Raw genomic sequence first — 72,089 nt, 5'->3', positions numbered from 1 at the left:
ACGACATGAGTTGAGGGCAGACATCAAGGAAGCTAGGTAATCTGTCAGCATATTACATGAAACATCGGTAATACTTCGGGGTCTAGGAGTACCCCACATGTTAGGGGGGCGGCCGAATACGACCTCATACGGGGACAGACCTGATCTGGAATGTGCGACCATGCGCATATAAAACAAAGCGACTGGCAGAGCTACTAGCCAGTCCACACCTTTTTCTCTACAGACTTTTGCAATACGGATTTTCAGGGTCTGATTATGTCTCTCGACTAGACCGGCTGCTTCAGGATGGCGTACACAATGGAACTTCCACTGGTACCCTAACAACAGGGAAACGTGCTTCATCAGTTCAGATGAGAATGGCTGACCGTTATCAGAATATACGACTCTAGGGAGTCCATATCTAGGGAAAAATTCACGAACCAACTGCTTGGCAGTGGTCGCGGCTGTGTAATCTGGGACTGGATATGCTTCTGTCCACCTGGACAAAGCGCATACAACTACAAGGACATACTTGAAACCTCGACATCGCTCCATCTGAATATAATCCATCTGGAGGACCTCAAAAGGGTGGTCAGGGGGCTGGAAACCACCTTGTTCCACCGGGACACTTTTACCTGGGTTAAACTGACAACATATCATACAGGTGCGGACTTTCTGCTTGGCTGCAGCTCGTAAATGCTTGTTGAACCAAATGTTCTGGATACTGTCTAACATAGCTTTTTCTCCTAAATGTGCTGGACTATGTGCGGTATTGATAATGACTTGAACCATAGAATCGGGGAGAAACCATGTGGCTCTACCCTTCGTTAACCATCCTTGATCTGTCTGGACCCCTCCTTGTTCAGACCATTTCTTGATTTCATCGGGAGTAGCATGTAACTGGATATCTATGACATCTTGTGTAGGGTCCTTAACTGTCATGCATGTAGTCGGATCTGGAGTATGTGTCTGATTAACTGGGATGTCTGGAGTCTGTGCTGTAAGTTTGGCTGTGCGGTCTGCTAGATCGTTACCTTGGGAAATAATGTCAGTGACTTTCGTATGTGCTTTGCATTTCATGATAGCAATGGATGTCGGTAAATGTATGGCATCTAACAGGGCTTGAATAAGGAGACCATGCTGAATCTTGGTTCCATGAGAAGTCATGAAACCTCTCTCCTGCCAGAGCACTCCGAAGTCGTGTACAACTCCGAATGCGTAACGTGAATCTGTATAAACATTAACTTTCAGGTTCTTGGCGTGTATACAGGCTTGTGTCAGAGCGACTAGCTCTGCTGCTTGAGCGGACAGGGTATCAATACGGTGTGTTTCAATAACTTCGGTGTCAGTAGTCACTGCATACGCGGCGACTAGTTCTCCTGTACTAGTTCTCATACATGAACCATCCACATAAAGTGTCAGGTCGGGATCTGGTAACGGAATATCTGTCAGGTCTTGTCTTGGCTTTGTCGTAATGTTAACTACTTCCACACAATCATGTGGGTCTGGATTTGAATTAACTGATGGTAACAGTGTAGCAGGATTCAGAACGTTGCAGCGTCTAATTTCTATGTGTGGCTGGAACAGTGTCAATTCATAACCTGTTAAACGTGCAATGGTCAAGTGCTGAGTTTGTGTTCGGTTTAAGAGAACTTCCACGGAATGTGGAACTTGTACTGTCAGGGAATGTCCTAAAACTATGGAATCACTTTGTCTGATAGCTAGTGCTGTGGCTGCAACTGACTTGAGGCACGCAGGCAACGCCTGGGCGACTGGATCTAATGTGCTCGAAAAATAAGCACAGGGCTTGTATTGTCCTGCTTGATCTTGTGTGAGAACAGATAATGCTGTACCTTCACGTTCAGTAACGAAAAGTGTAAAAGGCTTACTGTAGTTCGGTGTAGCTAGAACTGGAGCTTGACATAGGGCTTTCTTTAACTCGTTGAAACTAAGTGTATGGTCAGATGTCCAAGGGAGGACAGTCGATACGGCTGCCTCCTGTGTCGTTAACTGTATCAGTGGCTTGGCTAGAAATGCATACTGGGGAATCCATTGTCTACAATAAGAAGTAAGGCCGATAAAGGCACGTACCTCCTTCTGGGTTCTGGGCTGGGGAAGACTCGCTATTAACTGGATACGGTCTGGTGTCAACTGCCTACCCCTCTTGGACAGCAAGTGTCCTAAGTATACCACTTGCTGGACACAGAATTGAAGCTTCGAAGGTGACACCTTGTGCCCCATCTCGGCTAGAAAATACAGGACTGTAAGTGATGCTCGCTCGCAAGCACGTTCAGAACGGGCTGTGATCAGTAAATCATCGACGTATTGGAGCAGGGCAGTGTCAGTTGGCATATGAATGTTGTCTAGTTGTCTCTTGAGTGCTTGACTGTAAATACTAGGACTTTCTGTGAAACCTTGAGGAGCGCATGTAAACATATAGCTCCTTCCATTTAAACAAAATCCGAAAAGAAACTGGCTGTCTGGATGAATTGGGACACTAAAAAATGCATTCTTGAGGTCAATAACAGTGAAGAACGTGGCTTCGGAATCGATGGCCATTAATAGGGAAGAGATGTCTGGGACAACTGGGTACTGCGGAATAATACATTTGTTAAGCTCTCGTAAATCAATCACTAATCGATATACTAGGGGTGCATTTGGATCAGTACGTTTCATGACTGGAATGATCGGAGAATTACATACATTGGAGTCAGTTTCTACAACTACTCCTTGAGCCATGAGCTCGTCAATAATTTTGGATAAGGCTGCTACAGCCTCAGGTGGCAATCTGTACTGTCTGATTCGGGGTAACACTACACCTGGTTTGAGAGTCACACGATGGGGTGTGATTTGCATATAACCTACATCAGTTGGACCTTGCGCCCATAAATGCTGCGGAACATTAGACAATCTCGAATCAAAATCTCGTAATACATAGTGACCCTTAAAGTCACGTAGGAACAGACGTATTCCCTCTGGGGAACAGCAAATAACTGCACCTAATTCTTTCAGTGTCTTAATACCTAATAGGTTTTCTGGACATGACTTAGTAAGTAACAGATCAGTAGTACGGGACAATGGACCTACTTCTAGAGTAACTGGCTTAGATATCTCATTAACTATTGGCTTTCCTGAAAATCCAAGGGAAACATTTCTTGAGCCTGAGAGCGGAGCCCCTGGAACTTCGGCGTGACTAATTGTGGTCCTACTTGCCCCTGTATCGATCAAAAACTTTCTGTCTTTCCCTAATACTTGACTGTGAACATAGGGACCTTCTTGATCTACAGGTATCTCGATGAGAGGCAAGCCTACCTCCCTCTCTAGGCTGTTTCATGAATATGGCTGGTACTCTGGATACTCAGACTGTGCATACTGGTACATCTGTGATGTGACATGCTGTGTTGCAGCAATAGGCTGCGGTACTGTAACTGTCTGCTGTGCATTCTGTGACTGAGGAATCTGTGAAACTTGTTCTTGTCTAAGCGGACGTGGTCTTTCTTTAGTCTTACCAGTAGCTATGTTATGTTTCAGAACTGCACACTCGTTTATAAAATGACCTGGTTGTTTACAATAATTGCAGTTCCCTTTAACGGGAGCTGCAGGATGACTGGCTTGATTCGGACCCCTCTTCTGACTGTCTTGAGGAACAGATTGTGCAACTAGCACTTTCATTTTCGTGTCTTTCATACGTTTTCTCTCGTGTTCTTGCTCTTCCCTGATTCTATTCTGGTGGTACTGGAGCATCTGGAGCATCTGGGACGGAGTATTTGCTTGCCAGGTGCTTTCGACTTTCAAAACTCGGTTTTTAATTTGTGGGCTTGAATTCTCGACTAGTTTAGTAACGAAAAGATGAGGGTATGACTCACTACTTGTCTTGAGACCACTATTGATACTGAAACATTTTTCAAATCTAGAATAAAAATCACTAATATCTTCGTCTTGTTTCTGTTTACAGGCTGAGATTGCATCCCAGTCTTCTTTTCTCGTTGTCAATAATCTGGGTAAAACTTGAATCAATAATTCTGGTAATTCTTTACATTTATCTCCAAGACCGGTACCTGGTACTCGTGCCTTGTCTTCAGCTTCTAGAGCTGCCCAATCGATCTTTTTCTCTCCCACCTCCCATTCTTTTTCCTTTAACTTTTCATACACCCCTGCGGGCAACAGGACCTTTAACATTTTAATGATATCTGGGTAAGTGTATTCTCCCATACGGAGCATGTCTTTTAATTCTCGATGGAACCCCGCTGGATCTTTGTCATGACAGGGAATTAATTTCTTCATTTCAAGAAGTTCCATCTTTGAAATCGGAGTGTATACAAACACTCGTTGCATTTCGCCACCCGCCCCTTGGACTGGGTGGACTTCTCGTAACGGATTCTGTCTGTCTATGTAGAATGATTTACTTTCTGGGGGTGAGACATGAACAAAATGCGGGTTCAAAAACGTTCTATATTTGTGGCGCTGTTCTAGAATGACACTAATTAAATCGGTACCTAGACCTCTCCATCTATACTGGAGTAACTCGTTCAGGATATCATGCAACGGACCTGGATCAGAATGTTGACCCTCATACAAAGTAATGAGGTGCTGGATCATATACATACCCACCAGTCGCTGCTCGGCTGGGGGCAGTTTCAGAAACATTTGTGCCACTATTTCGTCTGGAAAAGTGGTAGAATCAGTAATCCATCGGACTGCTGATCGGGCTAGTTCTTGTTCATGCATGGTACTTAACTCACTGTAACCGATTCGTGATTTCAGAATGTGATCGGTAGCTTGAAATACTTGTTCTAGAGAACCTTGTTCTGGTGCTGGATGATGAAAAATAGACTTGTGTTCTAGACGTAAATGGCGATCTGGAAATCTAGATTTTCCTACATACGCTATTCTGGCGGAATTCTCGTCTTCCTCTTCAGGATCAGAGATACTTTCTTTCTCGCTTACTTGTGCTGCTTTACGTTGTTCGTGTATCTTTATTATCTCCTTACGGATTTTCTTGTACATACTCTCCATAGCACCGACGGTCTTGTGCTTACCCTCGGCTATATTATCACTCCACCTTGTCAGGATTCTCATTTCGGCGGAATCTTTAGACGGGTAATCTTGTTCTCTTATTAGACAATTGATCAGGAACTTTAATATCATGAGCTGGATCTCGGCTTTCCTTTGAGACATAATCTCGCCAATACTTTCTGGATCATCCCCTGTACGGATGAAACGATATATTCTGTCTAGATCTTCTTTCATATTCGGTAAGGCGACTAGATACTCGGTCACTCTCCTTACACGTAAGGAATATAAAACCATATTATATTCGCCTGGAACTGGATCATAGACACATTCGTTAAGGGTTTGCCTGATTTCTGTAACAGACTGATGTTTGGGCGTGCGCTGTAACGCTTGAGCATGTAATTCGAGTAATGTTAAACGCTTGTGTGGCGGCGGGGTTTGAGGAGGACCTCCTCCTGCGGCCCCTAAACTAGAATCGTCGACTGACATTCTTCGTCCTGGCAGGGTCGGTAATTGTAACGTGGGCTGGACTTGTATGGCGGGCTGGACCGGGGGTACCGTAACAGGTACTCCGGTGTCTGGAAGAGCAGGAAGTGCCTGATTTACAGGGACTGGCGGAGCGCGAACAGGATTTGCATATTCTGGTACTGTGTCGTCCAGATAGGACGAAATAAAAATATCAGCTGCGGTCGGTTTGTGACGTAGCTTGGTCGGAACTAATGGTGGCGGGAAATTACTGGATGCCTCTGGGGTTGCTTTTGGCAAGCCTTCGGCAAGCAGAGGATACATACCCTTAATAAGGGCATGCCTCTGTCTGTCTGACTGTTCGGCTTTGACTCGTTCACCTATCTCGATTAATTCTCTTTCTTGGACTCGTTCTTGGGATTCTCTACTTAACTCTGACTTTCTGACTTCCTTTTCCGTTCTTTTATGAGCTTCCTTACGCCATAACTCGATGGCATCTTTCTGTGACTGTCTGGCTTTCTTTTTCCATAATGCTTCTTCTACTCGCATGATACATTCGGCATCCCATGTACCCGATACGGGCCATCTATACTTTTCTTCTAACTGTTTGGTATACTCTACCCATAAATCTAGATATAATATGGCGCTTATGCCATGTTTCTGATACATAAAATGACCTGGACTGTCCCTGGGCGGGACAGGAACTGCTTCTTCTAATAAACCCTTTCTAGTTTTTAACTGACGTAACTTGGAAAATATGGGCATGACTGAACTGTAATCTAGACACAATACAATATACAATAAAAACACAAAATCACGTCGCACTCATACCACAACAGTAAAATACATAAAGAACATTATAAATAACAGTTCGAACAGAATATTACCTGAAATACTGAGAACAGAAATACAAGAATTTTCTCGAGAACGGAACAGACTAGAGTTACTGGATGCACTGCTGTAACAGTACGGAACATACCGGTCCCATAAAGGGACGCATCAAGACCCGTATCCACCTAGGTGAACACTTCGTTTGTGGGCCTGGGCACCACCAACCCACGGACCAGGAGTCAATTTAGATTGGTCCTGTCTAGATACTACCCCAGCAATGGTACTCACCGGGCAGCACGGAACGGAAGGCCTCGGACGGGACTGGACTGCTACGACGACGGACTTCGGACTTCAGTTACGGGTGGGCCTCCGGATACCTCGGACCTTGGACTCTTGGCTTGGGCTCTGGTCGGGACTCGCCGCGTTCCTCCACCGTCTCGTTTGGATGCTGGACCGCCTCCTCCGTCTCCTCCGTGGGCCTGAGGGATACTTGAAGCAGAAATATCTGCACGTGGCCGGTATGGTTCCGTCACGGCTGCAGAGGGTCAGGGGGTCGGCGTAGCTTCACCGACGCGTGGGGAAAGGGCAAGTCCCTATTCGGGCGCCATTATGTGGTAAATAAATAAATAATACCCTATTTTTGACTAGGCATATAGCATAACAGATAGCTCAATAAATAAGAGTCAAGATTCGAGGTAGTAGGAGTTTCTGCAGGTTTATTACAGCATAAAGGACAGGATCAGGACAACCTGCATAGGAACAGAATGGCAAGACTAGAGTGGCCCGGCAGCTGCCGGGGCTGGGTCTGGGATGAGCGCGCTAACTTTTAATAACAATACATGGACTTATATACATAGCGCAAACACATAGCATTACATTGCAGTAGGCGTAACAGTGGGTGGAGCAGAAGGCGTGACGCGTAGCAGTCGCGAGAGATAACAGTAAAAGTAGGTGTAACTGGGAGTATACATAGACATGTGATGCAAACGTAACAGAATATGTCATGAATGGGCGGAAACTTTGGAGGGGGCTACCTAAGGAGCCGGAACCTCTAACCTAATGGTGCGCGTAAACTGGCAATGACGTATCACTAGGAGAAGCTGGGGGCTACGAACTCTGTGCTAGGAGCAGAGACTAGAGTCTGGAGGGTCGGAGCGACATGTACCTAAACCCTATCTGGTATCTGATGTTTAGGGAACATGTTGATATAAACTAGAAGTCATGAGGGGAAAAGCTAACTTGACTCTAAGACTGGACCATGCATTATTCTACATGTAGTGCGTGATGAAGAATATTAAATGACCATTAATACAGTATTTCTCTAACATGGAGACGAGAAGGCTAGACAATGACGGAAACTATTGATGCAGTTCAGTAGCTTAGGAATGCAAAGAAGGAGGACTGAACTGATAGCTGGAACTATAACATACTCTTGGCAGACTCAGAGGCAGAGCCAAGCTGCACCGGGCACTGCGAGGCAGGAAGTAAGTGAAGGGTCGAGGATACAGGTGGGGGCTGTATCGCTCCTCAGCGAGGCTTTCAGGAGACAGGAGCTGAATCTGATGTCCGGGCCCTTTTGAGGCCTAGAAACGGGGACTTTATAATGGAATAACGTGCACACTGAGAAACGTGGCAACATAGCTTTACATAGGCCTGATATTCGTAGTATTCACGAGGACTGGAAACTAGCATACTAAAGGTGGACACAACTGGAATTGCGTCATTAATCGGACATGGGGAATAACATATGCATATTGGTCATGCACACATAACATATGATGGATGAGGCGTAGGGACACAGAACATGGCAAAATTTACTTTTCCACACTAGGACCATGTATATTATAAAAGGCAAAACATATGCAACAGACCATGCTGGTGTTTGGTCTTCTTAAGCCAATGAGGAAGGATAGTCCAATGATCTGCTGCTTCTTCCTTCATTCCCACGGTAAACTTATGAAGTCAGCAAGGTGCTATAGATAAGTGTCAACTTAGGGCCCCATTACAATGTCGGGTAGAAGCTCCTCAGTGGCATTCCATTTGACGTCTGATGCATCGGTCCGACCACCGTATTATGATATGGGCAGTCCGACTGATATCTGTGGGGGGAATCTGCTCTGCCTCCGACAGGCTCAAGAAGGGGGGAATGTAATCCACGGGCAGAGGGTGGAATATAATCCCTAATATGGCAGTGGAAATTACGATGCATGTTTTCCAAAGCCTTTCTATGGCTGTCTGACCAACATTGAAAGGCTATCAAAAATGGACTTTGGGGGCCCTAGAAGGGCCTGTCACCTTGTGGGCTCCGCTATGAGTCCTGGGGGGTACCTGTGGTGCCTACCCAAACATCCATGCCTGCCACACGGATGTTGAAAACGTGTATATTTCCTAATATGGCTTGTGCTGCAGCCTGCAGCACAAGCCACAATAGGAAAGATACACTTTCTGACCACCGTGAAGGCAGTCGCATCCTAATTAGGGATGCGGGACTGCCGACTCAATGTCAGCTGGTCTAGTTTCCAACACGATGCTGGTCGGATACTAATCCGACCAGCATCGTAATGGGTACTTAAGTTGCTAAACTTAATCAACAACAAAAGAGTGTATCCACGAAAACAAAGAAAAGTTGGACAAATCACTACAAATTGATAAAAGAACCTAGTGACATGCTTCATCATAGGGTTTCACCAGAGATGCAGTTGTGCTACAGCACCTGATTACAGCGGAGCGGGACGTTTCGCGTGTGCCTATCAAAAAGTATGACAAGTGCAAAAATGTTCAAATTATTTCCCTTCTGTTTTTTAGATCTTTATTTTGATTCCCGCCACCTAGCAGTACCTAAGGAATGATGTGACTTTCTTGCACATGTAAGCCCTGCATTCTTTATGTTTCAGATATGTTTGTTTATTATGTTGTTCTGCCATAACTAACTAGCAGCTCTTGCTGTTGGTTTGACCGGTCATTTTCAAAGAACCAACCCAGTTTCCAGCACGATTAAAGCTGATTTGACAGGTTTAAAATACCCTGTTTTTTTGCTACCAACTAGTGGGTGCTACTAATTTTAGATACCTCCTGTTTTTCTAGTTGGTTGTTAATATGTGGCAATCTGGATATGAATGGATATAATTATGCCATAATATTTAAGACTTGTCTGTTCAGTAGTCAGACTTTGGATCAATCACTACAATAACTCGAATATTTATGGATGTACATACGCAAGTGTAATAGATATTGTGTGAAATATACACTATTCTTTTCCTTGTTGTTTCTTTCAGACATTCATGGCTTTTTGGAAGTTCTTGAAGGCCTACTGCAAAACCGTGAGTTAATTCGGTTTGACACACCCCAGGTTAGGGAAAGCCTTAGCGTGCTTATACCACTGTGGTGTTTTTTGGTCCTGATGAAAGCTTCCAGGAATACGTTCAGGAGCTGAAACATGTTGACCTTGTAGGATGGAGCTGGTCAATTTAAACCAGCGAGGAATATCACTTGTTTTTATCCAGTGCTTGGTTTTCCGCCATTAAAATTATTTTTTGGCTAAAACCTATGCACTTTTTTATTTCACCTTGTTCTTCTTTTTTGCACTTGTCACACTTTTTGATAGGCACACACAAAACATCCCGCTCCGCTGTAATCAGGCGTTGTAGCACACCAGAGATGCAGTAGGCATCTCTGGTGGAACCCTATGATGAAGCATGTCACCAACTAGGTTGGTGAGTGAGGGTTCTTTTATCAATTTGTAGTGATTTGTCCCACTTTTCTTTGTTTTTCTGGATGCACGCTTTTGTTGTTGATTAAGTATAGCCTTGGGGGATAAAGAGTGACTCCTTGCCCTCTCTCTCTTGTTGTTTTTTGACTATTTAAGTTGCTAAACATTCATGTGCATTAGCTACACTCCGAGTACACACAAGAACCGAGCAGTCTAAACTATTAGCTATTCAGTATTTCACTGCATAACAATGAACTATCCTAAGGGAGGAAACATTCTAGTTGTAACATACAAAATTAAGTCATGTGATTCAGGTCTTCATGTAAGCATTTTTGTTTTAATACACTAATCACCATTCAGCATTGTGAGTATGTTGTGGCTATAAAACTAAATATGATGAGAACATGTAGCTTATGAAAATAAGAAATACATTTTTAAAGTCAGCACATTATACAGAGATGACACGTTTAAGCAAGTCAAGCATGATTCATTTATCACATTCAGTATTTCCTAAAAGCATTTATGGTATTAAAGAAGCACATTAACTGAAAGGTAGAAAACGGAAGAGTCCTAGTCTAGCCTAGTAGAGTAATTATAATAGAAATGAGTGCTTACTGCAAAAATCATGCTACATGTTCATTTTGCATGTTTAAGAAAAGGCACATTTTCCTAAGTTTTATTATATTAAGCATTTTTGTGTTAATGTCTAGTGAAAATTATGGCATATGGTATGCCCCCTTGTGTGCATCCACATGCTGCTGATGCACAAGGGTGGCCAATCGGGCCCCATTTGTTTCCTCTCCTCCAAGGTTTACATGGAGAAAGAACCTCTATGTAGACCCTGAAGGAGTGGAAACTTTATAATTTAACATGGCGGTTACCTGGTGTTGCCGGAGGTCCCAGGGCCATCTGACTGCCTAACTCCTAATGGATCAGTCAGACCACCACAAGTCTGGCAGTCCTCACACTGGCAGACTTAATCGGGCCCTTGGTGTTTCCAATTCATGTAATTCAGGTTCTAAACCTCAAATGTTTTTTGCATAGGCTATTTCCTTTTTTCCGTCAGGTATGTATGAAAAGCTGTGAGTTAATTTAAGCATTTTGCAGACTACGCCTTTTTCTGTGAGTAAAACATCTAGTGCTAGTTTGCCTTGAAGTATCATAGACAGTATAGCAATGAATTCAGTGTTAATTATAAACAAAGCTCCAGATGTGCTTGTTGCCATCTTGTCAAATACGGTAGCAAACATTCTGATCTTTTCATCATTTAAAATGACGCCTACAGGTGGAATCATTGCTTCAAATATGTCTCTACTAAACCTGTTCCAGTTTCAGTATTTAGTTTCTGTCTATGTGATGGTGTTATTGTTAATGGGTCATAGCTTTGCACATGATACATTTTATGAGTTAGTATGCCTAAAAATCAAATACCCTCCTAATCAGCTGGTATCAAGAAATAAGCATTTAGGTCACAGATATAGTGAACTCCAGTAATCGCATTCTCTTCCACTTTAAAAATGTGTCAAGTTCCTCCTGTCAATTTAATTGTGTATTCACAATTACTAACTCCTATATGTCTGTTTTGTTTGGATGTACTCCCTCTATAAACACAAATGTGTTGGCCTTCTAATCCTAATTTAGGGTAAGCCATTTTCTTTCTGAATTCATTCTCTTCTTTTTTCTAAACATTGTCTAAAACATCACTAATTTTATCACTAGTTCATGTTATGTTAATGTAAACCATTATGTATATTTTCTCCATTGGTCGTATTAATCATGTTAGTTATTCTTGTAATCTTTAACACTATCTAGAGGTCTGTGTGAAAAAAAATAATACCAGGCTGTTTCCATTCCTTAAGCTTGCTGGTGTAAATTCATCTTTTTTACAATAGGCACCCTAGAGAGTACTAGAACATAGTTAGACTAGAAATATTTGAAATGCCCTCATCTATAAACTAATGAAAGTACGGTGCTACATGAAATAGCATAAGATAAAGGGATGTGGTAGTATGTTACTTCTTCTGAAAAAGACGTTGGTAAGTGTGTGCAGACATACCAGTCCTTTTCGAACATGGCATTAGTGTGTTCTTGTACTAACCTTGAGTAAATATTAGTAGAAGAATCATCTGGTATTGCACCCCTGTATGCCTGAACTCAATCTTCCCCGCAGCTTCTTCCGCTTGCTGGTGATCCAGTGGCAAAGGTGCAAGATGGTACCTTTAAACATATATGGTGGAAATGCACACAGCTCACACTTTTCTGGAAAGATGTTTTGAATCATATTAAAAACAGGATAGAGATCCCTATCTCAGCAGACAGTTATTTTAGGCCTCCGGCTAATCAAACTTGAAGGACTCACCCATGTAGACTGGTACTTAATCTGTCATGTGGCGGGTGCCACCAAACAATTGAGGGCCCTATCTTGGCAGTCCACTGCCCACCCTCTATTGCTTCCTGATTTACTAGGTTTTGGCAAACAATAGTACTGGAACACTTTTCACATAAACTATCCTTTACAGATTAGAAATTCACGTAATTATGGCAACCCCTCCTTGACTGATAAAAAATAAATTACTTCCCACCCTTTACCCCTATAAGCCCCACAACCCACACCTATTTCTTTTACACACTTAACATAATTATTTGTCATTTTATTTATCATTTAATTAATTAATATTAATGAACAACTAATTATGAATTACTGAAAAATAAATTACTTCACACCCTTTACCCCTATAAGCCCCACAACCCACACCTATTTTTTTTTACACACTTAACATAATTATTTGTCATTTTATTTATCATTTAATTAATTAATATTAATGAACAACTAATTATGAATTACTGAAAAATAAATTACTTCACACCCTTTACCTCTATAAACCCCACAACTCGCACATAAAAGTTGCATTAAAAATTATTAGCACAATTAACATAATTAACTCACCTGGAAGTTGTGGAGGCTGTTATCTGACCCTGTGCTCTCGGGTCCGACTCTGCAGGGCTGCCCCTTGTTGCCGCTGCCTCTCGCCGCACCCGCTCCGCGGGTGCCGCTTCGCGGCTTGAAGGAGGGAGAGGCGAGGTCTAAGCGCTGTCACTGGGAGGCGCCTGGACGGACCAGCTTGTCGGCGCTAAGCAGGGACTCGGAAGACCAGGAGTCCCTGCTTCCCCAGCTGCACAGGCGGACGCGCCCACAATCAGACACGCCCCGCCTGCAACGCCCCCTATTTTAAGAACAGCTCGACGCTTAGCGGGACGCGAGCAGGACGCCGAGCGAAGCCCGGGCAAAGGGCGGGCCGTCTGTGGCCGTCAGGGGCTGACAGCGGCTGGGCTGGGCCACGTCCCTTTCCCCTGCAACAGCAGCGTCTACATACAGCCGTTGAGGCCCAACGGTGCTCTTTACATCATGTCTACCCGCTCAGGAAGACCTCTCAGGAGCGAAGGCGATAGCCGAGTTATTGCAGGGAGCCCTGTGATAGGAACTATGGGTGGCGGCTGTAATAGAAAAGGAGATCGCTGTGTCAGAGCGGCGCCTATCCGAGATCTACCTTCCATCAAGACGTGCATCACTGGGGGCTGCTGTGCAAGCGTCTACTCCGGCTTGTGAGCGGGTTCTACTTGCCCCTACTGTAGGAGCTCTAGGCGATTCTACAGACCCGTCCCAACTGATTGAAATAGGGCAAAATATAGACGGGGTGGATTTTGTGGCCACGCTTCTTCCTAGTGGCATTGAGGAAGAGGTTGGTCTTATTATTCCAGCTCCACCTGTATCACCTAAACCCCCAAACGATGCAATTAGTCAGTCTTTACCGCCAATTTCACCCACTCCGATTATGATAATACCAGACGGGGTCTTAGAAGGGGTGCCCTCAAGTAGCCAGATCCCAGAGACTAGACAGGATAAGAGAAACAAAAGTAAAAAGACAAGACACGGTAAAAAGGGCAGATTGGTGAGCCAGGCCTCACTTTACCAATCAACAATAAAGCTCCCAGGTTTTGGCATGGAAAAGCTAAGGGGCACGACTATGGGGAATAAAGACGTGGTAGAAGGGGGGTAGTGGCTACCCTGAAGGGGCCACTTCCTAATGATACCATAGTAAATGCCTCAAACCCGCCTGACCCTGTAACTATCGATATTATTTTAGAGAGGGTAAATAGTCTCTTGATGCCCCTCCTAACACAGGTCAAGAGCCTGGGGTCTAGAATAGATAAATTAGAGCAATCAACCCTCGATGGGTTCTACTCACTCAAATCCACATTTAAACAACTAGTCAGAGCGAGTGAAAGCCCTGACATGGATCTGATGGAGAGTGAGCCTCCAGTAGTTTCTTTACCACCACAGAGAGTCCCTAAGCCTCTAAAAATACTAAAAAAGGTTGACATTAATAGACCACAAACCCCAGTTCCTAAAACGTTTCCCCCTCCTAAAGCAGGGCCGAATTTCAAGGGGCCACCAGCGCACTCAGAGGTAGCCGCATCTAAGCCCAAATTACTGCCACAAAAGCAGCCCCAGGCAACTAGTGGCAAATTAAAAAATACACAAGCACCAGGCTCATGTGATAAGGCTCAGGGACTAGTAACGGGGAAATTCTCAATTCCCGCTTCCCAACCTACACCTCTAACTACCACTGTACCGGCTTCTAGGAAACCAGTACGCCGTACTCCTCCAATAAATCTCCCTCCAGACTGTCAACCTTTTGTTACAGTTCTGGTAAACGTCCCCCCACTAAAGGAAGACCAGTTGGAAAACCACGAATCACTCAAGAATAAGTGCATCCACTGGCTAAAGGCAAACAAGCCAATTCCGCCGGGTGTGGATGGGATTATTCTAAGTGTGCGTAGAGTAGTCTGGGTAGGGCAGGGAAAGAAAACCCAGGAGGGGGACTGTATAATAATAAACTTTCAGGACCCCAGAGTAGTCCCTTCCATCTGTACCCCAATAAAAAATATGGGGGCCCCAGGGGTTAAAGTGGTAGATTTGTCCTATTTTTACCCTAGGCAAAATGCTACTCTAACTCGAGAAAGCCTAAGCTCCTCCGAGACAGCTGGGGCCGGGGCACCCGGGAGTGGAGGGATGAACTCAGTGCGGGTGTCAGGGTCCAACTGACTACAGGAGGACGAACCTGGGGTATGCAAAAATGCAGCCGAGGACAAAGTATCCGTGAGTGTTCCAGAGCCAAAGGTAGTATTATCCTCCCAAATCGACTTCTCTCCAATTGGAGATATTGGAGATACTAGTGGGATGAGGGCCACAGTTAAGGGTATTCCTGCGCCTTGCGACGCTCCAGCTGTGACGGGCCTAGTATTTAAGGTTTTCAGCTGGAACGTCGCAGGGATTACAAGGAAGTTGGCCTTGCCTGACTTCACTGCATGGGTGGATGAACACTCTCTGTGTATCTTCCAAGAGACGTGGAGCTTAGTGCCGGCACACAGGGTGGGATTCTCTTCCTACTCTGTCCCTGCATTGACCTCTGAAACTGGAAGAGGGCGACCTTCTGGTGGCCTGCTCATTTGGGTAGCAGCTGCCCTAGATTGTAGAGTAGAGGAACTTCATACAGGCCACCCGGATATCCAAAATATTATTCTACTAGATCAGCGGGGAAGATTGGTTTTAAATGTCTATAATGTTTATGCCAGAGGGACTAAGGGTGGAAGAAAGTCATCGGTAATATCCCTTCTTGAGACCCTTCTAAATAAAACCCCCCACAGTTTGCGTACGCTGGTCGTGGGCGACATGAACTGTACGTTCGAGCCTTTGGGCTCGGATGTTGCCCTTGAACAAGATGAGGAGGACATTAGGTTGGGGATCCCCGTATTGGAACTCCCACCTATCAGAAGGTGGTCTGAAGTGGCGCTACAGTTATACTCCCTGAGCCTGGAATTAAATCTAAGGGCAGTTAATGGGAGGACAACCTCGGATAGGGGTGGTGCCCACACGTACAATAGACCAGGACACACCTCCAGAATAGATTACATTTTAGTAGATGTGTACCTATGGAAGCATGTGATGGACATGCTGGTAGTCCCAACAACTGAAAGTGATCACAACCCACTTTCCTTAAGTATGAAACAGTGGTGGCGATCTGCAATAGAAGGTCATGTTAACCCGGTGGTAATGCCCCCTGATGAGTCCGAAGTCTCGCCATGCGGCAGACGAATAAAATGGGCTAAATTGGTCCTATCGGAGGCAAGGGTCAGTGAAATCTTTTCCCTTTTAAACCATGCAGTGGCATCCTTGGGGTCGCCCCTAGAAGGGGTGGGTAGGCCAAGTGGACTTTTTGTCTCCCTAGTAGAGGCCCTCTCTAATGTATTTACCATCCACTCTAGTAAGTCGAGTAACAAGAGAAGTAAAAAACCTGAAGATGGCTGGTATACTCATTCATGTAGGGTCCATAAGGCAAGGCTTGTTGAGGCAGTAAAGCGTAATTCCCACAGTGATATTCAGGTAGCAAGGAAGGCCTACAACAGATCCCTCAAACATGCTAAGAGGGAGTGGGAAGACAAATTCTGGGAAGATCTGCTCCAAGCTAGTAAATGTAGGGACTCAAGGGTTTTTTGGAACCTAATAGGATCACGGAATAGGCCCGAGGCAGCTACGAGACCCTGCAACATCCCGCCACAAAGTTGGGTAAAACATTTTGGAACTTTATATCTCCCGGCACAAGGGGAATTGAATGTTAGGGCGTATTCCCCTCTAGCAATCGAACCCCACGCCTATGATCTCTTTACACCTCTAGAGATTGAAAAAGTGATAGGGTGGGTGGCCCCCCGTAAGGCAGCTGGCCCAGATGGCCTTCCGGGGGACCTTATGAGGGCATATCCAGCTGAGTGGGGTAGGGTCATTGCAGCACTCCTTAACGACATTATGAGGGGAGGGCCAGTGCCAGAATCATGGAAAGGGGCGGTGGTGGTACCGATTCATAAAAAAGGGTGTAGAGAAACCCCGGGGAACTACCGCCCTATAAGCCTGATAGATTCCACCCAAAAGATAGCAGGCAAAGCCATACTTGGGAGGATCTTACACTGGGTGGAGGAGAACAACATACTATCTGATTTTCAGGCAGGTTTCCGGGCAGGAATGGGGACGATAGAGCAGGTGTTCAGGTTGGCACTCTTGGGGTGGAAGGTGGTGGAGCTAGGCAAAGGCAGTCTATATTTGGCCTTTATAGACCTGAAGACTGCCTTTGACCTAGTTCCCCGGGAAGAATTGTGGAGGGTGCTTCATGAGTTGGGACTGCCCCCCTACATCTTGTCCCTCCTTGTCACCCTCCATGCCCATACCTTCGCCCAGGTCCGCTGGGGTAAAAGCGGAGAGCTCACTGAGAAAATACCGGTGTCCAGGGGCGTGAGACAGGGTTGCGTCCTGGCGCCCACCCTATTTTCACTATATGTGAATGGGGTGGTAGAATATCTTCAATTGGACCCAGCTGATGCTCCCTGTCTCGGAGGTGTGCGGATACCCACCCTGCTATTTGCGGACGACACGCTTTTGATCTCCAAGACTCCGCAAGGTCTCCAAAAACTGCTAACCCGTTTTCAGGATTTTTGTGCTTCCAAGGGCCTAGTAATTAACGTGGACAAAACAAAATATTTAGTCCTAAATCCCCCGCGGAAATTGGGCCGTCCTCCCACGCTCAATTCTGTTGCCTTGGAGAAAGTATCCGAATTCGATTACCTTGGAATTCGGATAACAGACAAAATGTCCTGGGCGCCTCACATTGATAAGATGGTTCTCAACCACAAAAGGGTAGGAGGAGCCCTGTTGAGGGAATTTCGGGCCTCTCCCAGGAGATCGCTTACCCCAGTAATTGAAATCTACAAAGCCAAGGTAGTAACATCGGCCTTGTATGGCGCAGAATTGTGGGGTCATTGCCGCTTGGAGGCCTTGGCCACAGTGGAAAGTAAGCTGCTAAAAACCATTATTGCCATCCCTCCGAGCACTCCGACCATACCTGTGTTGTTGGACACAGGTTGTAAAAACATCAAAGACCAGGCCCAACTCCGTCCCCTCCTATTATGGACAAGAATTTGGAGGGGTGAAGAACTGAAATTATATGCTGATGGACTGGCTGAAATAATGAGTCTGGGTGGTTGGGCAAAAATAAGATGGCTGAGAGACACTAAAATGCTCCTGGAGAAAATCGGACTGGGGGACTGTTGGACAACTCGCACAGCCCCACCAAAAGAGGTTGTGAAGAGTCTTTATTGGAAATGGTCCGCGGAACATTTAGTTACAAACCCGAACCACTGCAAGTCTACTGCTGCCTTTTTAGTGGTAAAAGATGTGGTGGCATTTGAGCCTTATTTGGACCTCATTACCCTCCCTTTTGATCGAGCACTATATTTTAAATTTAGAGTTGGCTCTCTCCCGCTTGGGGCTGTGGTATCAAAATGGAAATCAGCTCCTCACATGTCTCCCAACTGCGCATGTTGTCCGAGCAGGATTGAGTCCATTACGCACATCCTGTTTGAATGTCCGGACTATGCAAAGCCCAGGAGCACTTGGCTTAAACCTCTTTGCCGGAACATGGGTACACGTAGTTACCTAGCAGCTTTGCGTATTTTAATGACGGACACATCCCCCCCAATTATATGTGGAATAGCTAAATTTTTAAAGCAGTTTTGGCTTATTCGTTGCAAGAGATTGTCAGTAGCAGTTTAATTCTCTTTTTAGATAATTTATTTTGGGCATTTTGATGTCCTTTTTATCCCTTTTAAATGAGTTTACTACTGACTTATATGTATTGATTTTGTACATTTTTATATGGTTGTATTGTATTGTGCTTATAAGATATCTTGCATATCGAATAAAAGCTTATGACTGACTGATAATTAACTATCAATTAAATAAATAATATTAAATACAAAATATTTATTAATGCATTATAATCCATTTATTTCCACCCAATTCTCCTATAAACCCACAAACCTCTAAAATCACAGAAATTAATTTAATTAAATGTAATAACTACTAAAATTGTAACAAACATATTAAAAACTAAACAACAATCTTGGAAACAATGTACATCAGAACATTTTTAAATGCAACTAAAATACATAGCAATACTAAAAAAGCGATGTTTTAAATAACCATATTTTGGCAAAGGATATTAATAACTTCAATATTTTAAAAATCAATATTCTCTTAGAATCAATATTCTTGACAGCGATATTCTTGCTGATGATATTTACATATCACGATATTTTGTACACAATAGTTTGGTATGGCGATATTTTTACTTCGATACATTGTCTAAATACCTCTTGTTAGGGCAATTAATTCAGCAACTTGTGTTGAGGTAACACTTTGAAGCCAGGAAGCTCTGATAACATCTTTTATTGTGCACACTGCAAATTCTGCTCTTGAAGTGGCATTGTCACCTCTTAAACAAGAGCTGTCTACAAAAAGTACATGATCTGACTCATTTAGGGGTGAATCCTTAAAATCTGGTCTTGGTTTGGTGCGTAAATCTGTGACATCTAGGCAAACGTGTTCAATTTCACCACAATCAGCATCATTTACAGGCAACAAAGTTGAAGGGTTAAGCACATGACATCTCTTGAGAACTACATTGTCACAGGACATACTAGTCTGCTCATTCTATAGGGCTGATTATGATGGTGGTCGGGTGAACGTCCGCCCGCCATCATTGAGGGAACGCGAACACCAACAAGTTGTCGTGGTCCTGCCCACCAAATAACGATCAGACCCCCATGGAGGTGGTTGGAAACATGCCTCTTTGCATTGAGGCTTGTGCTGCGGATCAGAAAAGGGCTGCATCACAAGCCCCAATGCCAAAAGGCATGTTTGTAAACATCCCTGCACCCTGTGGCAGGCACCATGCGGTGCCTTCTACAAGATGCAGGGATGTTTAGAGGGACACCACAGGTGTCCTCCTGAGCCTAGACAGGGCCTCCTGCTAGGGGCCCCAAACAAGCCTTTCCACCAGCCTTTTCAGGTCGGAAGAATGGACGTGAAATGGCTGGCAGAAAGGTCAATTGAAATCCTCACAGCCGTGCCTGAGAAGGCACCGCTTCCATTCTGTGGAATACGATCTGACTGACTGCCCGACGGGCTCCTTGAGCCCGTTGGAAGCTGTCAGTTGGTCCCTGGGGCAAGGCAGTCCGACCGGCTGCTTCGTAATGTGGCTGACTGACCACGGTTGTCGATTTCGGTGGGTCCGACACAGACAGCACATTGGTGTTGGTCCCACTGACATCGTAATCGGCCCCTTGGTCAAATGATTATGTATTAGTTACTGTGTTTTCATTTTTGTCAATAATAACTCCACAGAGTGTGGGACCATAACAGTTAAGGGGCAACCCATCACTATGTTCTCGCTCTTTTCCTGACTAGTAAACCGCTTTTAGGAAACCTGGAAGACCTGCAGCTACATGATCAAGTGTAGTAGAGAAGTATGCTACAGGCTTTCTGGCATCTCTGTGTATCAGTATCAGCCCTGAGAGAGCGCACCTATCTCTCTCACTGCAAAATCATGTGAATTATTTTGAATAATCAGGCATTCCAGTGCCGGGGCATGTCACAGTTTGTCTTTTAACTCTAGGAACGCTTTTGAGCAGTCATTGTCTCATGGAATCAGTTCTGACATGTCCTTGCGTGTCAACCTTAGTAAAGGTTTTGCCATTAAGGAAAAGCTTAGTATCAATTGTCTACAGTAGCCAACCATTCCCATAAAACATCCTGACTTCCCTTTGATTTCGTGGTGGATTCATCTGTAAGATTGCTTCTACTCTTTCTGGTGATACCTTTCTAGCCCCTTTAACAGTGATGTGTTCCAGATATATAACTTCTTTCTGATAGTACTTCAGCTTTCCTGTAGAAACTCAGGGCCTAATTACAATGCAGATCAGACTGCAACTGACGGCTCGTTAGTTGCGGTCCAATCAGCATCTACTGCTGCGGTCTGACTGATGCATTATGATGCATGGGGTCAGAGGCAACAGTCAGAGGGACCGACCAAAGCTTCTTGATGTGTCTGAAACTCCCCATAATTCCTTCAGGGCGGTGTTTTCGCCGTCTGGATTATGATGTTGGTTTCCAACAGGCATTCCATGTCGGCCTTTCTGACATGGATAGGCTGTCAGAAAGTGACATTGGAGGCCCCTAGCATGTCCTCCTTCCCTCCACCGCCTCTGCAATTGGGCCCATGAACATCCCCGCACCGTGTGGCTGGCACCATAAGGTGCCTGCCACAAGGTGCAGGAATGTTTACAAACTTCCATTTCTCAATGGGAGCTTGTGCTGCAAGCAGTTTCTACCCACAGTACAAGCTCCTATAGAGAAATGGAAGTTTCCAACCGCACTAAGTGCGGTCACATCGTAATTAGTTGTTCTGAACCACCGACCTATGGCCAGGTGGTTCCCTCACCGAAATGGTGCCAGTCGGAGGCAACTTGGACCGACATCGTAATGAGGGCCTTAGTGTCCATTCTCAGCCAGGTTATTCAATAAGGCATTGGTGCCTTGTGTACAAGCGTCTTGTGTTTCTGATGTCACAAGCAAGTCATCAATATATTGCATATGGGTCAATTTGCTTGGCATTTGTAAGGTCTGCAGATTTCTGTTCAGAATGTGGTTGAAAATGGATGGACTCTTTGTCTACCCTTATGGGACATGACACTATGCAAATACTTTCTGTTGGAACACAAAGGAAAAAAGATACTGACTTTTTTTTATGCAAAAGCACTGAGGAAAAAGCCTGACATAAATCAATGATTGTAAACAAAGGGAACACTCCTGTCTCATTTTGCTGTCTAATCATTTCAAAATCTACATCCTCATCATGTGTTTGAAAAACAACACCATCCTTTGGGGTCGATTCCGATCCGGTAAAATGCGCTCCGAATCGTCGTACGGAGAGTTTTTTCCCCATACGAATCGTACCCGTAGACGTCCCGTACGTACGACGAAGTACGATCGTACTTCGTCGTACGTACGGGACGTCCACGGGTACGATTCGTATGGGGAAAAAACTCTCCGTACGACGATTCGGAGCGCATTTTACCGGATCGGAATCGACCCCCACCGCACCGTACCCCATGTAACGGTGGGTGTACGGCACGTACCCCATGTACGCTGGGTGTACGACACGTACCCCGCATGATCACAGGGGTACGGCGCGTACCCCTGCGATCATGGGGGGTACGCGCCGTACGGTGTGTAGGTGATCGTGCGCTTTTCCGTACGAATCGACGTGTACCGTACGAATCGCGTCCGGGTCGGCCGATCGGCATCGGAATCGTCCAGTCGTACGGCGTCTGTACGAGTCGTACGGAAACGGCTCCGGATACGATTCGTACGGACGGGGATTTTACCGGATCGGAATCAACCCCTTTATGCAGTAAATGGTGCAATTTAACTTCAACATCAAATCTCTCCCTAGTAAATTTACAGGTCTAGAGTGACAGACAACAAACTGGTGTTTTTCTCTTCAAATGAGCTTATCCTTACTAGGAACTTTTCTGAAACGAGATCCATGAAGTGTTTATTTGTAAGTCTTACAACTTGGATAGTTTTCCCTGAGAGAGGTAGATCTGGAACTTCCACTGTTCTAACTGTGGATTTAGTAGTGATTGTATCAATCAATTATTATACAGGGTGGCTATATACTTCAGCCTTCACATATGGACCACTCTGGTCTACTTCAAAGACTGCGCCAAGTACACAATCTTCCTCCCCTATCAAGCACCTTCATTAGGAAATACCAGAACCTGAACCATCAATTTAAAAAAAGGGATATTGTTGTAAGACATCCAGTTTGGAATTTGAAATTTGGCATGGAATTTTGAAGAGAGTTCGTATTCATTTTTGGGATTTGGTTTAAATCTAACCAAGGGTTTCCCATATTTTGGGGGTTCATTTGTACCGGTGGGGCAGACACCATTGGGACCTGACATTGCACATACATTTGCATGTGCTGTGTAGACACATTTTGCATTTGTATTCCTTTCAGCATCTGTGCATTTCTACTAACATTCTTAGTATTATCTCCACATTCTCTTTTTCAGTGTCCAGTTTTATGACAGATGTGACAGGCAGTAATCTTTTTCATAGCAGCAACATCTGCTCCAGAACTTGCACAGCAGGAACACCTCTACCTCTACTTCGAGACACGTTAAATCCTCCCTGATGTCCCTGAAAACCAACCTGTGGAACTTGCATATTCCTTTGATGTCCTGCAAAGAAGGATTCTGAAAACCTTTCTGAGCCAATCTTGTTTGTGCCACCATAAACGTCCCTTTAATCTTCTTCTCTTTCATGTCTAACTCATCACTACAGTATTTGGCATATTTCAAGATACCATCGAGCAACTTGTTCTGCCAACAGATCACGCTTTGAGTTATGTGCATACAAATTTCTGGTTTCAGGCCAAAAACAAACTGTGACACAAAAATCCCCATATCCTTTTCCTTAGGATACTATCATCTACTGTGCTACTGAAACATCTGTAACAATCGTTCATAATATTCATACACTGTTTCTTTCGGCTCTTGTGTAGTTCTTTTGATTTTAATCCTATCCAAATCTCTGCGTAGCACTCTGCCTTTCAGGAAATTAATCACTGCCTCATATTTCTCCATCACAATAGGAGATGGTGCATTTGTCTTAGTGTCCCTCACAGGTTCCTCTTTTGCCCATGATACCACAGTCTTACATATAACCCATAAATCAGCAGGTTATACAATGTCAAAAAATGTATTCAAATCTGTCCACAACACCTTTGAAATCTTTATAAACGGTTCCACTTGTGCCTACAATTGCACCGGTGTGTCTCTCTATTTTTGAATATTATTTGTAAATGCATTTGAGTGGGTATGCTGTCATTTCTCCTTCGCTTCCCTCATTTTGCTTCCCTGCTATAGCTGCTTCTCTCTTTTTCTTTTCATATTTCTTGGCCCATTTAATTTCTAGTACCTCAGTCTCACTCCATTTACGAATGTATTTGACTAATTACATAATGTGTAAATGTTCTATACTGTTGGATCATCAAATTGGACCCTATAGCTTCTTTGCAAATGAAAATATTTAGCAAGATCAATCTGGTATTTCTGAGCCAATTCTGTCAATTTGTCATGCAATAAAGCTGCTCTTCATCTAATCTCCTTAACAGGCAAATTAATTACTTTCTCTGGTATTGCTCAAAATGTTCAAATTCTAAACATCCCTTTATTATTTCTTCTAATTTCACCTTCAAATAAGTAATATTTATAGGCTTTTCCCTCTCTGTGCCGGGCCTTTCCTGTACCTTTGTGTCTTCTGTCTTCCTAATTCCGACTTCTTCTAACCAAGTTGGCAAGGCATATAACCCTCTTCACCAGCATTTATGTAACTAGGAGTAATAGGGGCTGTGAAGACTCATGGCACTCCATCTATTAGTGACTGTATTGTCTGTGGTAATCTGCACACACCAATATGAGAATTTGGTGAAGTTGTAACAAACACTGTGGAAGGTATACCTGCAGCGGCTTGATGAACTTCTTGCCCTAAATCAACATTTGGAGGAGCATTTGCAATGACTCTGGGCAATATTGGGGCATTTTCAGGCATTATTCGGGCTGTGGTATGTACTCTAATTACATTAGTCACAGTTGGAGCTGCAACCTGTACTTGAGCCACAACTAGTGGGGCAATTTGGAGGATCTGAACAGGTCTTTCAATCTGTGCTAAATCTGTATCTACAGGAGAAAATGCCACTGTGGCACTCATACTAGCACTTGATTCTCTGTGATCAGTAGGGGTTGTATATGGCAGAGATCTTACAGCTAGCATATGCTCTAGAAACTCATCCACGAATCAGTATCCATCTCATCCCCATCTTTCTTTAAAGATCATTCTCACTTCCTTACTTAGCTGCATCTCCAGTAATAGCTGGATATAATCTTGTTCCCTCTATGATTGCCTTTCTCCATCTACTCTGTTCTTCATCCCTTGAGCGTCCACATAATTTTGCACAGTTTGTTTTGTCCTTTTCTGATATCTTTCCCTCTGCTTCTCCCTTTCAACCTTTTCCCACACACTCAGAGCTTCATATTAAGTCGGTCTAAGTGGGGAATTCATCTCATACAACTTTCCTTATAAATTATCAAGAATTCTGGTATTAAATGTCCCTTATCTGCACCTTCTTTCTCAATGATTGTGCTCCATTGACAAAGTCAAGAACATGTATGGAACCCATGCTCAAGTCTCAAAAATAATGTGCAGGGGTATATTCGGGAGTAGCCCCTTTACCTTCCCATATCAGAATAGTAACAACCCCTCTTACTAAACTCTTAAATTCTTTAAAACATTTTGTTTTTGTAATGCAACGAGATACAAGGCAAATTTCACTCAAATATTGTTTTGTTCAGTATGCATCAAATTTCAATAAACCATTCCAATTAAGACTACTAGTTTTCCAATTTTTGTTGTCAAATTCAAATATTCAATTTCTTGTAAGCCAGTCCCAGCATGACACCCTGACGTCACCAACCAATCCCAGTGCAAAATAATATGTCATATGATCTCACTCCTTGCAGCAGTTCACCCTCCTTTACAACTTCTCTTGCATTCACATTGCTTCAACAATAACGCTTAAAACTCTTCTTTTTCTGCTCTACTAAAGAAATAACAGTATTAGAATCACTCAAGTGCCTGTTTGCCTCCAGGGGGCCGAGAGATCCCTTTGGGGATGATTTGTACACCATAAAAATATAAATAATAATAAATAATAATAATAATAATGATTTTCTAGCAAAATAAGACATTTTCATCCTGAGATGAAAGCACAGATAAAGGGTCACTTACTTAAATTTAAAAAAATGGCTCCCCCCTATTAGCTTGCTGTACTTTTAGAATAGCTTGCATCATATTTAAGCCATGAAACTAAACATTCTCCACTATATAAGGAAACAGCTTATTGGGAAGCACAAAGATCTCTGTAGTACAAATAATTTTCTTTTTTACACTAAATGATGACACTGAAACACTTTTGTGCTCTTCCATTGGCTTCGCTCCCAAGATATGGACTAACACCCCTGTGGAAATTAAGCAGGCCCTTCTTTAGACTCTTTCAAATCTCGACTGAAAAATCACCTGCTTCTGTCCCAATTCATTAAACCTTAAACCTCTGCTGGTTGTTAAATATATCACTATGTGTTGCACGTGAGGGTGACCAATTTTTATCTAATGTAAATATGTTATAAAATGTTGAGGCGGGAATGTACCCTGCATGGTATACAGGCATGTTCCCTTGCCCTGAGTGCCTGAATACATGCATGTATGCTATTCTTAGGTTTATTTTGGTCACTGCAACATGCTAATCTAAGCAACTATGCAGAGGCCTGTCTCTGAATAGGATTTGTACCTATACTGTGACCGGGAGGGGTGTACCAAGCAGGCCCTCAGTGGGGGCAGAGGACTATTGTCCCTGTCTTGTATATAATGCGTACAGTAGTGGTGGCAGCTTCCATGCTTTGGAAGGATTAATAGTGTGACCAGGTCTTTTTACCTGACACATATGGGATGGAGCCTACCTGTCCGAGTCATGTGAGGTTTGTTTTTTATATCCATGCCCAGAACCCTGTGTTGGCATGCTGTGTGTAAGTCAAGTGTGTCTGCAGCACATGTCTAGTAGGGTTGTATGATGAAACAACACAGGGAAATACCTTGCAAGCCTTTACAACACATTTTTCACCCCACATTTTTTTTGAACGAATATGCTTTTACAACGCATGCCATCACCACGGATTGTGTATGTATATTTATATATATATTTTTTTAAGTATTTGTGGGGGGAGACCCCCACACCCCTAACTTACCTTAGATGCTTGGTAAAGTCATGTGTTGTAAAGGCATATATGTGGTAAAAACATCTGTAGTAAAAACTATGTGGTAAAGGCACATTGTCATACAAACCTTGTTGTGAAGGCTGTTTCCCATCTAGTAGTAGAGGTGAGCATGGGTGAGTGAGCCTGAGTACTTAGGCCTGTAGTTGCCGTATGGGATACCCCTGGTCTGGCATGGTGGACGGTGAAGACTGTTCACAAATGCATCCCTGTGACAGGAGGTTGGAGATCCAGACCCTAAGGGAAGAAGGATGCAACTATGGCTAGTGATTAGTCTTCCTGAGCACTGCTATTTGGTTGATGGTAGGGATGAGGGATAAGACTACAGTTCTGGTATGTGGGGTGAGAAACATGTTATGCCATGCTTGCTATTTTGTCAATCCCTGTTTACTGCTTTATATAGGCTGCCGACACCAAGATGCAGAAACATCATACCTCTTTGTGCCTTTGTTGTGGGTGCTCTTATTTGGAGGCACCCCTTGTGCTACCAGCAGTGGGAAATATCATTCTGAGAAAGGCTGTGTTTGAAGTGCAACCTAAGAGGACACTTGAAAGAAGAGCCTCCCAAGTTGGATCTATAGTTTATGATACACATTCTCACTCTAAACAAGGGGTATAGATCTGGCACCCAAGCCACACCCTTGGTTTCAAGACATTTCTGACCGGGGATAAGAGGGCTCTCTGTCTGACAGCTGGTCTTCCACAGGTATGGGACATCACCTTCATCTGCCGTTGGCATGGCTGCTATGATCCCTACATCAGCCCAGTAGGGGCAACATCTGGCTGTGTTGGCCTGGGCAGAGACTGCATCATACTACTGTTCAAGAAAGCCACAGCACACGGCACCATTCCTGCACATGGCCACTGTGACTTAAGACTAACCCAGGCATGGTGATTGAAATACCTGACCTATTCAATGGCACTAGATTATTTCACTCATAATGGCCCCCACATATGGAAGTGTCGAGTGGTCAGCTAACCCACTTGAAAGAAGCAATTAAGACTAGTGTCTATTTGCTGCACAGCTAGGGGATATGAACTTCAAGAAACCATGAACTGAGTGTGCATTTGACTTTTGGGGAAAGCTAAAGACTACCCCTGAACCTAATTCATGATTGTATGTGGGGAACAATCAGAAAGGGATCAGCGGTTGTATTGTGAAATATTTACTATTATTGTGTGACTTTAAGAGTACTTTGGGCCTTATTTACAAGAAAGTGCCGCAGCGTGGCACCACAAGCCCTTTGGCTGCACCACGCTGCAGCACTTTCAAAGCACAGGGATGCATCATATTTACAACAATATGACGCATCCCTGTGCATTCCCCTGCACTGGCGCATTTTCGTCTGCCATGTAGCACGCAGGCACCCTTGCTCCATGGTGCAAGAGTGCCTGCTTTGTGGGGCGATTGTTTATGTGTAGGAAGGGGTACCTTCCTGCACAAAAACAATAACAACAACAAAAAAGAGGTGTTTCCCACGTCCTATGTGTGCCTACATAATGCAGCACCCCTAGAAAGAGGAAAAAGCAAAAAAAATGTATACATTTTTCCTCGTTGTGGCTCGCGTAGTATTCTGATGCATTTCAAGGTTTACAAATTCTTGTAAATCTGGAAATGTGGCAGAATACATGGGTGTTGCGTGGGAACACCCACAGCAACACCCATGTCAAGTCCCTTGACACAAAGTTTTGTGTGAGAAGAGGCCATATTTACAAGGACAGGAAAAACAACCCAGTGTGGCTTTGCGTGTCCTTGTAAATATGGGGCAGGAGGATGCGCCAGCAGTGTGTCACAAAAATTGACCTACCATTGGCGCAAGTGTCTTGTAAATAAGCCCCTTGGTTTTTCTTAAAGGACAAGGACACAGCTGTACATTGTAGTTGTGCCTGTTGGTTGGTTGTTGAGTGCTAAGCTCAGGCGCCACACAACACTTCCTCCCGGGGCAGCCTGGGATTGCTCACCCTCGCCTCCCTGAGAGTAAAGTGCAGAAAGGGTTGAATTTGTCCTACGTTGCAGAGACATAGTAGAAGGAGCCCCAGGACACCAGTGGGAAAACAACCACAACCACCACAGTTTAGGCCCAGTAGCCGCTTTCTGCCCTGTGGCCTCCCAACAGGGTCTGACTTATACAAATGATGTGTTCTACGGAATGTAAGACTCCACTGGCTGTCTTATCTGCTAAGTGCGCAACATCTACCAATGTAATATCCATGCTACAGAAAAAAAAGTTTACTAAAAAAATAAATCTATGCTGTTCAAAATAAAGGCAGCATTGCCACCACAAGCCATGCGTTTTTTCACTAATGCATTTTGTTCATTCTCAGTGGGGCCCTGTGGCCTTTGAACTCAGACTGCGGAGAGCCTGGCTGTAAACACACAATGTTATCTACTGCTGATTCACGAAGAGCAAGAGTTATAAATGACCCTAAATGCATCGCGGATAAGATCAGAGGTCTTTCAGATGTGCATGTTTATGGAAGTGCACGGCCATTAATGTTCTTTGAAAAATAGAGAGAAAGAAAATCCTCGTCTTTCACATGCTGAAAGCTCTGCATTGTCATCGTCCAACTTTATGGATCCGTCCGCACCTGCGGGCTGACTAGGAAGTGAGACGCACGCTGAACACAAGGGTTTCCTTAGATATGGACCGTGTTTAGATGTCATCTCCTCCACATTAACAAATCGAACAGGAGGCTTGCGTGATTTTTTTTTGTTTTATCCCTTTCCTCTGAGAGAAATGGATTTTGTGAATAGCAGTCCTTTATTTTTAGCAGCTTCATAGAGTGCGAACTCGATCCGAGGTGTTGGAGCGCTTTACACGAACATCAGTTGCGTTACATTCATGTTTTATAGGCAGGGGGAGATGAAGTGATTTGCCCAGAAACACAGGATGCTGAGCCGAAAGCGAAATTCGACCATGGCTCCCCAGTTACAAAGTTGGCAGCTCTGGCACAACATCACATCATGTCCACTCTAAACATCTTTTTATTCACTAGGGGCATATGTATCAAATATCGTTATTGAGATTCTCAAATAGCGATTTTTAGGGAATTGCTATTTGAGAATCTCAAAACGGGATGTATTAAAAAAATCACAAATATTTTGCGATTCCTTGGCATTCCTTAATTGCGATTAGCAAATTGTGAATCGCAATTAAGGATTAACTTCCCATTCATTCCTATTGGTCAGGAGTCCCATAGGAATGAATGGGAAGACTTTCTCAATTTGCGATTCGCAATTAGAGAATCGCAAATTGAGAATGCATTTCAAGGGTGCCAGGGTGTCAAAAGGACACCCAGTTGCACCTCTGAAATATGTATGTGTACACATGTGGCACACATACATGCCATTAGCCACATGGAACTTTGAAAACTGCATAAAAGTGCATTTTTCAAAGAAATCATAAGTTACCACCAACTTGAAGTTGGTGGTAATTTGCTGTTTCTTAAGGCCAAATCGCACTTTTTCTGTGCTTCCTACATTGCATGATTCCTTAAATGCAATTGCAAAATAGAGAATCGCAAATTTTGCCATTCTCTAATTTGCGATGCCCTTTTGGGATGATACATCCCAAAAGGCCTTTACCCATTCGCAAATGGGCCGATTCTTAGAATCGCCCTGTTTGCAAATGGGAATAGGGCTTGCTACATATGCCCCCCAGTCCCTATCGAGCCATATAGCGGAATATGGATGGGAGCAAATGAGTTTTGCTTAAGCCTGATAGAGCACACAGTGCCCAGTCCAAATGATGCTCTCAAAGCAGAGAAGCACAGATTTACAAAGTGGTTGGGCACACTTGTGCTGAAGAGCGCTATTGGAATAAAACAGAAACAGATCCAAGTTATATTTCAGAACGTGCACCACACAAGGGGTCACATTGACAGCCTCCTAACGCCAGTGGAGTGTCACTTTTCTTGATGCTCCGGGGTCGTAGCACCATTTTCCATATTTACAAGGTGGCGCTAAACCACTTAGCGTGGCTCATCACCACTTTGTAAAAATGCCTCTTTCCGCCGCTGTCCTCTGTGGCAAAGGTACGTGCAATGGGTGTTGCTGTGGGTGTTCCACTGCATCACCCATTGCTTTTTTACGCTGCCCCAGCTTTACAAGCCTGAGGCAACGCCAACAACTAACACCATGGAATACCAGGCGTTAGAATGGCAACACGCGGAGAAAATATTAATATCTCTTCATTTTTTGCTCTTTCCATGTGTGATGCATTCTGCAGCACACATAGAAAGACCAAATTGTCATTATTGACTGTTTATGTGCGGGATGGTGTCCCTTCCTGCACATAAGCAATCGTCCCTGCAATGCATTTACCCTTGCAACGTGGCGGCAGCCTTTTTTGCGCCAGCCCTAGGGGAAACATAGGGGTGCGCCGTATTCTTGTGAATACGAAGCATCCCAGCGTTTTCAAAATGTCAGAGTGTGGCGCTGCCAAATTTAGCGCAGTGCCGCACTCTAACATTTTTGGGGAAATATGCCCAAATGGCTTTTCAACGTGTATGGCTTGGGAAGGAATTCATTCTGATTGCCTACTGGTTATTCTAATTAATTAATCATCCTTTTATTCATCTCAGTCCTTGTTCTTAGAGTTCGCCTTGGCTTACAGGCATCCAGTTTACACATTTTCGCCTAAGTTCTACCCATTTTCTGGACAGTCCCCCAATGTCTGCAACCTCAGTGCAAACTGTTTAGCATTTTTCTCACTTGAGTTCTTCATTCCAGGGCTTGACTGAAACAGGCTCTTGTTTCTGTATTTTTGCGCTGGTGGCAGATGCTGAAGTGGGCAGAATCTATTGGGAAAGACATTCTCATGCTATTTTTATTTTTTTTAAGTTACCATACCTTTTGTTGAAAAACAACCATTTCCACATGGTTAATGCCTACCTTTAATTGCCCAAGGCTAAAGGGAAGCAGGGGGTCTCCTGTACTGTGAACGGAGAGGAGGGGCAGACAGCTAAAGAAGAAATAAACATCCTCTTTTTAGGGTGCATACTACCTGATAGAAATGTAAACATGTGCAGTTGGTTAATCAGCAAATCTACAGAGCCAGTGTAGGTTTTAATTGATAGGGTCATTAGAAGCCTCAAAGTGACAAAATGTATTTTTTTAAGCTAGTGTATGGGTGTTACCAGGTCTGGAATGTGTACATTTGGTGAGAACCTATGACAAAAGCATTCGGCAAAACCAATCGGTCACACCTTTTTAATGTGAGTGGCATACTACTGATTTTGCCAATGATTGTTGGTAAAACATTATTGAAACAAACGTCAAAAGGAAGAAAGCATTTTAAACTACATGAGCAAAAGACACATCTTAAGGTATCTCAAACCTGTGTTTTGAATTCAATATATTCAATCCTTATACATGGCAAAGTTTATTTCTCAAGTACTTTTCACTTAGGAAACTGAGAAGAATTAAAAAAGAATAAGTAAGTTAAACGGAAAACAATTGACAACATCTAATTTATTTTCCACAAGTCTCATAACTGAAGCTTTAGCCATTTGGTCCTCTACCGTAGCCCAGGTGGTAGATGGCTGTATGATGCTACATCGCATTCTGTTGAACGCATGCCTTTACCACGCATGCATTACAGCGCAAATACCTGTACCACTCCTAACTTTTACCATGCATTTTTTTATTACCACGCATGCCTTGACAACAATTTTTGTTGTAAAGGCATCTATGATAAATCCACATGTGTGATAAAGGTTTTCTCTCCCACCCTCCCTTAAACCGGTCCCTGTTGGCCCCCTCCACGCACAGCCCTTTCTACAATACTCAACCCATGCCCTGAGCCCTAAAAGTACATCCCAGTGCACCTCTCTTTGATATTTTTAAAAATATCAAACCCGATCACTGCTCTAAGCCCTAAGACTGAACCCCAGCACAATCCCCCCTCCCGAAGCTATTTTTAATAATTACCCGACCCCTGCCCTAAGCGCTAACATTAGACCCCAGCATGATCTCCCCCCAATCACACAAGCCATTTTTAAAAATACCCGACCCCTGCCCTGAACCCTGAAACCGTCCCAGGTACATGTTAGAACTAAAAACACCCCCAGCCTAAAGCCCTATATCAAGGACCAATCCCCCTTTCCTCTACAGGATGACGAGGCTCCACTTCTCAGGCGAGCCATGGCACAGATCATCAGGAGGAAGCGGAAGGCTCTCCATTTCCTCTGATGATGCCACCACGCCAGTACCTTTACCACAATTACCACAATGACGCCAATAGCACCAGTCAGTTACTCGCATAGCCATTACCACCTGTGCAACGCATGCATGGTAAACGCATATGCATTGTAAAACATTGCGTGGCAATGACTATGCGTAGTAACAGTGCATGCATTGTTATGCATGCGTGGTAAAGGTACTGTGTAGTGACAGCCGTGCTGTAATGGCTGTTTACCGTGGTAGAATTATGGGCCTCCATGAGAAAGGACAACTCCTTCTCAGTCATGCTAATTACACCTTCCACCAAATGCTAGCTAAGAGAGTACAGCAGCCGCTTCCCAAGCCTTTGAAAAATATCTGTTTGCCAAGGCCTGAACTTTTCTGCAGTACGTGAAATGCAGAGGATAAAACAAAAACAACCCTCAAATTCTGCTCTTAAGTCCTGCTTCCACGCTCACTGACTAGGTGCCCTCAGGATCACAGATCAAATACTTATTTTACACACTTCAACTGCTGACGGGTGAGCCCTAGTTGGTGTACCTATGTTGCAGGTTTAATGTAGTCAGGCTAACTAAGAGATAGTGCTGTGGTCTCCTGAACTGGCTGAGACCCTGCTGGTTCTATCAAGACTGCTTATTGCTCCATTGCACAGGAAGGTGAATGCCACCTCAGGACTTCCTTCTTACCTCAAAGATTAATGTTGAAGTGTTCGTTGGTGTTCTTGAAAGTTTTGAAGCTGTGCAGTATTCGAACTGGTGTCACCAATCTTCAAAATGGAGCACATTGTGCTCTGCCATTTGCTAGATGGTGGGGGGATGAAGGGTGGAACCCCAGTTTCTGCTGTCAAGCCGAGAAAGGTCCTTTAAGTGATGGCAGACTTTTGTCATTTTCCTGATCAGCAGTGTGGCTGTGGATATGCTCAGTTCAGAAAGCACACACCTTGTTGCTGTGTGGGAAGGGACAGCCTGAACAGAGGAGATGAAAAGAGAACTAACACAAACTGGGTTTTGAGTTCTCTTCAACCAACAGAGTACTCAGAAAAATATTGTACAACCAGAGCTGATCTGCCTGACAGCCAGCTTTCCAGAGGTGAAGGAACATCACCTGGAGTCTGGGTTTGTTTGAAGAAGTGTCCCCTCGGGCCAGAACAGCATTGAAGCCAACCTGCTTGTTGAGAGAGGGAAGGAACCTACCAACGCTGCAGAAATGTGACTGACCTGAAGTGTCAGAGCAGCTTGACCCCTGCTGCTGTGTGGGTGGGTGAGTGGGTGGGTCTGTCAACCAAGGGGAGACTGGGGTGACTGATCTCTATGCTCTGAGGTTCTTTGGAAGAAGTTTTTGGGAAAAAGTTTCTTTGGAATCGGTTCCAGGAGACAAACACAGTCAGCGGTTGTTGACACTGCCATTGGGAACTTTGTGCCCAAGTTAATCAGATCTTATCTCAAGAGCTATTAGCTCATGGAATCGTCTGCAGCTTGAAATACAAAATTATTTTTACACTTAAATTTCTCCAAGACTACTGATTGGATTTGCACCAAATTACAAAAATCACACATTCTGTACCAGGATCTAGCTGTCTGCCAAAAGAAGAGTAATTCCGTGCAGCAGTTTTGGCTGTAGCTGTGTCTCTACTTTTTTCCATGGAAAAATTAATTACAAAATCTTGTTTTGGGAACCCCCCTTATCTCAGCCCCCCACTCGACAGATCACCTGAACTTTCCATGTAGGAACTGGATGACACTCTTTTTGGGATCATTTTGTGAAGATTCTTCAAACTGCCCCAAAGTTACTAGAAAACCAAACAAATCAATTTTCAATGGAAACATGGTCCTAACTGTAACTACACAGGAGCAACCCTGCCACTGTGTGGTATGTATATTAATTAAACAGTGTTGGTAGCCGCTGTGTAGTTAAAGGGCTTCATTTAGATCTCGGCCGATGGAATACTCTGTTACAAACGTGACGGATATCCTGTCCCTTGTATTATGATATCCATAGGGATCATAATACATCGGATGGGATATCCGTAATGTTTTTATGACGTAGTATTCCCCCCTGCCTGATTTACAGGCCCATAGTTAGGTCAGACTTGCAAAGGAAGACATTTTTTTTGTTTGCTAATAACTTTGGCAACGTTTATATATATTTATTTTAAAGCTTATAAAGTGCATGTCCCTGCACTCACTAATCACAGTCCATGACACCATGCCCTATCCCCCCCCAGAGGTCCCTGGCCCCAGCAGTGCGAAACTTCACAACCGAAGTGCTTAACACCAATCCCCCGGGGATGACTGAAAGAACCAAGTTTTAAGTTTTTTACGAAACATTGCCTCAGATGGATACATCCTCAGTTCCATGAGTAGGTTATTCCAGGCCCTAGCCACGGGACACCCGAAGGATCTGCCTCCCTGTTAGACCTGTCTGGCTTTTTGCGTAGTCCTTCCAATTCATTATTTATTTTGTCCCCCTTTTTGCCCCTCATGCCCTTATTAACTTTTTGTGTCCACTAGATTTTTCAAGGTGTTGGTCAAGGGGATAGGCGCTTTTTCACCCTCATAGTTTTTCACCTCAGGCCTAGAGGCCTTTTCTGACAGGAATATAGTTGGAGTCACAAAATGGTGGCTACCAACTGTCCTAACTGGCAAACCTAGAACCTGTCCCATAGCGTAGAATAGGGCATTCCAGAACCTTCTGGTCCCTTCTGGACCTCTGAGGGTCAGCCTATAAAAGGCGGAATGCTGGGCAGCCATTTTGTCTTACCAGAGAGAGGCTGGCTGGAGGACAGGCTGTAGCGGAAGGTGGGGGTAGGATAGTCAAAGGGTTGACCTCCCAGTCTGGGGACGCTCCTTATTGATTCACCACCCGACCTCCCTTTGGTTACTTGTCCTGACCCCGCTGGGTGAGAAGTCTTGGAGACCCTGGGTACCAATTCTCTCCTGGTCCCAGTATAAGGCGTGGGTGAGGAAGCTCGTATGAAGTAAGGCTCAATCCCCCGGGACAGAGAGAGAAGAGGAAAGGACCATCTAGCCTTTCCAATCGACCCCCTCCTATTTTCCCCCTCATCTAGTGTTGTGGGTCTGAACTGCCTTAAGAGCTCAAGAGTGCTAATCCTGCTCTGGGACATCATAAAGGATTGTGCCACTGAGTAAAACAACACCCGACTTCCTCCTTACCCTTGGTTTTATCAGGGTCCTGTGGGAGCTGAGGGAGATTGCCGCGCTCCAGCCGGGTGCCCCCTGCCTGTGCCTCCAGCTGTATCCTGGGTTGTGGCAGGGAGACTCAGTGAGGCCGACGAGCGGTAGTGTCCTTGGGCCGCTTCTGCGTGAGGGAGAGGGAGAGGCGTCTTCCCTTGGTGTTCGCGCAGTGAGGGCGGATCGGGAGGAAGTGCCCGGATGCTCGAGTGAGAGGCGGCGCCAGCGTGGGTGAACCGCGCATGTCAGAGGGAGTAGTGTTTCTCTTCCGACCGACGCTGTGGAGAAGTGAGGAGAAGCGCCGGGAGCCCAACAGCGGCTTGTAAGCTTTGTTCTGTTTTCCCTCCTCTGCTCGAGCGCCACACAGAGGAGCTGGCCCGAGCGGGGAGGGGAGAGCTGAGGAGCCGGTAGCGGCCTGGGGGGTATTGCTGAATCTACCTTTCCTTTCCGCTCGAGCGCCACACGGAGGAGCTGGCCCGAGCGGGGAGGGGGAGCTGAGGAGCCCCTAGAGGCTAGAGAGTCTTTTCAGCATTCGGCTCCTTGGCCTTGCCGGCTTTTTGCCCCCTTCTTCTGACGCAGTATGACTCCAAGCATCAACTCCACCACAAGTAAGGAGATGACCAAGAGGGGGTGACTTCCATAAAGAGAGTAAAACAAGTGCAAGGGATTGAGACATAACAAGTAGTCAAACAGAGAATCTGTTCCAAGGTGTGCAGTGCCCTTGAGGAATCCCTAATGGGGCTTCATTGAATGCTTGCCTAATTGAGAATAGCCAGTTCTTCTGTGGTCAGTAGTGAAGGGGAGGGAAATGTGTAACCTTTTCTAGAGGAGTACAGGCTCCTCTACATGGGAACTATTGTTCTATGATGCGAAAGTGATAAGTCCATTAAAGTGGGAATTGTACTATTAGCTCTAAAAGGGGTAATAAATGTCTGGCCAAATGTGATGTACTGTTAATGCTGGATGATGATATGATTTAGCAATTTAAAAGTATTATTATTATTTTCAGGACAAATTGTAATGTACTAAATTGTGATACCTGACAACAAGAGAACAAATAATATTTTTATAAACCAGCTCATATTTTTCCATATTTGGGTGTAGTGTCCTTTTTGTGTGTTATTGCGTTAATTTACTGCTGGGAAGTTTGCAACCTTCACACATGTGCCTCTAGTGAATGTGACTTACCCTAGGCCAGGCTACCCTAGGTGACCTGACATCCCAGGTTTCCAACAAGTTGGTGTCTAGCGGTGGGATCCTGACTGTGGTTGCAGCTACTCAGTAGTAATTGAGCGTAATTCACTAGCCTACACCAGGAGTTTTCTCCTAGCGGCCCTCCTAATTTGTGCTTTTGTTTTTCCAAATTTGTTCCTGGTGGTGGGGTGGAGGTAGCTTCAGGTTGCCCTTGCAACTCAAATTTCCTTGTGTGTATAACTTGGTATTGTCTATTGTAAAATGGAGTTTGCACTAGAAAACCTAGACACCTATTCTGTGGCTCAGCTGAAAGATTTCTGCCAGAAAATGGGGGTATTTTTTAAGCATGGTGCCAAGAAGGGGGAACTCCAGACCAGTCTAAGGGCTTGGGTGGAGGCACACAAAGAAGGGAAGGAGGAGGATCAAGGGACAGACCGGGACACGGTTGTGGAGATAGAAGGATTATTCCACTCTGAGGGGGAAAACCTAATCCCAGGACCAGTGTCCTACTCCAGGAGGGGCAGTAGTTCCTCTGGGGGGAAGTTTAACTGAAGCAGAGCTCGCTGACAGGAGGGAAAAGAGGCAATTAAAATGGGAGTTGGCTAAGCTGGAGCAGGAGAAGGAAGAGAGGAGGATGGCTCATGAGTTCAGGTTGAAAGAGTTGGAACTCCAGGCCCTACAACGGGGGCCCTCTCCTGTAATGAATGGTGGCAGCGAATCCAAAGAAACAGCCAGGGAGTCCAGACCCTATTTGCCAAAAGACCTTATTGCTAGCTTTAGTCAGGGAGATGACATAGCCAAGTGGTTGGCTGCCTATGAGGTCTCCTTAAGAGCCCATGGGGTCCAGGAGAAGCACTGGGGGGGTGGTTTGTATAAGTACATGCCTCCTACTGGTCGGGACACCTTGCTGGCCCTGGAACCAGGGGAGCAAACCAACTACCCCACCATGAAGCTAGCATTAGTAAGGAAGTTTGGGCTTACCCCAGAAAGGTATCGCCAGAAGTTCAGGGGGAGCCACAAGTTAAGCACCCAGAACTGGGTGGACTTCCTTGATTACGCACGTAAGGCATTGGAGGGCTGGGTTAAGGGCAGTGAGGTGAAGGATTATGAGGGGCGTATGATCTATTTTTGAAAGAGCACCTCCTCGAGAAATGTTTTCCCGAGCTGCGCCAACACCTGGTGGACAGCAAGCTGACCAATCCCCGGAAGCTTGCAGAGGAGGCGGACATCTGGGCAAGTACCCGGGTGTCCTCAAAGGGGACTGGAGCGGATTCCCAAAAGGCCGGACAGGGCGCCCCCCAGAAGAAGGAGGGGGGAGATAAAAAGAGGGAGTTCACTAAAGGTCCCCAAAACAATTTCCAAGGGAAGGGAACAGGTTTCACCCCTAGGGCAAACCCGCCCAGAAACCCTAATCCTGGCCAAAGCCAGCAGCCAAGGGTTCTCCACTGCTTTGAGTGTGGTGGTGTTGGACATTATAAGGGAGATGTCAGATGCCCAAAGAGACCACCCCCTCCCACCGGAGGAAAACCACCGGGAGTAGCTAGTGTAGCGCTCGGGGAGGAGATGCCCTTAGATAAGGGGGGTGAGTGGGCGGGTGTCACCTTAGTGTCCCTGGGAGAACGGGAGATGGTCCCAAAGATCCAGGTGCCCCCAAATACTGTTAAGTATGGGCAATGGGTCACCATCAATGGCCAGAGAGGGGAGGCTCTGAGAGATACAGGAGCCAGTATGACTATGGTGAGGAGTCAACTGGTATCTCCAGAGCAGGTGGTTCCCCATGTACTCCACCCCGCCGCGATGGCTGACGGCAGAATGGGCCACTATCCAGTGGCTGAGGTTCCCTTTGAGTGGGAAGGGGTTGCAGGTTCACTTCGAGTTGCCGTAAGCCCTGCCGTGCCAGTTGATTGTCTGCTGGGGAATGACATGGAGCACAACACTTGGAGAGAGGTGGAATACCGGACGCACTCTGCGATGCTGGGTACACCTGACTGGGCCTGTGTGAGCACACGGTCTGCGGCTGCCCGGAGAGGGAGTTCGCCTGGGTTGGAGCCTGGAACAATGGCCCAACCCGCTGCCAAAAAGGGACAGATCCGAAGACAGGAAGAGCCTGCTTCGGCTTCCGCACCCCATGTGACGGATCAGCCACCTGCAGTGGTGGACCAGGAGTCTGTGGAGGGGGAAGTAGACTCTCTGGAGGATTTACCCATCCCTGCTGAGTGGCATGTGGAGGGAGGACCTACCAGAGAGGACTTCTGTAAGGGGCAGAGGGAGTGCCCTACCCTTGAGGGACTGAGGCGTCAGGCTGAAGCCCAGGCAGCAGGTGATGTTACGGGATACTACCATATTTACTGGGAGGATGGACTCCTCTACAGTGAACCCAAGGTACCCTTACCTGGCTCATCAAGGGCCTTGGTAGTCCCGCAACAATACCGAGCCTTTCTGCTGGAATTGGCTCATGCTATACCCTTGGCAGGACACTTAGGTCAGGACAGGACCTTTGCTCGGCTTGTCCTCCACTTTTACTGGCCTCAGATGAAAGTGGCGTCTAACACCTACTGTCGGACGTGTGTAACCTGCCAAGCCAGTGGGAAAACAGGGGTGAAGCTGAAAGCTCCCCTGGAACCACTTCCAGTCGTTAGCACCCCCTTTGAAAGGGTGGGCATCGACATTGTAGGGCCATTGGATCCACCAACAACAGCTGGTCACAGGTTTATCCTGGTTCTGGTGGATCATGCCACACGGTATCCAGAGGCCATTCCTCTGAGGACTGTCACTGCACCTGTGGTGGCTAGGGCCCTGATGGGGATCTTTACCCGTGTGGGATTCCCCAAGGAAGTTGTGTCCGACAGGGGGACCAACTTTATGTCAGCTTACATGCGGGCGATGTGGAAGGAGTGTGGAGTGACTTACCGGTTCACCACTCCTTATCACCCCCAGTCCAATGGACTGGTAGAGAGGTTCAATAAGACCCTGAAGGGCATGATAAGAAGTCTGCCTGAGAGCCAACGGAGGAAATGTGACGTCCTCCTGCCCTGTTTGCTGTTCTCCTACCGAGAAGTGCCGCAGAAGGGAGTGGGCTTCAGCCCTTTTGAACTGTTGTACGGGCACCCTGTGCGTGGACCTCTTAGCCTGGTGAAGGATGGATGGGAAAGGTCTCCCAGAAAGCCTCCTCAGGATGTGGTGAGCTACATGCTGGCCTTCCGGAGCCAAATGGCAAAGTTGTGGAAGCAAGCTTCTGACAACTTGGAGGCCAGCCAGGCAGTAATGAAGGAATGGTACAACCACAATGCTCACCCGGTGGAGTTGGAGCCTGGCCAGAAAGTGTGGGTGATGGAACCTGGAGAGCTAAGTGCCCTTCAAGATCGTTGGACAGGCCCATTTGAGGTGTTGGAAAAGAAGGGTAAGGCCACTTACTTGGTGGATCTTAAGACCCCTCGACAGCCCCTACGGGTGCTGCATGCCAATCGCCTCAAACCCCACCATGAGAGGCCAGAGGTCATCCTGATGATGGTGACTGATGGTGCCGAGGAAGCGGAAAGCGAGCCTCTCCCTGATCTCTTCTCGTCTCAAGAGAAGGATGGGTCGGTGGAGGGAGTGATTCTCTCCCCATCTCTAACTCCTGAGCAGCGAGAGGATTGCCGCCAGGTATTGGAGCAGTACTCTTCGTTGTTCTCCCTTGTCCCCGGAAGAACCCACCTGTGTACCCATGATGTGGACACAGGAGACAGCCCAACAGTGAAATCAAAGACCTACCGCTGTCAGACAAGGTGAAGGCTAGCATCCATGGAGAGGTTGCCAAGATGCTAGAGCTAGGAGTGATAGAACCTTCCAACAGCCCTTGGTCCAGTCCGGTGGTGCTAGTGCCAAAAGCCACTCCACCGGGCACCACGCCAGAACTGAGGTTCTGTGTGGATTACCGGGGACTGAACTCAGTTACAAAGACTGATGCTCATCCGATCCCTAGGGCGGATGAATTAATTGACCGGCTAGGAGCTGCCCAATATCTAAGTACCTTTGACCTCACTTCAGGGTACTGGCAGATCTCCTTGACAGATGGAGCAAAGGAAAGGTCAGCCTTCTCCACGCCTGAGGGACACTTCCAATTTTGTGTGATGCCCTTTGGGCTCAAAAATGCCCCCGCCACATTTCAGCGGCTGGTGAATCAGGTCCTCTCTGGAATGGAGAGTTTCTCTGCTGCTTACCTGGATGACATTGCTGTCTTCAGTAGCAGTTGGGAGGACCATTTGCAACATTTGCAAGCAGTTCTCCAGGCCCTGAAACAAGCTGGATTGACCATCAAAGCCAGCAAATGCCAGATTGGGCAGGGGTCGGTTGTGTACCTTGGACACTTGGTGGGTAGGGGGTCAGTGCAGTCCCTGCAGGCAAAGATTGAGGCAATCATGGGCCTGGGAACCCCCCAAGACACAGACTGAGGTCCGAGCTTTCCTGGGCCTCACAGGCTACTACCGTCGCTTTGTGAAGGGATATGGCACTATTGTAGCGCCCCTCACAGAGCTCACCTCAAAGAAACAACCTCGACGGGTAGTTTGGACGAAAGCTTGTCAGCAAGCTTTTGAGAAACTGAAGCAGGCAATGTGTGCAGCACCGGTCCTGAGGGCCCCAGACTTCTCCAAGGAGTTCATTGTCCAGACAGATGCATCAGAACATGGCATTGGGGCAGTGTTATCGCAACTAAATGAAGAGGGCCTGGATCAGCCTGTGGTCTTCTTATCCAGGAGACTGCTTCCCCGGGAACAGAAGTGGAGTGCAATTGAGAGGGAAGCTTTTGCGGTGGTGTGGGCTCTGAAGAAGCTGCGGCCATACCTGTTTGGCTCGCACTTCCTGGTTCAGACTGACCACCGACCCCTTCGTTGGCTAATGCAGATGAAGGGGGAGAATCCCAAGCTGTTGAGGTGGTCCATCTCCCTACAGGGAATGGACTTCCGGGTGGAACATCGGCCTGGAGTGGACCACGCCAATGCAGACGGTCTCTCCAGGTATTTCCGCCTTAGTGATGAGGACTCCCAAGGGGTTGGGTAGTTCTCCCCACTTTCAGCTGGGGGGGACGCGTGTTAGACCTGTCTGGCTTTTTGCGTAGTCCTTCCAATTCATTATTTATTTTGTCCCCCTTTTTGCCCCTCATGCCCTTATTAACTTTTTGTGTCCACTAGATTTTTCAAGGTGTTGGTCAAGGGGATAGGCGCTTTTTCACCCTCATAGTTTTTCACCTCAGGCCTAGAGGCCTTTTCTGACAGGAATATAGTTGGAGTCACAAAATGGTGGCTACCAACTGTCCTAACTTGCAAACCATAGAACCTGCCCCATAGCGTAGAATAGGGCATTCCAGAACCTTCTCTTCCCTTCTGGACCTCTGAGGGTCAGCCTATAAAAGGCGGAATGCTGGGCAGCCATTTTGTCTTACCAGAGAGAGGCTGGCTGGAGGACAGGCTGTAGCGGAAGGTGGGGGTAGGATAGTCAGAGGGTTGACCTCCCAGTCTGGGGACGCTCCTTATTGATTCACCACCCGACCTCCCTTTGGTTACTTGTCCTGACCCCGCTGGGTGAGAAGTCTTGGAGACCCTGGGTACCAATTCTCTCCTGGTCCCAGTATAAGGCGTGGGTGAGGAAGCTCGTATGAAGTAAGGCTCAATCCCCCGGGACAGAGAGAGAAGAGGAAAGGACCATCTAGCCTTTCCAATCGACCCCCTCCTATTTCCCCCCTCATCTAGTGTTGTGGGTCTGAACTGCCTTAAGAGCTCAAGAGTGCTAATCCTGCTCTGGGACATCATAAAGGATTGTGCCACTGAGTAAAACAACACCCGACTTCCTCCTTACCCTTGGTTTTACCAGGGTCCTGTGGGAGCTGAGGGAGATTGCCGCGCTCCAGCCGGGTGCCCTCTGCTTGCACCTCCAGCTGTATCCTGGGTTGTGGCAGGGAGACTCAGTGAGGCCGACGAGCGGTAGTGTCCTTGGGCCGCTTCTGCGTGAGGGAGAGGGAGAGGCGTCTTCCCTTGGTGTTCGCGCAGTGAGGGCGGATCGGGAGGAAGTGCCCGGAGGCTCGAGTGAGAGGCGGCGCCAGCGTGGGTGAACCGCGCATGTCAGAGGGAGTAGTGTTTCTCTTCCGACCGACGCTGTGGAGAAGTGAGGAGAAGCGCCGGGAGCCCAACAGCGGCTTGTAAGCTTTGTTCTGTTTTCCCTCCTCTGCTCGAGCGCCACACAGAGGAGCTGGTCCGAGCGGGGAGGGGAGAGCTGAGGAGCCGGTAGCGGCCTGGGGGGTATTGCTGAATCTACCTTTCCTTTCCGCTCGAGCGCCACACGGAGGAGCTGGCCCGAGCGGGGAGGGGGAGCTGAGGAGCCCCTAGAGGCTAGAGAGTCTTTTCAGCATTCGGCTCCTTGGCCTTGCCGGCTTTTTGCCCCCTTCTTCTGACGCAGTAAGACTCCAAGCATCAACTCCACCACAAGTAAGGAGATGACCAAGAGGGGGAAGTGACTTCCATAAAGAGAGTAAAACAAGTGCAAGGGATTGCGACATAACAAGTAGTCAAACAGAGAATCTGTTCCAAGGTGTGCAGTGCCCTTGAGGAATCCCTAATGGGGCTTCATTGAATGCTTGCTTAATTGAGAATAGCCAGTTCTTCTGTGGTCAGTAGTGAAGGGGAGGGAAATGTGTAACCTTTTCTAGAGGAGTACAGGCTCCTCTACATGGGAACTATTGTTCTATGATGCGAAAGTGATAAGTCCATTAAAGTGGGAATTGTACTATTAGCTCTGAAAGGGGTAATAAATGTCTGGCCAAATGTGATGTACTGTTAATGCTGGATGATGATATGATTTAGCAAGTTAAAAGTATTATTATTATTTTCAGGACAAATTGTAATGTACTAAATTGTGATTCCTGACAACAAGAGAACAAATAATATTTTTATAAACCAGCTCATATTTTTCCATATTTGGGTGTAGTGTCCTTTTTGTGTGTTATTACGTTAATTTACTGCTGGGAAGTTTGCAACCTTCACACATGTGCCTCTAGTGAATGTGACTTACCCTAGGCCAGGCTACCCTAGGTGACCTGACATCCCAGGTTTCCAACACTCCTAAACGTGCTTTTTGGACTTTTGGCACTACCAACTTAGCTGTGTCTATAGACCTAAGATTTCGGGTGGGTCTGTTCTCTGTAAGCAGTAAGTAAAGGGCGCAGGTATCTTGGCCCTTTCTCATTAAAAATCCTGTAGCAGAAACACAGAGCCTTGAAGGTAATTCTGGCTTGTACTGGAAGCCAGTGTAATTCCCTCAAGGGTACTCTTACCGATGCATACCTCGGAATATTCAATATCATCCGGGCAGCTGCATTTTGGACCTACTGTAAAATATACAAATTACTCTTTGTGACCCCAAAATAGAGGACGTTGCAGTAGTCCACACGCGATGTAACCAGGGCTTGTACAATGGGTTTTTTGGCATCTAATGGAAGTATCTCTAGGATTTTGTGCAACATTCTTAGAATGCCAGAGCATACTCCTGCCACAGCTGATATCTGCTCTGCAAACGATAAGGTGTTGTCAAACCAGACTCACAATTTTTTTATTTTAAACTTGGGAGTTGGGTTTAGTCCTAGTTCCTCCAGCTAGGACATGTGTGACCAGATGGAGGGCTGTTAACCAACCACCATCGCCTCTGTCTTTCCTGCATTTAGTTGCAGACAGCTGCACTTCATCCAATTCGCCAGATCACTCAGGCAGGCTTTGAGTTTAGGCACAGCCTTTGTCTCCTTTTGCTCCAATGTGACAATCAGCTGAGTGTCATCAGCATATGACACCAGTTTCACCCCATGTTTCAATACAATATCTCCCAAAGGGCGCATGTACACATTAAATAGAGTAGGACTGAGGGCAGAGCCCTGTGGTGCCCCAATCGACAGAGAAGATATCTCAGACTTAAAAGGACGTTGTGAGACCTGGAAGGATCTATTCTGCAGGATCCATTCACATTTGTTGCCTCTGACACCGGCCTCCCACAGATGCTCCAAAAGAAGGCCGTGGGCGACCGTATAAAACGCAGCACTCAAGTCCAGCAAAATCAATGCTGTTGTCCTTCCCTCGTCCGCTTGTCGAAAAGGGTTCAGGCAGATCAGGTGGTTTTACCCCTTTTCTAGGTTTGCCCGGCGTTAGCCGCTTCTCACCATCTAACGATTACCAAATAAAGAGGCAGGCGCTGGAGACTGGAAGGCAGGAAACAGGAGTTTATTTCCGACGGAACAGAACACGTCAAATCAGACAACAGGGTATCTTCTCGAGGTGCTCTAACAAGTTACTCTACGGCTCCGTCTTTTATACACAGGTTTATGATGTACAAACATTCCTTATTGTAATAAAGACACTTTGAAGTACGAAAAGGCATATTTGGAATCCCAGCTTCAGGCCTATTCCCATACCGGTCGCTCTGATGTTGTTTTCCGCTCCCTAATGTAACATGTGATTGTAATCTGCAGCCGGACGTCCCGACAGGACACGAGGGCAAGAGGGGGTGGTCAGATCTAAGGTTGGGCAGGCGATAAGATCACGTTTCGCTATGCGGGGCCGGAGGGGGTACATCCACGAGACCTAGTTTTATGATATGGGACTGGGTCGAGAGGCCAGGTGTAGCCGGGGGGGGTCATCAGAAGAGAGGAAGGGTGTTCCTGGGAGGAATGCAGGGGTGTTGGCCAGATCTAGGGGTGTGAAGGCCTTGATTAATCACCGCTCCTCTGATGTGAGGCGAGGTCCTACTGTAGGGAGCAATAAACTGCATCTGTTGGACTAGGTGATGGCCTGGGATCAGGCCGGGCAATCGGGCAGGGAGGAAGAGGTTACTAAAAGGGCCTGTTCTATGGGTAGGATGAAAGAGCGAGGGGGCAGGGGTTCAGCACGGAGACAGGGTCGTGTTTAGTGGTGCGTTTATGGCCCGAACAGGAGAGACCGGGGGCTGTCGGGGCGCGGGGGGGATACTTGCAAGGCTGGGGGGGAGAGAGAGAGAGAGAGATGCAGGCTATTGGCAGTGGGCAGAGAGGTCATGACACACAAAATGGCTACTATCTATGTTCGTGATGGGGCCTAAAAAGGGGGCAAGATGGCGGGGCCACTGTGCCGTGACTTTCGCCTTACCTTCAACAGTGGCGAGGGTGAACACAAATGAACGCCGCTTATGTACATATACATTGTCATTTTCCACAGTCGCCGCTTTTTAACATAAGTTAGGTAATTTGTGTGTTTATCATAGCTGACGGGGTGTACATATAGTCGTGTGTTGTCAATGGAATAGCGTTTGTCAATACTGGTGGATTTGCATATAACCGTGTGCAGTTGATGCGACATACGAGGTGGAATACATATAAATTTACATTTGTCGTATTTAAAAAAGTGACCGATGAAACATTTTACAGGCAAACAGTGGTTGAGGGAGGAATTGAGTCCAATACAAGCAATTAGTCAAGGGGTGTAGAAAGTTCCGAAACACCCAAAAAAAAAGGGGGGGTCTTTGTTACGGTGTCCTTTTTTTTTGTAGCGAGCCATCACTGGTAGGTTCTGGTAGTTCGTTTTGTTCCGTTGGCGCTGTTGAGCACCGGCGGTGGAGCTATAGGTCCAGCTCGGGTCCTTCTTTACACGTCGCAGGGTGTGATCTGTCCTTTGCCGTTAGGCCACAGTCCTGTTTCCTAACTAATCTCTCTTAAGGGTGCCTTATGCTGGGCACCTGCATTTCTTTCTCGGAGTCAAAATCCACGTGGAAAGGATAGAAGGGGGTTTTGTCGGGTAATCGAGGGAGGAGAGGGCGGAGTGGGACCGGATCTTTGAGACGGACCAAGGGAGCAAAAGGGTGATGCGCAGGCAGGTCCATCAATCGGGCTCAAAGGGGCGGGGACTTCTGGCACGCGTGGGTCAACAAGTAGAGGGCTTCAAGGCAGCCCTCCATTCCTTCGTTTTCTGCGTTTGAGAGTGGTGCATCGTCCCGCGTCCCGTTGCTCTGCGGCTCCATCTTAGGTCGAGGTCACACACGCCTCATGATCGGTGGCCAGGCTGTGCGTCACGTCCAGCCCCTCTCCTCCGGTGACTGTGTATCCTTGAATGGGTACAAAACAGGTTTTAGCGAACTGGCAAGAGAAGGCATTTATACATTTCAATTCCGTCCCAGATCTAGGTAGTTGGGGGTACGTTTCATTGGTCACGGTCAGGAGTTATCACTGTGGAGCATGTATACAGGCATGTGTACTGAGTTTGTACTAAGTCTATTTGGCGTTCATTCATGACGTATGTGGCTTTCTGACCCTAGCCCTGGCAGTCTTCTATCAACGTGAGAGAGAGGGATAGTGGCTAAACATTCTTTTCTCGGGGGGGGGCAACAGTTAATCGGGGTCATCAGTTATACTTCGTGTTATGGAGCTGGGGCCAATCGGGAGAAAACGGGGACGTTTTGGACATCCGTACTTGGGTGCCGAGGGGTGGGGCAATCTGGGCATTGTTTCTAACGAGCTGAGAACAGAAAGCCACTGACATATAGTCCTCCTGTAAGAAGGCCAGATTAGGGGACTTCAGTCGTCTAACCTGTCCTTTCCTTCATAGCCAATTCAAGTTCCATCATTTTACAGAAAGGAGAGGTAGTAATATGGCAAATTACAATTGTTTTAGTTTCTGTCAATTTGCCGAACACCTTTGTGTTCGAAAACCAATTAGGCTCGTGCCGGCGGGGCACAACGTTACCACACAAAGGAAGAGGGAGCAGGGGTCGTCCGCATTTTAAATGAACTATTCGGTACACGTACAACATGAAGAGAGAGAAAAAGAGAGAGAGTGAGAGAGAAACGTGTACAATAATAGGCCATTTAATGCGCACACAACACAAAACAGTAGGGGTCATGTTATGTAGAAACACAGACTGAGGGACAACGTAAATCCATATACTACGTACACATGAATTCAGGCGGGGGGGTACATGTATTATATACAGAACTCAAGACAACACATAGAACAGTACTTGGCCAAAGATATTTCCTTCTGCATGCTGCGCATCCTTAGTATCCTATTTAATTCGCTTGGCTGTCTTTTGCTGTTAGCCTCTGTTGCAAATACTTACACTTTCGTCAATTGTTCGGGAACTAACCTGGTCGGGCTAGTACTTACGGTGGGATCTTTGAATCGTTATTAGCGAATGGGTATCCAGGCTGAGGCAACGGAGGGTGTCAGTCGGGGGAACAATGGGCAGCTTGGAGTTTCATGTCCATGAGGGTGCAAGAAGGAGGTGGTAAATCTTAAACATTGACAATATTCTTAGTCTTCCAGGAGGAGGGTACTTGGGTAAACCTCACCCTGGAATAGCCCTGAATCCTTCCCCTATTTAGTTATCGTATGAACCTACTCGTAGGCGCACGTCCTTCTTGGTTGCATTATTCGGGGGCCGGTTGGAGTCATATTTTTGTCATACTGCAATAACCCGTCAAGTTTCTGTTTCGCCCCCCCCTTCCAGTCGTTGAGTTCAGAGAGAGGGAGAGGGTCGTTTCTAAGTAAGGGTGTGTTATATCTATGTTTGCTCGTCGTGTATAGGCACCATGCTCAGACCCCCTTTTTCCCCATTCCATCGGTCGTGCGATCATCACTCAAGTCGTAAAAAAACATCTCTCTTATCAAGTCAACGCGTGCAACGTATATTCAGTCGAGTTATACACATCCGGTCATACACGCGTGCGTTCATATCACCCAAAGTCGTCATGTCCTCAGGGGCAGTCCCCATGGATAATGTATCATTTGTCCCCGCGGAACCATGGCGCGTTGCTTAGGTCTTCTCCATACTTTAGTCGATGTTCCAATGTGACCTGCAGAAAGAAGGGGAAAAAGAAGGGGTGGGGGCAGCGTTTTAAGACACATCCGCGCGCATAAACCCAAAAGGCTTTTACTTACCACGTATTCGACCTATCTCCGCGGGGTGCAGTCCCTTCCATCTCGGCGTTTTAAGCCCAGAGGGACTGGTAGTGCGGGAGGCATAATCATTGATGGACTGCATATTGCATAGATCGCCCACGTGTGGTATTACGGATCTTGTGTGGGGGGGGTCAAAACAAAAGGGCAGTCAGTGTAAAGTGGGGGTGAACTTGTGTTCTCCTTCGAGGAGACGGGGTGGTCTACAGTGGTACCGGGCCTGGTTTAGGGGCATCTGAAACAATTTCCCTGAGATATGTGGCATACAAAGTAAAACAGAACACCGGGACCTTTATCGATTGCCTTATGTTGCACAAAAGTAAAAAACACACACGCAACAAACTTGGACCATTCACATTTTCAATATTCCTGGGCACTTTGCTTTTTAACCTTTTAGTAATTGACTTGCTTTATTTCGCCTGTATTTTACGTAGATCGGAAACAATGGCTATGTATTCGAACTTACCAATCCAAGAGCTACGACTATATTTGTTTTTCACAAAATCTTTATTTAAAAAAATGGTGACGTACAAATGCAGGTCTACAACCACGTGGGCCAGCCACGGAGCAGACTGGAACTGTACATGAGGGCATATTTATCTGAGGTAAACATAACTGAGTCTGTGGTCGTTTTATTTCATCAAGGTACGATAAGTGCAATAAAATCATATAGAAAATTCATTGTGGGCAAGTACCATCAGTGTCAAAAAAATTCGAACTTTCAATAATACTGTAATCAATGATGCGTCAGAACTTAATATCAATTCATTGTCCGAATGTTCAAGCAATACTCATCCCCTCCCGCCATGTGCTTCAAAAACTGCATACATATCTCACGATATCAAGTCTGAGCATCCGGAACACAACGGGGAATTGCGAGTTTCGTTTGTACAGGCGCCATTTTGGGTGGGGTCAGGCGGGTCCAAGTATAGTCAAAATGTCTCCACCAACTCGGGGTTGGACCAGAATCTCTTTCGGCAGTCCAGAAGTTCCGCTAAGGGGCAACAGACGGGACTGGTGACATGAACCATTAATCAAAGAAAGGGAGGGGCAACAATCTTTCCTACCGGGTCATACTGGTGTTCCACCGGAACTGATCAAATCAGTAGTCTGCAGGATTTTTGGTTGTTCAAACTGAGGCTGGCGTCAGCATGAGAGCGCCAACGTCTCGTGGCTACGTCTTGGTCGTTCTGCGGGCAATCATGGCAGTCATTTCCCATCGGGGGGCGGTCGGGGGCCCGCGGAGGTCGAGGGCCCTCCGCAGTTCTCGTAGAATCTTCAAAGCTGAGGAGAACGCCTTCTGGACAGGGGCCCATTTTCTGGTTGACAGGCGACCAGGCCAACTTTTCACGCCAGGCCTATTCCTGCAAAGTCGACCGCCATTTTTAGGAGTTCTGCAGCTACCGGCAGTCACTGGGTCAAATGAGCAGACGGACTCCAGCCTGTTGGGCGAGGTGTCGTAGCACCGCCACAGTGGACGAGACCCTGCTGGGTGAGTGGAGCATCGCTATACCGCAAGAGTGGACGAACCCTTTGCCGGGTGCGTGGAGCGTCCCTGCACCGCAAGAGTGGACGAACCCTTTGCCGGGTGCGTGGAGCGTTGGGGGTGCAGCTGAGGGCCTCCACCTGGGGAGGCGGGAGAGGCTCGTCCGCGCCGCCTCTCCCCCCCAGTGCACCCCACGGCGTCTCGCTGACATTTGTTATGGCCGGACCAGGCGATGAAGAAGAGGGGGGGGGTCGGAGGCATATGCAAGACATCCCCCCCCCGTGGCCTGCAAGGCGCCGGGAGAAGAAGGGAATGGGAGGACCAGTACATCTCGGGTCGGGCCCATGCCTTCTCCGGCCGATGGCGGCCGGCCGCTCTTTGCCACGGCCCCAGGAACGGGTCCCTTGGTTCATCCTGGGGACAGGCCTTGGCGCGTGGTGTCGCCTCCGGACTATTCGCGTAATGGTTCTCCACCCCAGGCCGCCGCCGACGGCTTTTGTAGACTTTCTGACGCCCAAAAAACTACTAGAAAGTAGCCCAAGGTAGCCCGACATTGCTACTTTGGGGAAGGAGGGACAGGAACGGCGTCAAGCAGACGGCGAAATGCATTGTGGGTCTGTTGTTGCAGCCGTTTGCCATGTAAATAGTTGTTTAATATATTTTTATTCAAATAAAAACGTTTTAACCTGTTACTTTGCTATAGTGTTGTATATTTCTAATATTTGCCTAGGGTTTGTCGTCAATTGGGCAGGGTGGTCGGTGGAGCCAAGCTGTCTCGCAGTCATCATGGCGTTGAGTTCGGCTTTCCTCACTAGTTTCATATTTCCTGAGGGGTTGTTCCTAATGCTTCCATTTCAGTGAGGTTGAAACGAGATCTCATCAGTGGCCTACTGATTTTACTCGATTCCTTTTGTTTTTCCTAACGATTTTTATGTTCTTTTATTTGCTAGCACGATACAGCGGCTAATCCGCATTTTCTTTATATATGTCCTTTTTATTAGGGGTGTCCTCCGGTGGAGCCAGATGGTCTACCTCTAATAAATGGTCCGGGCTGAACCAACTACTGAGCAATGGGGGGGAGATAGGCATGACGGGTTACAACGGGGACAAAAGTCAGCACTACCTATCCTTCACTACTTTGCGGAGACTAGGTAGAATATTCCTATTCTACAGTATTCGCAAATAGGGAATACCCAAAGAGAGAACCAATTCCAAACAGTCAAGTTCGGACAAACAATCAATCAATCAAATGAGGAAAAAAATAGGCGCGACGGGTTACAACGGGGGCAAAAGCCTGCGCTACCTACCCTTCACTATTTGCAAAGAGAGAGATCTTCCTGTTCCTCTCTGTTTGTAGGCAGAGAAGATCCTTTCCGAGAACCAATTCCGAACGATCAATTTTCGGTCAAACAATCAATCAGTGGGGGATAAAAATAGGCACGACGGATTACAACGGGGGCAAAGGCCTGCGTTACCTATCCTTCACTATCTGCAAAGACTAAACAGAGTATGGCGACTCTGTGCTTGTTTGCAAATAGAGAATGATCCAAAGAGAACCAATTCCAAAACAATAAATGCTTGGATAACAATCAATCAAATGGAGAGGGAAGTAGGCGCGACGGGTTACAACGGGGGCAAAAGCCTGCGCTACCCACCCTTCACTATCTGCAAAGGGAGAATACTCCTATCCTTCCCCGTTTGTAGACAGAGAATCTCTCAGGACAAAACAATCAAATGCGTAATACTATTATTTTCCAATGACAATCAAACAATCAATTCGCAATTTGTCGTGTTTACACGACCTTACCCGGACCGTGTGGACAGTTTCTCGTCTTCCGTTTCCAGCGCCCGATCGTCCTCTATTCTCCGTAATTGCTATGGCACTCCTGATGGTTCCCAGTCAGGACCGTAGATCACTCGAGAGAGGTCTGCTCAGAACCAGTGAAGTTCGGATGATCGGCTGCCAGACAAGGGTCTATCGGGCAGGAGCTCTTCCCGATCGTTGCAGTCGTTCACTCTGTCGTTGGGACCTCTCTCACTGGATCCACGTGTCGCTGATGGGCCCCACGTTTGGGACGCCAATTGTCGAAAAGGGTTCAGGCAGATCAGGTCGTTTTACCCCTTTTCTAGGTTTGCCCGGCGTTAGCCGCTTCTCACCCATCTAACGATTACCAAATAAAGAGGCAGGCGCTGGAGACTGGAAGGCAGGAAACAGGAGTTTATTTCCAACGGAACAGAACACGTCAAATCAGACAACAGGGTATCTTCTCGAGGTGCTCTAACAAGTTTCTCTACGGCTCCGTCTTTTATACACAGGTTTATGATGTACAAACATTCCTTATTGTAATAAAGACACTTTGAAGTACGAAAAGGCATATTTGGAATCCCAGCTTCAGGCCTATTCCCATACCGGTCGCTCTGATGTTGTTTTCCCCTCCCAAATGTAACATGTGATTGTAATCTGCAGCCGGACGTCCTGACAGGACACGAGGGCAAGAGGGGGTGGTCAGATCTAAGGTTGGGCAGGCGATAAGATCACGTTTCGCTATGCGGGGCCGGAGGGGGTACATCCACAAGACCTAGTTTTATGATATGGGACTGGGTCGAGAGGCCAGGTGTAGCCGGGGGGGGGGTCATCAGAAGAGAGGAAGGGTGTTCCTGGGAGGAATGCAGGGGTGTTGGCCAGATCTAGGGGTGTGAAGGCCTTGATTAATCACCGCTCCTCTGATGTGAGGCGAGGTCCTACTGTAGGGAGCAATAAACTGCATCTGTTGGACTAGGTGATGGCCTGGGATCAGGCCGGGCAATCGGGCAGGGAGGAAGAGGTTACCAAAAGGGCCTGTTCTATGGGTAAGATGAAAGAGCGAGGGGGCAGGGGTTCAGCACGGAGACAGGGTCGTGTTTAGTGGTGCGTTTATGGCCCGAACAGGAGCACTGTCGGGGCGCGGGGGGGATACTTGCGAGGCTGGGGGGAGAGAGAGAGAGAGAGAGAGATGCAGGCTATTGGCAGTGGGCAGAGAGGTCATGACACACAAAATGGCTACTATCTATGTTCGTGATGGGGCCTAAAAAGGGGGCAAGATGGCGGGGCCACTGTGCCGTGACTTTCGCCTTACCTTCAACAGTGGCGAGGGTGAACACAAATGAACGCCGCTTATGTACATATACATTGTCATTTTCCACACGCTGCTATTTTTAGCGACTCCGAAGCCAGGAGTAAAGCTGATTCGGTGCTCTGGAGCGCCCTGAAACCAGATTGAGTTTCATGGGGAGCCTGTTTTCCTTCCTTAAACCTAGATAATATGATATTTAGAACTTTCTCTCCAATTTTTGCAGGGGAGATAGCAATAAATCAATTTTCCAAACCGTTTTCAAGTTGTTGTGTAACACACAATACATGAGTTTCTCCCTCATGCAAGGATATAGCACCTGCCCTGAGCTCAGCGGTTCTGGGGTTAAGTAGTACAATGGATATATATATATCCACAACGAAAAGTGGCTCCCTTTTTAGCTGGATACCATTGGTGCATTTATGGCGGTGTGGGTCCGTTACAACGGCAGAGCCATGCCGTGTCTACATCAGCCACAATACTCCAAAAAGAAGCCGGATCGCACTCACAAGTGAAAATAAGTAATTTTCTTTATTTCATTACTTTGTAATATTAAACAGTTATCTTACAGAGACCAACAAAACCCCTGCGTGTTTTGGTCTTACTAAGACCTTGGTCATGGGTGTATATATAATATTACCTACTGGTGGTCACAGGTAGGTAATTATAGTTGGGACCTCATTTTTTGATTGGCCTATATCTTTGGCACAGTTTGACGAATCCTTACAAAAGTTCTCCAAAAATGTGTGCCTGTCATTCTAGCTGTGCATGGAAATTTTTGGGGTGATCTGTAAAGAGGGTGCTTATAAAAAGGGGTGTCAAACATGTGCATTTCCCATGTTAATTCCAAAAGGAGATTTAGACACGACTACAGCCCATACCACTGAATGGAATTTCACCAAATTTGGCAGAAAGCATGTTATTTGGTGTAAATCCATTTAGTAGTTTTAGACTTACTAAAATAATCCAAATTTTATATATAGAGATGCAGATCCTCTAGGGATGTGTCAGTCCCTGCACTGAATCTGATTAGCTGCCAACACTTCAACCAGGAAATGTTGGCATTCATCTTGGGACTCGAGTCCTAAAAAAAAAATTAGAAAAAAAGAAAAGGGGGCAGGGTAGGAATACCCTGGCCCCATAGCCCTTTTCCTGGGCTCCCGATGGATGCCCACTAGGGCAAATAGTATTTTCTTTTAAAAGTGCAGCAAAATTGCGACAAAGTCACGAATCCATTGCAAAAGGAAAAAGAAACAAGTGTGTTCTCCCGTGCTTGTTTAAAAAAAATACCTCAAGTGGGTCAGGTCCCGGGGTCATGCACCAACATTTAAAAACAAGCATTTGCAATGCAATCGGTCTCGCATTTGCTGGAGTTAGAACTATTGGTGCTGTAAATGACAATGTCTTTTACCCATGTGTTATGGTTTGTATGTATGTGGACTCAGTTGGCAGACACCAACCATCCTGTGGCTTAAAGCACTTTAGCAATCTTTGGCACGAGCTAACGCCAGGCGAGACCTAAAAAGGTTTTACAAACTTTTTTACGACTAGACAGCTGTCCATGGGATAACTAGCCACATCGAGAATGATTTTTTTGTCAACATTTGCACTGGTAGCCAGAAAACATTAATACACACCTTAAGGAATTGTGAATCGGAAGGGTTGCCCTAAACAAACCCTTTCCAATTTGCAAATTGGTATGTACTCAGAAATCTATTTTGAAATTCAGTAACGTATTACTGAATTGCAAATTGGGTTTTGCACATTCCCAAAAGCTATTTTGTGGTCGCATATATTCTGTTTTTGTAAATCAGAGCCTTTGGGAAGTTAAAATATCTTTGATCAGACCTCTGGCCTTAGTATTATTTTGATGGGTTGGTTTTAGGGGGTTTTAATTGGGTCATGCTGCGAGATTTATACTTTTCACAATAAGTGCATATCACATTTTAATGTATTTTAGTTGCATTGCTCCTGTGTGTTTAAAGCAGAGTAACGTGATTTCAAGCACAAACCTTGCAATGAATTGTGCTGTTGTGATTTTCTTGACTAATGGCATAAGTGTAGCCAATGTAATGATTTGTAGCCCATGTAGACAGACGTTCAGCTTGATCTGAAAGTGTGTAATTTCCAGAATATGTGCTGTCTTTCGGGTTACATTATTCACTACCAACATCAGATACACTCATTACAGCATTATATTTTAATGTAATATGAGCAATAAAATGCCTGTTGTAAGTGGAAGGAGTATGGCATTGAATACTGCACATTCTAAATATAACTTGTGAACTAAATGCCAGAGTTGAGTCAGTCTTGGATGTTCTGCTAAAGTTTTAAGCCACTGTCTAGATTATTGTTATTGCTGCATTAAATCACTTTGTAGGTAGCCAAAAGGAATGAGTAAGTGGCCGCCACTGAAAGTGTTGCAATGATTAGATGCTCCACTGTTTCAGACTTCCCAAATGGTGTCGTCAAGCCTTTCAAGCACTGCCTTGGATTCTATTGCAGACTCAGAGTTGCCTGTCATATGTTATTTTGCAAACCTGGCAGTGTTTCGTTTAGTTTGGAAACGTTTTTGTATTTCTTGGCGAGCCTTAGCATCCTTAAACCCACGAAAGAACCTAATGACTGAAGTCACACCTGCGACTGAGACAGACTTACTCGCCTCTCGCCTGCCTTGTTGCTCACGGTTCACGATTTAGCTGATCATACTTTTTGGGGGTATATTTTATTCCCACCATAAACTAATAATGAAATGCCCCCCCGATGATGTCCTTGTTATTCTGCTGTGTCAAAGCCTGCCCCCTTTTCAGGAATGGTCTAATTAGCTGAAGGGCAACTCGTACGTCATAATGGGCCAGATGTACAGATGAAGTCTCAGCAACTTTTTGCAGCCTGCCTAGTCCCATCGTGAAACCGCCAGCCACAGGGGGTATCAGAACGATCAGCCTAATGAATATTAATGAGTCAGATTTCTATTTGTGACCCCTGTGATTGATGTAGGGAACAGCAGACCACCACCCACGTGCTTACCTTACCCAATTGTTTTTTTTTTCAAAGTAGCCCATGTACTGCTTTGAGACCCTTTCCGACAGGGTTAACATCTGCTTTGTAGAGTCAGGGACTTATCAATAAGTTTGCCACTCCAGATGTGGTTACAAACTAATGATGTATCTCATTGCAATCAGCAGGGGACACACTTTTGACACACCTTCCCAGTTACAATTCAGAATGAGTCAAAGAACCCCTTTTGTGATTCAGAACATTTCTCAAAGGGGTTAAACAAACATCAAAAAGCCATTATGGAGTAGCAAACGCTGTGATTTTGCAAATCACAGGGGGCCTCATTTATGAGAAATGACGCATCGCTGCGTCAAAGCAGCGATGCGTCACTTCTCAGTGCGCACTCATTGCGACATACCTGATGCGTCATATTTAATGTATGACGCATCATGTCGCAAGGAGTTACAGATACGTCGGTATTTCTGTAAGTGCAAAAGTGACGCATTGCCGGAGTGTGTCACAAAAGTGACGCAACTCCATCAATGCATCCTTTCCCATGGGGCAAGCCCCATGTGAAAGGGTCTGAGTCAGTCTTATGCCTGCTGTGAGGCAGGCGCAAGATTTTGACGCAACGGCGTCCTAGAAGTGACGCAGTGAAATCTCATAGATTTCACTGCGTCACTTCTACAAGGCTTTTTGGGAGGGAACGCCCCCCCCTGCATACATCATACCCGACACAGGTATAATGTAGCGCAGGGGTTTACAAAGTGACGCATAGATGCGTCACTTTGTAAATAGTGCGCAACAGGAGGCATGTTTTACGCCACCGATGTGTCACAAAAAGTGACGCATCGGAAGCACAAAACTGACGCAAGGCCTCATAAATGAGGCCCAGGGTTTGCAACCATAAATGGTTTTGTATGGTTGAGAAAAATCTGCTATTTTTGAATTGTTTCTACATATATTTTTCTACATTTCAGTGCTCTAAAGCCCATCAATGTCTAATTCAGGCCACCTTCCTAATTTTCCACGAAATATTAGAGAGTAACTAAATAGTTAAATGTCAAGGTGGGTGTTAATACTTTGGCAATTATTGCCATTTATTACATACCTCTATGCGAGGAATCACAGTTAGAAATATAACTCTTTTGTTTCTGAAAACAATTATGCGCAAAATATTTTTGAAACAGCTGTTTACATAGGTATTTACCTTGAAATTAACAATATTTTCAGCATTTAAAGTTCACCTTTCTAATTATCAGATCCGGCAACTCAGACTGTCCCACAGTGAGTCACAAGATATTGGCTGTGATCACACAGTCTAACGATGAGGAGGCAATAACGCATGGTGGAAGATAAAAAGAGCTGGAAACCACTGTGCAATGTGAATTTCCAAGTCATGTTTGGAGGCTAGAAACTGCTGATAGCCAACTTCCAAGACTTTAGCTGCAGCTTCGGAAGATTTTGTTTTGGGTGGGTGAGGGAGGAGTCGGGGATCAATTCTTGGCACAAAACCCCACCCCTCACCATGACTCTCCCCTCATTCTTTTTAGCATTTGCCACCTTTATCAATGTCTGGCTATTGAGAAATGTTCAGATCCCTTTCTTGATTTCTGAATAAAGACCAAACTTAGAATTGAGAGATATTAGAGATCCTCTGATTTCTAGTAAAACTGCAAAACACAGGGCAGAATTAACCAGTCTGCTGCGTGGTAAAGATGGCAATCTAAATTACAATACATATACCCATGAAATAAAAAAAATGAATTTCAATTGAGCAGCCAGCATTTAAATAAAACATATATAATAAATGAAAAAACGTCAAGTTCCAAGGAGCATTGTCTTAGAGACATTGAACCAAAAGGTCATGATAAGATTGTGAGAGAAAATCGAATGGAACCAGTGCTGGTCAAGACCATAAGCATCGGAAAGAGCTGGTGTAGTAAAAGGCAAATTATAAAACTACTCCTTGGTAGTTTCAAAAAATCACAAGCTGACTGTCATTCATTCACATTCATATAGTAACTACTTGATTTAAGAACTTCCCTAACATCACTCTAAATTAAATTATTTAATTATACAGTTAAGCAAGAGCTATACTAAGGGCCCGATTCACAAAGAAAAAGTGAGACGAAAGTCTAACTTTACGAGTTTCGTTTCACAAAGGGCATTTACTACTCAGAAATGCCCTTTGTGAATACTGAAAGTCATAAAGACTTTCATCTAAATTTACCTTTGTGAATCGGGCCCTTAGAGTTTGCAAAAATACGTTCAGGTTGGTAAATAGTTGCAGGGTTCCTTTACTGCGTGAACTCCACTGGCTACCAGTGAGAAAAAGGTCATATTTTAAGATCTGTTGTCTCACTTATACAGCACTTAAAGTAAGAGGCCCCAAATATCTCCAAAAGAGACTCACCAAATATGTACCTCGCAGAAACCTTAGGTCGGGGGCGCAAGGTCTCCTACAAGTACCACTCATAAGGCTGTGTCGCTCTGGAGGACAATCTTTCTCGTACCTAGCTCCAAGGTACTGGAACGAGTTACCAGATTCCCTTCGCAAAATGGACATCTACAGCACATTTAGGAAACAGCTCAAAGCCTTCCTATTCTAATCTCATTTGCTCTCCTTTCAGTTGCAGGAACATTGCTAGTCAGCGCCGAGATGACCCCGGGCGAGCCGAGCACTATACAAGAATAAATAACATAACATAACAGGATAGTTATAAGAGATATGAGGAAGATCGAGGAGTAGATGAAGAGTAAATAAACAGGGGAATCGACATTGTTTGGAAAGGTGAGAGAGCACAGAGTTGGAGCCAAACAAAGAGAATTTTAAACAGATATAATCAGGTCTCTTCAGAGAGAGAGAGGCCTCACTTATAATCAACTATACTTAGGGCCGACATGGAATTCAAATGGGTTATAAGCAATTATTTAGACCGACTCATGATAATGCTATTCAAACCTTAAAATACGGTCAAGAAGAAGGTTTCTACTGACTGTAATTTTAAACATGGGCTTGTTTAGGCTGTTCCTAGAAACAATCATGAGAAGTGAGACTTGGATATTAGTTCAGTTCGCAATGGGGTAGGAGCTGTGACTTGACCAGGAGTGTTCCCAATGAGTCAAATCCAACTAAGCATGAATGCCACGCACTTATGTAAGCTACGCTCTGGAATTGATAGTACTCCATAAATATGAAAAATGATTCACGGCTGCGGAATTATGATTACACACTTGGTGGCATGGATGCATGCAAAGATCTGTAAGTCCTGTTATAGGAAAAGGACATTGTCAACCCCACCCTCTTTGTGAAAGTTGTTTCCAATGAAAACAAGTGGCCCCGTCAAAATGTGTAAATCACACTTTAACTTATAGTGAATATCAGTGGTGGCCTACACAGGTAAGAGCGGTGAGTCGGGGCATGGGCGTGGCGGGGCTCTGGGAAATTAAATTAAATAAAAATAAAAAAAACACTTACCATGCGATTTAATTTAATTTAACTTATCATTTCATATGTCGACATCCCCGACCCCAACTCTGCCCCCACCCTGCCTCACCACCCCACTGCTCTTACCCATGCTTGCCACGACTGGTGAATATGTGTGCAAAGGATAACACCTCTGCTCAAATTGAAATGCTTTTTCAGGAGTCACAAGTCAGTGAGACGAAGTGAATGTGGTTGCAATATATCTGATAAGGTGCTAAGCTCAAATATAACATGGAATACTGTTCATCAGTTTGAGTTCCATGACTATTTTTCCAGTAGTTGGAGCAGTTGACTGTCTATCATTATTTTCTTGTTCAGTCCTCAAAAATGTACACATAAGTAGAGGCCATCCTTATTTCTTATCCATCACCATTGTTCAATCAGGCTTTTTGACGCATTTTTCAATCGATTAAAACTTCATTGTATATGAAAAATATGTGATAGTAAAAGACATATCTTACTTTGTACATAGAAACATTTTTGCAAAACTGTGAACAAATAGAAACACTGGCCTTGATATATTACAGCAATTAAAAAACATTAAACACAGAACAACTGGTAGCAATGGAATTTGAAGTTAGTTTTAGACCAACGTAACTTAAGAACTTTTTGTGCATATCTCCAAAATGATATAACCCTGTATATAATTCGGTTATTTCCACTTTTACTCTATACATCCATAGCAGCCTTGATCATCCAGCATTTTGATCCATTGAAAATCAGTCTGTGATATTCCTTCCTAATTTCAAAGAGGCCACAGCTGATAGAGCACATATTCTTTAAAATCTCAGGAGTCAAGTCCCATAAACAGTATGTTTCATTATTATTACCAAAAGATAGGGGAGGAGGTATAGGTTTTTGGCTAGGTATACCCTCCTTACAGTATATGGTTTCACCCAAAGAAAATCGAATATATCACTGCACCTCACATAGTCTATATTTAGGTGCTCCTACGTAGTTCGCAAGTCGTAGCATGCCTCAATCCATAGAGGATTTTGAGGTACCCCAATGATGAAGCATGCCACATAGGGGTAACCCTGGTGGGTGAGGGGTCTCTAGAAAAAAAAAATGTTCTAGTAAAACTGATTGCAACAAACTTTCGTTGGATCCTGTTTGTTTCCTCATAGGCAGGTTTTCTTCAATAATATTCTATTTTTTTTTGTGAAATCATTATTATTACCTGCAACATGCCATACTTCTGCAGTGATGCATGTTGGAGCATATACATTTTGAAGCACAAAAAAATCAAAATGCCGCCTTCCCTTTCTTTGTTCAACAGAGGTACCCTTTCTAGGTTTAAATATGTGCAGCTAACCTCCTGGTTTATGACTTCGATCCCAGAGGGGACTGGGAATTTTAGTCCACTCTTCAGGAAGGAAGTTGCCCTCTGGTACTGGAAGTTCCTGGATGCTGAGGATGAAAATCTGGCAGCACGTATGCGATCTGGGGGATACTTTTATGAGGGTGGACATACAATCGTTCTGGAATAATTCCCTGAAACTGCTATACTCAATCGTCAAGCCTGCTAACTTAAAACGTAATCACTTTTTTACTGCTAATAGGCTTTATTGGACTCTCCAAGAGATTGCAAAGTTTATAACTCAACCATGCCCAAGGTGTAAAAGATGCGGCCACATGAAAGTGGATGAGGAACATGTCTTTTTCGCTTGTCCTGAAATAAAGTACTTTTGGGCAAATATCGGGATTATTTTAAAAGATATCCTAGGTGTTGGCATCATATTGACCTCTATGTTGGTTCCATTGGGCGTGGATAACGTAGTATCTAGTACACTAAGTAGAGATCAAATTGGCCTTTTTTTCTTTTTGATATTACTTGCAAGGTGGGAGGTCTGCAAGCACTGGATTGACTCCGCACGCACGAGTGTAATAGATTGGATCATGGCAGCCAAATGGACTTGTCGTATAGACATGGAAGGCTTTTCGGAAAGGAAGTCAACAGTGTGGTCTGACTTGATGAAGCGAATTGAGGTGCACCAGGTGATGAAGTCCAGTCACTCTTGTTGTTTCAAAGCCTTTATTCATGCTTATTTTTCAATAGCACAGACAGATCAGCCAACGCGTTTCATTCCCAAACAGTAGGACCTTCATCAGGGCTTAAGGTAAAGTATCGTTGAGATCCTGTTCCAGTGCCAAAATCAATGTCTTCAATCCAGCTTAGTATGCTGGATGGTTTGGGAATTCCCAGGGCATCATCATGCCCACTTTCAAAATACCTTGTTAAGTATCCTTAAAGTTCTGCATCCGCACGTCGGGCTGACTTCATTAGATGGACTGGACTAGAGCGAACTACTTCTGTATCAATATAAGATCCAATGATTACACAATGGTATCGCTCTGGGTGCCAGCCTTGTTTGCTCACCCTAGTGCGGTAGGTACAAAGTGTATGCAATTGACAGAGGGACGGTTAGAACGAAGATTGGCGTCCTTAGTATTGCAGACACTATGGTGATATGAGGACAAAAATAAACTCACTTTCTTATGATAACCAAGGCTATAGGAATTTTCTTGGTCAATCTCATTCTTTACATCCCACTATTTTTTGGTGAACCGAAATCTCTTGTTTTGGACTATGTGAGCTAATCCACTACATCCTGTATTGCATTTTATAGTAGTTAAATTTATGTAGCACTTTATAGTTTTGATGAGCCACTGATAGACTTTGGCCATGTTTAGGGCCAAGTCATGCAGTGCAGCAATTCACCTTCTTGCGCTGCCCTACGTGACAGGGACAGGGAAGGAATGTGCCATATTTAAGGCAATACGGCACATTCATGGTCTTTACCCCGGCACTGGTGCCGTTTTGGCTGCCTAGCGCCAACGCAAGCACCCGTGCACCACAGTGCAATGGCCCCTGGATTGCAGGCAGGATCGTTTATGTGCGGGAAGGGCCACCTTCCTTCACAAAAACAATCCCCTGAGGCATTAAAAAAGCTCTATCAGCTGAGGAAAGAGCTTTCTGACGCTAGGATGGTGAACCATCTCTTTTCTTTGGCAGTCACAAAACAAGGGCAGGCAGGTGTGGAGTTGAATGGGGCAAGGAGATGGCAGTGGAGGGCAAACACAGAGCACCGATCATGTAACCTAGATTGACACGGAATGGATTTGCTGCTTTCTCAGTCAGCTCTGTTGCTCCATTAAGCACACTCAAATGCTGACAAGTACCCTCAGAAACAACAAAAATCAATGCAGACATTAAACCAATTACAGAGATCCTTTATACCTATAGATATCAGACCCACTAGTGCATGTGGTTGCACTTTCATTATTGTTCAATGCTGAGCCGCTACCGTGTTAAGCAGCTCACTCTATATTATATTTTGTCTGCAACAGTGTCGCAGGGATTCCGTTCTCATACAGAACTGTGCATAGAGACTTGGAACCTCAGTGAATTAGGGTGTGCCAAAACTCACCTTAGTACCCAAAATCCCCTACCAGACTAGCAACATAGTCTCGTTGGTTCTTACAAACTCCCAATGTTTAGACAAACCAGAACATGGACTTAGAACACCTCAGGTAACATGGAACACATGAACACTCTTTCAATATACAATCATTTCAATCCAAAACAAGGAATAAATGAGGACGCGTGCACATTTGAAATGTTTATTTTCTAATGCAGTGTTCTCAAGCGCAGTATCTTAGCTAATACAAGCAAACATATTATAAGAAACAAAGTAATCAACATAGGTACTAGTCCATAGAATACAAAGGATGAAAGCATGTTAAAATGCAAGAGGGAAGAAGGCTACAAGACACCTAATTCTCACCCTCCCTTGCTAGTATATTATATTATATCTAAGAAGGTCTCTTTGGGTTTTAGCAGGGCGGCCCCATACCTCAGATCCTAGTGGTAAGGGATCACATCATCTTCCACCAGCTCTCTGCATGCGAAGCACCATCAAGTGTGTATGCATGCTCTGTGCAGTGCACTATAAACGCGCCTAAAGCCAGAATTTGGCCACAGCTGCATGTATGTTATGTCTAGAACGTGCGAAGATCAGACCTCACAACAACCACTGTGTTGAGATATCCTTGAAGGCCTCGGCATTCACTGTACAGACACAGCTCACTAAGCAAAGCTGATATCCGAGCAACAACATATTATTCTCGTGTGAAGGAAAACATTCTACTAGGCTCAAAGCTAAAGCAACAATTATGTGTCGTGTGCAGAAGCAGCAGAAAGGTAAAATGGCGTTTAAACTCCTAATGAGCTCATGCTAACTTAACACAGTGTGTAGACAAAGCATATCTATATGACACCCTCCCTTGATCTGAGCACGGATAAGATAAGATAAGATAAGAGGCATATTTTTTAAATGCAGAGTTCAAGAACGATAGTCAGTTTAAATTTGAGTAAGTGGGAAAAAAAAATGTTGTCACCTAAAAAACCAAAATCTCATAATCGTGACAGTTTAGTGTTTGCTGGAATCAAAGTCAATAGGTCTGGGACTCAAAAAGTTTTTCATAGCTCCTAAAAAAAATAATAAAAAATGTTCAATGTCAATAAAGGCATCGACAGACCTCAGCCTAGCACCGAATATGCAAAATAGGCAGCAACAGCTTCCAAAAGGAAGTCACTGTTTGCATCCGAAAATAATTCAGCCATCCAATTCAATAGCGGGAAAAAACATACATGCTCTTCAATTACCGGAGCCTCTAGCACCATCAGAGGACAACTTGGTGGGTTCTCGATGAAGCTGTGTGCCAAGAAGTCTTGCACTGCTGCGAATATATTCCAACGACCCAGTATTCCATGCATCGCTGCAATGGCCATAATCCCTCCGTCAGAACAAAGCAATTCATGAGCTACTAAGGGACTCATGAGCAGGTTATAATCCACTTCAGTAGACACCACATTGCAGAGACACAAATCCAAGGCCCAGTCGAAATCGCAACTCAGGCAATGAAATACAGGCTGGACACATGTCAAATAGGAAAATCGAAACGATAATCTATACGCTGCACTTAAGGTGGCGATCGGCAGCGCTCCATAGTATTCAAGCATCCTGTTGAGAAACAGTGCCAGCCGCGACAGCTCGTCTTGGAACACGGGATGTGCATCCATTTTGAATAAAACAAAACCGCAAAAGAACGCCTGCAGCCAGTGCCAGTAAAACGGAAAATCCACCAAATAAGCTGGAAAAGATCGAATGGAAGAAAGCAGGAATGACCCCAAATATATTTTGGAATGAAGTCACAAGACCGCTGCTAACTACCTTAAAAAAGTGCACCAGCCCCATTGTGGAGTGTGCATTAAAGATTGTGTGAATCAGTTCACCGAAATGCAATGGTAGGTCAGTATTTAATAAAGCATGCACCTCTGTGCGGTTGTTAGCTACGTGAAGGACAAATGTTTCACGAGCAGATGTGAGGACAACTTCTTTTTGGGACAATAGAGCTCTTATGCGACTCATCTTATTGAACTCTGCTTTCAAGGTCGGAATCCTCGGCCAGATGGAAACATCCAGTTTCCCATGCGTGGGTGGATATATCACATTTTTACAGCAAACCACACGCTCACTGACGTTAACGACATAAGCGATGCCTCTTATTAACCTACAGCAATCCTCATTGTTTAATAGTAAATAACTCCCATTTGCCAGTAATTTGAATGTGGGAATGATAGCGGGCATGGGGGTACCTTTCAAAACACAGGCTAAATTAGGCTTGTTTTGATTACAAGAGCCGTGTAATTGGATATGTCTACACATTAATGAGTGATCCGGTGTTTCAGTGCATTCGTCACCTTTCAGATAAACTTCCTTGCCCTCCCTAAGGCATCTATATGTAAAAGGAAGCGACCAGGATTCATGGAGATAGGAGCTACCAAGAGGCTCGTACCTACCAATGGCAAAATATTTCATACCATTTTTAAATTCGAAAAGAGCAAACTGTAGAGTTATTAATCCGTGGATAAGCCACGTTGCAGTAGTGGCCTCTGCCACAGAAAATGGTAAAGATTCCAAAGTTCAATATGTAACATGGAAAAAGAAGCATTCTTCATTGAAAGTAAACGTTGCTTATCAGTCAAATTAAACGGGGCAAATAGAGAAGAGGTATTCATGTAATGCCATGGAACTTTACCGGCCTTGAGTGTCTGTAGGGTCCAAGCAAACTGCATAACAGAACGCAATTGATTTTGACCATGGTATAACACCGACATTTCATCTTGCACAATATCAACAACAGATGACACAATATTATCCAATGTGTAAATGCGTGAAGAAAGCGTGTTAATGCTATTATCTACCAGTGCTAACACTTTTTCTAAATTAGCCTGATCTATAGCCCTAAGGCGGGTAGCCGCCTCAATCTGGGATGTTTTCCAGAGTTCGTTATAAACAGCATATATCCATCTTTTAGATCTACCTTTAGCCGGGCCTTTTATGAAATCATTCAGTTCAACATCATCAGTCAGTTTAGATAAATGCAGTTTAACTGACGCCAAGGAAGAATGTTTGAGCCAATTTTGACATAATTTGCCTACAGAATAGGTAGTTACAGAATGGTCACTTTCAAAACGGGGATCTACCCTGACCTGTGTAAAGCCTTGAGCCAAACCCAGAAAACGATGTTGGCACGAGTCAGCACTTCTGTGCCAGAGCAACCAGCCATTGGGATCCAAACTGGATATGTTAAAGGACAAATTTAGCAACAGAGTTTGCAACTCTCTGATTTAACATTTTGTAGTATTACCCCAACCTGAATATTCTTCCAAATCAGGGAAGGAAGGAACATTAAATTTTTTAGAAGTAGCCAATCCAAAGCATGTTGTCTGTGAAATGGTGGAATTCAAAACCAACATTTGATTCGGGATGAGACATGCACGGTGCAAAGCCTCAGTGCCTTGTACCTGCCAACTTTTAGAACCCCAAGCAGATTTAAGGTCAACTGTTTCCTTCCACAACTCATAGCCACCAACTGCTAACTGGTCTAGAAAGGACTTCGAGTACAATAATTTAGTATCTGTAAGTCTAACCTTGGACATGGACTTTTCTGTCATCTTAAAATAAAAAGACGTGGGATTGGACTGATTAAAATCAGTAAAATAAGTGTACTTTTTCAAAAAGGTACTCGAACTGCCTTGTATAGGAGCCGGACAATGTTCCCATTGTGTATAATTCACAGTGCTCCTCCTGGAATTAGTTTTATGCAGGTAGTGGTTACCAAAATACTGGTAACAAAATAAATCACCATAATTAGTAGATTCTAAATACAAATCTTCAGCATCAAAGGCAGCATAATATTTCGGATGTATGACGGTACCACGCGTACTTTTACAACGCGTACTGTTACAACGCTACTTTTACCACGCAAGTCGTTACAACGACTTGCGTGGAGGGGCGCTGGATAGTAAATTTTTTAGTTTACTATTCCAACTCCAGTCCCCGTGGACTCTAGGGAAAGGAGTTGGATAGTAAATTAAACTATTTACTATCCTGGAGCGCCCCCCAGCGCAAGTCGTGGAAACGACTTGCGTGGTAAAAGTAGCGTGGTAACGGTACCGCGTTGTAAAAAATGCGTGGTTACCGTTGTATACCTAATATTTCAAATCAGAAAACAATGCTTCTACGGCCTGAACATCCCAATCATCAGAACGTATATTTTGTTTAACTACATCCCCCATGTTAACTCGAAGCACATTAGGGACATTGATAACCTCAGTGGGGCCATGGATTTGAAATTTAACAGCATCCCATACAATTCCATCCAGGACAGGCCAAGCAGTGATGTTAACAAAACCCAAGTCTCTCTTCAGTCTGTGTGCAGTATGCGAGGAGGAATGGGGTGCCAATGTTCCATTGAGATGTCGAATGCATGTTCTCTCTTCGACATAGTGTCCATTGACGATTCGAAAAAATAAAATACAAAACCAATTGACATAAAAAGGTCAATCGAAAAAAGCACCAGCCAAATATATGTCCAAGGGGGAATCACATTTTTTTTAAAATAATCTTGCATAAACAGTAATCCGTGAAGGTTTTGTTGATGTGTGTGAAACAGTGTCAAATGAAAATCTGGATTCTGTGGCCAAGCGAGTTTGTAAATCAGGCATTGATAAGTCAGTTGGGTAAGTATAGTCAGTCAATAAACAAAGGATATTCCCTTGAAAAATATACAGTGAAACAATTTGAAACTCCAAGCAAGTAGTTCAATACATAAAATCAACAACAATTATGCAAAAAAAAAATTTGTATTACAATTTATTAAATTACACAATTTTTTTAAAATACCAAGTGGACAATAGCACCACTTACACAAATAAAAACAGTTAAAAAAATTAATAAAACAAATGATCAAAATACATGGGATTCAAGATTAACCTGCAAAATTGAAACAAATTACAAGGACAGACAACAGTGAGACATTCAATTGTGCAATACTGAGTGTATATTCAAACTAAGTATAGTCAGTGTCATCAAGTTGAGTATCAGGCAAGTTACTCAATAAAGGACTAGAAATTTCAGGCATCTTGAGGGCAACCTCAGGCTCAGGATTCGAAGCCGTGGCCAATACAGAATTTCTCACAATCGAAGGACATGAGACTGTCGATGTCATACTAAGAAGAATCGGCCACTCTGTGTATCTTGACATTGTCAATGGAGATATACCTGTTTTCCTTACGACCAGGAAGTGGTGGTAAAATGACTGTTCTTGTGCCCTTTACACCAAGCACTGGAACCGGAGCTCGATAAGAGGGACCAAATTCTTTTTTATTCTCGTTCTTCTCTCAAACCAGTTCTCCAACTTGGGGTAGCCATCCAACTACCGGGATCTGCAACGCATCATCCGAGGTGGAGGGCAAATGTTCCTTTGCAAGACTGTCTCTCGTCTCTTGTAGATTCTGTAAAACATTGTAATGTTCATCTACGTCAAAGGAGGCAGAAACAGCCACCGAGTCTAGACCGTCAAGGTCCGGTACATACATCTTGATACCAAAGAGCATTTCGTATGGGGTCCGCCCACCCAGAGACCATCTAGGGAGATTATTAAGAGCATGCTGCACGCCACTGAGGTGGGCCAGCCAGTGCCTATAAATCGGGCTGTCAATGATTGCTTTAAGTCACGGTTCATTCGTTCCCAACACTATTACCCTCAGGTCTGTATAGAGACGAAAACTTGACTTGGACCCCCAACAAAGCCATGGCTTTCTTATACGCCATAGAGGCGAAAGCAGGACCCTGATCCGAATGGAAGGTACCACAGGCAAAAATCCCTACAAAGACACGCAAATCTCTTATGACAGTCTGTGAATCAGCGCTGCGGTGAGGCCATACCCACACAAAGCGTGTGCATGAATCAACTGCTACTAAGATATACTTATATGCAGTATCAGAAGAAAAAGGACCGCAGTGATCTAAATAAACACACCCAAGTGGTTTATTAGAAATGAACAACTGTGTTTGGGGCGGACGCGCAGCAGTTGAAAGATTAATCTCCTGGCAAATGTCACATTGAAGAACATAATCACGCGTCTGTTTGAACAGTCCCCACCACCAAAAACGCTGTTGTAACTGAGCCACAGTGGCTGAAACGCCTGCATGCGCAGACGCAACCCCTTCATGGGCCGCTGTGATCAATATATTTCTGCGATCCGAGTTGGGAATCAATCTCTCCCCAACATCAGGTATTTTCACATAAGGAACCTTATGGGGACTTAAGTGGTATGAATACTTCGAAGGGAACCCCTTAGGATATTTACTTCCCTTCTCAGTCACAGTAACAGCTGCCAAGATATCATCATCAATCTTACTTTTGGACCGTGTAACTGCTTCAACCAAATATGTCGATACTGCTGATTTTGCTGCCTCACCGGCTAGCGAATTGCCAACAGCGTGGACTCCCACGGGCTGATGACCAAGAGTATGAATTACAAACACGAGTGGCAACTGCTCTTTAAGCTCAGCCACTCGGACTCAGATCATTTTATGTTTTATTGTGCTACCCTTGGAATCACGAAAATCATTCTGAATCCAAAAGAACAAGTTTTCATTGTAAGACTGGACACAGTAGTAAGAATCACTTACAATAAGAGTCGTCACACTAGGATCAGCATTCTCCAATGCATGAAGCTCTGCTAATTGTGCGGTGCAGTCCCCTAGAGTCTGCGTGTGCACGACCCTGGACTTGAACTCATCGTACACCATGGCACCTACCACAATGGTGCAAGCGGAAACGTATGCGTGTTTAGACCCATGCGTAACCTGCGCCGAACCATCAGTGTATATGATGCAATGGAAATCCTCCAAAAGCCGCATAGCCAAAGGTGCAGGATGAACAAATTCATATTGCAAAAACTCTTGCGACTGTAAGGAGGCATCAAAAATAAACGTGCCATCCGGAGATGTCAATGATGCTGCCCATTCTATCCACCGAGGATGCAAAGCTTTAGAATTTGGTACACTGGCTTTCGTCACTGCCTCTAATGCAGGAAACGGTGTAACAACCAACATGCGTTTTCCCTGTGACAGAGCACGTTCCTTAAGAATCGCCATCTGCACTGCTGTCAAAACGTTCTCCACAGTGGAAAATCGCATTTCAGCCGAAGTGTACAAGTGTGACTTGTAGGCAATAGGTACTGTGTCTCTTTCGTTAAAAGTAAGGTAAGTGAAACCCACCGCCCCAGGGATGATTCTTATCACCAGGTTGGTGTGGTTATCACGAGTCAGATCAGCCTGCAAAGATTGCAGAATGGCTGAGTGTTCTGGCAGCCAGCATGATTTGGTAAAAGTAGGTTGTATCAAAGCATACAAAGGCTTGATACGCTGGGCATATTCAGGAATGTATGTCCTCCCAAAACTCAAAAATCCCAGCAAAGACTGTCATTTTTTCAGAGTTGTCAGAGCGCACAGTTGTGCGCATTTCTCCAAGAAGTGAGGAGCCAATCCTCGGCCTTCATTGTTGAGCTCGTAGCCCAGGAACAACACTGTGTACTCTGCAATGTGTGACTTTGCAAAGTTGAATTTGTAACCAAAGTCCGCAAAGCTACAAATTATGCAGTCAACTCGACACAGATGCTCCCAAAGTTCATCGTCAGTGAGATAAATATCATCCACATACGAACAAGCATCTGGGTCTACTCTCTCCAAGAGAGAGACTATGCGGTCAGCAAATACCCCAGGACTATTCTTATAGCCCATTGGTAAACGTTTGAACTGTTTTTGTTCACCGCCGCATGTAAAACTGGTCCATTGGGAACTTGGACCATCCAAATGTTGGGCATAAAAACCGTTGGATATGTCAAGCGTGGTTTTAAACCGTTTACGGACAAAGCTATCCACTAAGGCAGAGCCGTGAGTATTCTGTACTGCACAGGTACGGCAATGCGAGTTCAAATGCCGGTAATCCAATACTAAATCAGGGTAGGGTTCTTAGCGCTGGGATACCTACGGGTGACTACGCGCTCTAGAAGAGTTTTTAATAATAATAATAATAATAATAAATGATATGATCCGTCAGGCTTGGTCACAGTAAAAAGAGGGTTATTCATCGGTGACACACATGTTTCAATCACTCCTTGATATTCCAATTGTTCAAGGATTTCCGCAACAGAAGCCTTAGCTTCACGTCTAATGGGATATTGACGTTGAGGCTGTGGCATAGACCGCAAAGGAATCTCGTGGTGTGG

The sequence above is a fragment of the Lissotriton helveticus genome, chromosome 4_1 (genome assembly GCF_964261635.1).
Source record: "Lissotriton helveticus chromosome 4_1, aLisHel1.1, whole genome shotgun sequence".
Classification (NCBI taxonomy): domain Eukaryota; kingdom Metazoa; phylum Chordata; class Amphibia; order Caudata; family Salamandridae; genus Lissotriton; species Lissotriton helveticus.
The sequence above is the reverse complement of the archived record's forward strand: the minus strand, read 5'-3'. Positions refer to the sequence as shown.